Genomic DNA, 53,269 nt, shown 5'->3' with positions numbered 1-53,269 from the left:
AATTTCTTCAGCCTCCTGAGGTTGAAGAGGCGCTGTTGCGCCTTCTTCAGCACGCTGTCTGTATGGGTGGACCATTTCAGTTTGTCCGTGATGTGTACGCCGAGGAACTTAAAACTTTCCACATTCTCCACTACTGTCCCATCGATGTGGATAGGGGGGTGCTCCCTCTGCTGTTTCCTGAAGTCCACGTTCATCTCCTTTGTTTTGTTGACGTTGAGTGTGAGGTTATTTTCCTGACACCACACTCCGAGGGCCCTCACCTCCTCCCTGTAGGCCGTCTCGTCGTTGTTGGTAATCAAGCCTACCACTGTGGTGGCATCTGCAAACTTGATGATTGAGTTGGAGGCGTGCATGGCCACGCAGTCATGGGTGAACAGGGAGTACAGGAGAGGGCTGAGAACGCACCCTTGTGGGGCCCCAGTGTTGAGGATCAGCGGGGTGGAGATGTTGTTTCCTACCCTCACCACCTAGGGGTGGCCCGTCAGGAAGTCCAGGACCCAGTTGCACAGTGCGGGGTCGAGACCCAGGGTCTCGAGCTTAATGACGAGTTTGGAGGGTACTATAGTGTTAAATGTATACCATACCTTTGTCTGTACACTATACCTTGAATCTATTTTATCGCCCCCAAAAACCTGCTCCTTTTACTCTCTGTTCTGGATGTCCTAGACGTCCAATTCTCATAGCTTTTAGCCGTACCCTTATCCTACCTCCTCTGTTCCTCTGGCGATGTAGAGGTGAATCCAGGCTCTGCAGTGCCTAGCTCCACTCCTATTCCCCAGGCACTCTCTTTTGATGACTTCTGTAACCGTAAAAGCCTTGGTTTCATGCATGTTAACATTAGAAGCCTCCTCCCTAAGTTTGTTTTATTCACTGCTTTAGCACACTCTGCCAACCCGGATGTCTTAGCCGTGTCTGAATCCTGGCTTAGGAAGACCACCAATAACTCTGAAATCTCCATCCCTAACTAGAACATTTTCAGACAAGATAGAACGGCCAAAGGGGGCGGTGTTGCAATCTACTGCAGAGATAGCCTGCAGAGTTCTGTCCTACTATCCAGGTCTGTACCCAAACAATTTGAACTTCTACTTTAAAAAATCCACCTCTCAAAAAACAAGTCTCTCACCGTTGCCGCCTGCTATAGACCACCCTCTGCCCCCAGCTGTGCTCTGGATACCATATGTGAACTGATTGCCCCCCATCTATCTTCAGAGCTCGTGCTGCTAGGTGACCTAAACTGGAACATGCTTAACACCCCAGCCATCCTACAATCTAAGCTTGATGCCCTCAAACTCCCACAAATTATCAATGAACCTACCAGGTACAACCCCAAAGCTGTAAACACGGGCACCCTCATAGATATCATTATAACCAACTTGCCCTTTAAATTCACCTCTGCTGTTTTCAACCAAGATCTCAGCAATCACTGCCTCATTGCCTGCATCCGTAATGGGTCAGCGGTCAAACGAACTCCACTCATCACTGTCAAACGCTCCCTGAAACACTTCAGCGAACAGGCCTTTCTAATCGACCTGGCCCGGATATCCTGGAAGGATATTGACTTCATCCCGTCAGTAGAGGATGCCTGGTTATTCTTTAAAAATGCCTTCCTCACCATCTTAAATAAGCATGCCCCATTCAAGAAATGTAGAACCAGGAACAGATACAGCCCTTGGTTTTCTCCAGACCTGACTGCCCTTAACCAACACAAGAACATCCAGTGGCGTTCTGCATTAGCATCGAACAGCACCCGTGAAATGCAACTTTTCATGGAAGTTAGAATTGGTTTCTAACTTCCATGAAAAGACCCGGGCCAGGTCGATTAGAATTGCCTGCTCGCTGAAGTGTTTCAGGGAGCGTTTGACAGTGATGAGTGGAGTTCGTTTGACCGCTGACCCATTACGGATGCAGGCAATGAGGCAGTGATTGCTGAGATCTTGGTTGAAAACAGCAGAGGTGAATTTAGAGGGCAAGTTGGTTATGATGATATCTATGAGGGTGCCCGTGTAGTTAGAAAGGCAGTTAGAAAAGCCAAGGCTACCTTTTTCAAGCAGAAATTTGCTTCCTGCAACACAAACTCAAAAACGTTCTGGGACATTGTAAAGTCCATGTAGAATAAGAGCACCTCCTCCCAGCTGCCCACTGCACTGAGGATAGGAAACTCTGTCACCACCGATAAATCCACTATAATTGAGAATTTCAATAAGCATTTTTCTACGGCTGGCCATGTTTTCCACCTGGCTACCCCTACCCCTGTCATGTTTTGTCTTTGATCATCATGTCTTGTCCCTGTGCTTCCCTCTGCTGGTCTTATTAGGTTCTTTCCCTCTTTCTATCCCTCTCTCTCCTCCTCCCTCTCTCCCTCTCCCGCTCTCTCTCTCTATCGTTCCGTTCCTGCTCCCAGCTGTTTCTCATTCTCCTAACGACCTCATTTACTCTTTCACACCTGTCCCCTATTTTGCCCTCTGATTAGAGTCCCTATTTCTCCCTCTGTTTTCCGCTTCTGTCCTTGTCGGATTCTTGTTTGATGTTTGCTGTTCTGTGTCCTTGTTCCGCCCTGTCGTGTTTTTGCCTTCTTCAGATGCTGCGTGTGAGCAGGTGTCTATGTCAGCTACGGCCTGTGCCTTCCTGAAGCGACCTGCAGTCTGTGGTCGCGTCTCCAGTCGTTCCTCTCTTCTGACGAGAGAATTTCAGTTTCCTGTTTTGGATTTACCTTTGATAATATCCAGGAGAATCATTGTTTGTTTAAGACTGGAATAAAGACTCTGTTTCTATTACGTCGCTTTTGGGTCCTCATTCACCAGCATAACAACCCCGGTCAACAGCACTGCACCTCCCACAGCAACTCGCCCAAGCCTTCCCCATTTCTCCTTCTCCCAAATCCAGTCAGCTGATGTTCTGAAAGAGCTGCAAAATCTGGACCCCTACTAATCAGCCGGGCTAGACAATCTGGACTCTTTCTTTCTAAAATGATCTGCCGAAATTGTTGCAACCCTTATTACTAGCCTGTTCAACCTCTCTTTCGTGTCGTCTGAGAATCCCAAAGATTGGAAAGCAGCTGTGGTCATCCCCCTCTTCAAAGGGGGGGACACTCTTGGCCCAAACTGCTACAGACCTATATCTATCCTACCCTGCCTTTCTAAGGTCTTCGAAAGCCAAGTTAACAAACAGATCAGCGACCATTTCGAATCCCACCGTACCTTCTCCGCTATGCAATCTGGTTTCAGAGCTGGTCATGGGTGCACCTCAGCCACGCTCAAGGTCCTAAACGATATCTTAACCGCCATCGATAAGAAACAATACTGTGTAGCCGTATTCATTGACCTGGCCAAAGCTTCCGACTTTGTCAATCACCACATCCTCATTGGCAGACTCAACAGCCTTGGTTTCTCAAATGATTGCCTCGCCTGGTTCACCAACTACTTCTCCGACAGAGTTCAGTGTGTCAAATCGGAGGGCCTGTTGTCCGGGCCTCTGGCAGTCTCTATGGGGGTGCCACAGGGTTCAATTCTTGGGCCGACTCTCTTCTCTGTATACATCAATGATGTCGCTCTTGCTGCTGGTGAGTCTCTGATCCACCTCTACGCAGACGACACCATTCTGTATACTTCTGGCCCTTCTCTGGACACTGTGTTAACAACCCTCCAGACGAGCTTCAATGCCATACAACTCTCCTTCCGTGGCCTCCAACTGCTCTTAAATACAAGTAAAACTAAATGCATGCTCTTCAACCGATCGCTGCCTGCACCTGCCCGCCCGTCCAGCATCACTACTCTGGACGGTTCTGACTTAGAATATGTGGACAACTACAAATACCTAGGTGTCTGGTTAGACTGTAAACTCTCATTCCAGACTCACATAAAACAACTCCAATCCAAAGTTAAATCTAGAATTGGCTTCCCATTTCACAACAAAATATCCTTCACTCATGCTGCCAAACATACCCTCGTAAAACTGACCATCCTACCGATCCTCGACTTCGGCGATGTCATTTACAAAATAGCCTCCAACACCCTACTCAACAAATTGGATGCAGTCTATCACAGTGCCATCCGTTTTGTCACCAAAGCCCCATATACTACCCACCACCGCGACCTGTACGCTCTCGTTGGCTGGCCCTCGCTTCATACTCGTCGCCAAACCCACTGGCTCCAGGTCATCTACAAGACCCTGCTAGGTAAAGTCCCGCCTTATCTTTGCTCGCTGGTCACCATAGCAGCACCCACCCGTAGAACGCGTTGCAGCAGGTATATCTCACTTATCACCCCCAAAGCCAATTCCTCCTTTGGCGCCCTCTCCTTCCAGTTCTCTGCTGCCATTGACTGGAATGAACTACAAAAATTCTGAAACTGGAAACATTTATCTCCCTCACTAGCTTTAAGCACCAGCTGTCAGAGCAGCTCACAGATCACTGCACCTGTACATAGCCCATCTATAAATAGCCCAAACAACTACCAATTCCCCTACTGTATGTATTTATTTATTTATTTATTTTGCTCCTTTGCACCCCAGTATTTCTACTTTGCACACTCATCTACTGTCAAATCTACCATTCCAGTGTTTAATTGCTGTATTGTATTTACTTCGCCACCATGGCCTATTTATTGCCTTTACCTCCCTTATCTCACCTCATTTGCTCACATTGTGTATAGACTTATTTTTCTATTGTATATTATTGACTGTATGTTTGTTTTACTCCATGTGTAACTCTGTGTTGTTATATGTGTCGAAATGCTTTGCTTTATCTTGGCCAGGTCGCAGTTGTAAATGAGAATTGTTCTCAACTTGCCTACCTGGTTACATAAAGGTGAAATAATATAAAATAAAATACTGAGCTATAGTCGATGAACAGCATTCTTGCATAGGTATTCCTCTTATTCAGATGGGTTAGGGCAGTGTGCAGTGTGATTGCGATTGCGTCGCATGTGGACCTATTGGGGCGGTAAGCAAATTGGAGTGGGTCTAGGGTGTTAGGTAGGGTGGAGGTGATATGATCCTTGACTAGTTTCTCAAAGCACTTCATGATGACGGAGGTAAGTGCTACGGGGCGATAGTCATTTAGCTCAGTTACCTTAGCTTTCTTGGGAACTGGAACAATGGTGGCCCTCTTGAAGCATGTGGGAACAGCAGACTGGGATAAGAATTGATTGAATATGTCCGTAAACACACCAGCCAGCTGGTCTGCGCATGCTATGAGGACGCGGCCGGGGATGCCGTCTGGGCCGGCAGCCGTGCGAGGGTTAACACGTTAAAATGCTTTACTAACGTTGGCTGCGGTGAAGGAGAGCCCGCAGGTTTTGGTAGCGGGCCGTGTCATTGGCACTGTATTGTCCTCAAAGCGAGCAAAGAAGTTATTTAGTTTGTCTGGGAGCAGGACATCGTGGTTAGCGATGGGGCTGGTTTTCTTTTTGTAGTCCGTGATTGACTGTAGACCCTGCCACATACCTCTCGTGTCTGAGCCGTTGAATTGCGACTCTACTTTGTCTCTATACTGACGCTTAGCTTGTTTGATTGCCTTGCGGAGGGAATAGCTACACTGTTTGTATTCAGTCATGTTTCTGGTCGCCTTGCCCTGAATAAAAGCAGTGGTTCGCGCTTTCAGTTTTGCACGAATGATGCCATCAATCCACGGTTTCTGGTTGGGGAAGGTTTTAATAGTTGCTTTGGGTACAACATCACCGATGCACTTGCTAATAAACTCACTCACCGAATCAGCGTATTCATCAATGTTATTGTCCGACGCTATGCGGAACATATCCCAGTCCACGTGATCGAAGCAATCTTGAAGCGTGGAAAAAGAGAGATGAAGTGATAAATGTGTGTATGATGGGTTAATAGAGATTTTATAAATGTGTGTATAATGGGTTACTAGAGATTTGATTAAGTAACAATACAAAAACCTGGAGAAAACAATAAAAATTGAAGTGATTTGGTGTAACAATAGGGGACTAAGAAAACAATTAGAAATCATGGGTGATATACCCTCTAAATGTACCGATACATTGGCCCCTCCCTCAGTTCCCGTAACACAGCCTCAACAACCACCACCAGTGGTTTTGTGTCCTCCACTGAAAACAGAAGCCCTAACAACAGTAGTGTTACACTGCTATCCTACTCGAGTAGATTGGACCAAACTTACATCCTGTGTTTTGAATGATGGTGAAGATGCCCATGGTTTTTCGATCAGAATGAGAGACTTGTTTTTTCAAGCACTCTGGAATGGCGTCTGATGCGGAGGGGGTTAACAGGCCCCCTGGTATCAGCATTATTGTCAGAGTCTATCTAAAAGATAGCGAAGGAGTCAGGCGCAGGACACAGGTAAGAGTAACAATCACTGATTTACTCAATCCAAAACGTAACAAAATCCCGTTCCAAACAAGGACAAAACAGGACTCAAAATACAACACACCGGAATACACGAAAGACAATCACGCACAAAACAGAAAGAGAAACCAGAGGGTTAAATAAGGAACATAATTATGAGATGGGAACCAGGTGTGTAAACAGACAAACAAAAGGAAAAATGAAACATGGATCGGTGGCGGCTAGAAAGCCGGTGACGTCGACCGCTAATCCGAACAAGGAGAGGGAACAACTTCGGTGGAAGTTGTGACAGTACCCCCCCCCCCCCCCCCCCTTGACGCGCGGCCCCAGCAGCGTGCCGACACCGCGCCTCGGGGACGACCCGGGGGACGAGACGCAGGGCGATCCGGATGGAGTCGGTGAAATTCCTGGAGTAACGATGGGTCCAGGATGTCCCCCACCGGTACCCAGCATCTCTCCTCCGGGCCGTACCCCTCCCACTCCACGAGGTACTGAAGGCCTCTCGCCCGACGCCTTGAGTCCATGATGGCTCGCATTGTATACGCCGGGGCCCCCTCGATGTCCAGAGGGGGCGGAGGAACCTCCCGCACCTCAGACTGCTGGAGTGGACCAGCCACCACCGGTCTGAGGAGAGACACATGGAACGAGTGGTTAATACGGTAATCAGGGGGGAGCTGTAACCTATAGCAAACCTCGTTTAGTCTACTCAGGACTTTGAATGGCCCCACAAACCGCGGACCCAGCTTCCGGCAGGGCAGGTGAAGGGGCAGGTTTCGGGTCGAGAGCCAGACCCGATCCCCCGGTGCATACACCGGGGCCTCACTGCGGTGGCGGTCGGCACTCATCTTCTGCCGCCTGATGGCCCTTTGCAGACGCACATGGGCAGCGTCCCATGTCTCCTTTGAGTGCCGAAACCATTCATCCACCGCAGGAGCCTCGATCTGGCTCTGATGCCATGGTGCCAGGACCGGCTGGTAACCTAGCACACACTGAAAAGGTGACAGGTTAGTYGAGGAGTGGCGGAGGYAGTTTTGAGCCATCTCTGCCCAGGGGAGAAACACCGCCCACTCCCCCGGCCGGTCCTGGCAATAGGACCGCAGAAACCTACCCACCTCCTGGTTGACTCTTTCCACCTGCCCGTTGCTCTCGGGGTGAAAACCTAAGGTAAGGCTGACCGAGACCCCCAGGCGCTCCATAAACGCCCTCCAGACTTTAGACGTGAATTGGGGACCCCGATCAGAAACGATATCCTCAGGCCGGAATACGTGGGTGAACAGGGCCTCCGCAGTCTGTAGAGCCGTAGGGAGACCGGGCAAAGGAAGGAGACGGCAGGACTTAGAAAACCGATCCACAACAACTAGGATCGTGGTGTTACCCCGCGAGGGTGGAAGATCCGTCAGGAAATCCACCGAGAGGTGTGACCACGGTCGTTGTGGAACGGGAAGTGGTTGTAATTTCCCTCTGGGCAGGTGTCTAGGTGCCTTGCATTGTGCGCACACCGAACAGGAGGACACATAAACCCTCACGTCCTTGGCTAACGTGGGCCACCAGTACTTCCCAGCAAGACAGCGCACTGTCCGACCGATGCCAGGATGACCAGAGGAGGGTGAAGTGTGGGCCCAGCAGATCAAACGATTGCGGACATCGAACGGAACATACTTACGCCCAACCGGACACTGGGTAGGAGTGGGCTCTGACCGCCGAACACCGCCCGAACAAGGAGAGGGAACAACTTCGGTGGAAGTCGTGACAATTATGTGTGTGGGTTTCCAAGGTCTCTGAGATACTCAACCAAATTACTCCAGGTTGGCAAGCTAAAACCCTATCGGAAGTTACTATCCTACTTCAGCATTGCATGGGAACTATTAAACATAAATCCACCAAAACTGACCATCAGCTACAGTTTAACATGACAGGAGCTTTTTCAACCTGGGGGCCGCGGTCGAAGCAGGGGACGGGGGTTGCAGCCATGGGTCTGGGTGTGGCAGGGGTTGTAACAATGGAGCAGCTAGGGGGGATAGAGAGAGGGATAGGAATAGGAATAGAGATAAAGGCATCTTCTATTGTCACGACCCCAATCACTGAAGAAGTGAATGCTCAAAAATACAAGAAATGCGGGAAAGGAATAACCAGCCACAATAGGGACATCCCTCAGGGGAAATAACATCCTTGATACAGTAATGCCCACAGGTAAAGGTGGACCAATCTGGCCCAAACATTATGGTAAAAATACAGGGAAAATAAATTCCTATGTTGGTAGATATGGGTGCAACTACATCCACCTTTAGTGAAGAAACTGGACTTGACTTACCCCTAATCAATAAAACTGTAACCGCTTATGGGATTTCCTCCACCCCGGTAGTACATTTTGAAACAAAACCCATGCCCTGTTCTATAGGACCAGTAAACGTTGAACAGGACTTCCTATATTCAACCACTCAAACATTTAATTTACTGGAAAGAGACTTGCTGACAACACTAAATGCTACAATTTATTGTACTACCGATTTAAGTTTTTGTTGATATCCCTAACAATGAAATTCTAAACCAATTCATGAGTAGGGAAATTGAACCTCTCCCCGAAACGGAGAGGGAAACTGTCTCTGTCTCAAGTTCCAGACTCATTATGGACAGACCACTCCAATGTCAGTGGACTGATAGGCAGTGCTAGTCCAGTTATAATACATTTTGATCCTAAAAAGAAACTATAGTCTCGACAGCTACCTTAAAAAGGAAGCTCCCTCCAAAGTTTCTCTCCCCTCCTTCTGAATTGGCTGATGTATTCAGAATTTTGGCGCATTACATATTAATCTCAAAATAGACATTTAATGAGTGTGAAACAGAAAGTAATTATCCAACGGAAATTGGATATTCACTAAAATACGAACAATGCCTTCCAATAAGGAAAAGTAAAAGGGAGCAATGGCATCCCGGTGAACAGAACTTATCATGTTTTTTAAATTTAATTTTTGTTAACCTTTTTGTTTGTAGCTCTAGGTACAATAGGGGTGAGAGCAGAACATTGTTTGAGAGTGATCCATGTGTATTCAGAGAAGTGATTGAGAGGGCTTTCCTATTGGAAAGAGTAAAGGGTCCTAGTTGAAGGAAACAAATACGGAGACTAGTGAAAGTAACAAAGACAGTGATAAAGAAAGCAAAATGGGAAAATTCATGTTAATCATGATCTTTCAGTTGATGTCAAATTGAATGAGTGCTGACAGTATGGTGAATGGTAATACTGTATGTTATTAGTGGCTTGAGATAGCACTCTAATAATGCAATATCTTAGTAATATGGAGAAGCTAAGGTTTCAATACAAGGTCACATGACGAATACAAGTGTGAAAAGCATTTGGTTGCCATTGTTTGGTTTTATTATGCACCTAAGCGAACAGAGGGTTTGAGCTTGGGACTGATATTAAAATAGAGGCCGCCATTTGGTGTTTGGGTTCAAGATAAGCTTCCTGTGGACCCATAGATAAGGCACCAGTGAAAGTGAGTGGTACTCACTGAACTCAGGCTGTAAGGGACACAGTGGGAACATTTGGAACAGAGGTATGAATAATAATTTCCAATATTATTATTTATAAATTTGATAGAGGTTGAATAATACCAGTGATTTAAGTAAGAAGGTAATGTCATCTAAAAACAATAATCTGTTTCAATTACGTAGAACACTGTCCAAAATTGAAGTGAGTAGATCCAAATAAATGTTTTAGTACACGGACTGTGGAAAAACAAGAAAGAGCTGAGACCTGACGGATCTGGCCACTGTTTCACCCTTCATTGGGGATTCAGATTGCCCTATTGGAAATGACCCCGATCCCTACGAACCTCCCCTTTTCTCCAGATTATTATTATAAAGTTACCTTTCAGGAGTTCCATTCAGACCACCCCTTTCTGTGTAAAATGCCAATTTCCCAGAAACCAGAAGGTTTTAAGTTCTGTCTGACAACAGCTCAGATATATCATGTATGGTGATGCTTATGGTTTCCATAGCATCAAAGGGGGAATTGTTGTGACAGAATTGGGGTGAGCTGTTGTATCTTCTCAAGCGTTATGTTATTGTTCTGTGTTGGACTGTAATATGCCTTTCATAGAATTCTGTTATCACTACACCTTAACATGAGGCTATTGTGTTCTTGAACTGTTGCTTGTATAAAAGGACTGTTGTGTAAACAATATGATAGTATTATCACCTCCCACTATATAAGGAACATGTAACCATTTATTCTTCAAGCTCTTTCCCTGACTGCGATCAGAGTGGGTTCTACGTTCCAGCTGCTCATATGTATTAAAGATTCACTATTATCATTTTAAATTAGTCTCTGCCTAATCTTTGGCTCGAGTTTTCCACAACAAGGCCTATTTATTAACCTTTTAAGACCATATTTTTTAACTATTACTTGTAAATAGCTGTTTTTTTCACATTTTTGAGGGCCTGTAAAATTTCCACTGATCAGCAGGACACGTTTTGTTTGTGAGTTTTGACAAAGGCTACTGTTATTGTCATGTTCGATGGGGACTTGCATGATTCGTGGCCTATCTATTACATTCAATCACCAAGATGATACTTTTTTCTTTCAATAATATTTTTTTAAATATATAATATCAGTCCCAATGAATAGAGAAACATTTTTTATTTATTTTTACTTAGAGTCAATTATAAATGTGAAACGATGTCAATAACCATAAGGTCGATTCAATTCAGGATCAGCTCATAAACCGCATGAGGGTTTAGTTTTAGTGATGCAGCACCGTATAGCTGGAGGAGTGGCTGCTGCTGGTGCTCTCTCACGAGCTGCGCATCTGGACCAGTGATGTGTACAAACCCTGGATGACTAACAAGGGGCGCTGTATTGAAGCCATCGCGCAGCCATCTTGGTACTCCTCCATCGTAAAAAAATATATTTAGGAAGCGATAGAGATGCATGTATTAATGTCTACATTCGTTTTAGACACGTGTATTCTATTACAGACACCTTAATGCACACTTTTGAATTATATTATGTGAGCTAAACATAAAAAACATTTGTTGTTGTTGTTGTTGTACTAATGTTACTGTCTCCACTACAAAAAAGTATACCTACATACATGTTATTTTGTCCTTGAAACATTTAATTGAAATACTGTAGAATTCCATTCATTCCTATGGAAGACCGCGCCTACCGGGGAGGGCCAATATGGCCGACCGGTGGCTTCAAAGCCACACAATAGACAATACATAGCATCAGCAATCCAGGGTTTATATGCATAATTCATCTGGACCGACGGAGGTAGAGAAGAAGAGAGGATGAGAGAGAGCTGTCCGCACCATGTGAGATCTGACATTTGGATGAAATGATGCGCGAGTAAATTGCGAATGATAGCTTGATAGAGCCAGTAGGGCTATAGTTTCAACATGGTAACAACGTAGTATATGGGCCACATATGCATTTGACCATCGTGATACGAATCTATTGCAGTTGAGGAGGATGGGCTCGCAACTGGTACAGACTCTGCGTCAGGGGGTTTGGGCATCATTGACCGGAGGTTGGTACCATGACCCGGACCAGAACACATTCAATAACTCCTGTCACCTCTATTTGTGGATGTTCCTTCTTATGTTGCCACTATCACTACATTTGGTGAGTATAAATTCAATCGAAGGCCCAGATCTTGTGTTGGCTATAAGGTTTAGTGCGCCGCATCACTAAGCGCCCTTTTCATTTACATACACGGTTCTCTTGGAGCAACATTCCGTTCTCATATTTTATTTACAGTGATATTTTTATCCTCAGCACTGAAACGTTTCCGCTTATTTATTAATTGTATTGGCAGAAAATGGAATGGTCGCATTTTTCTCTGCATGCTGTAGGCTAGTATGTAGCACAGTGATGGAACGCATGGCTGCCACAGTGATGAAAAAGCAGAAAAGTCCAGGCATTGTAACACTGACTGTAGGTAGCCTACACAGCGTTCACAAAGACAAACGGCGGCACACCTAACCTTTCTCTGCCGTTTGGATGTGATAGTATAGCCTACAGCACGCACTCATCTGCATTTGATCAATTTATTTTAGTGGCTAGTAGTCCTACGTCATTAATGATGCTGTTTGGGTTTGGTTTAATTTGGTCAAGATAGCCTATAAAAATTTTTTTCCGGCACCAAATGTTGTGGTTGTGGTCTCTTTAATGTGTCACTTTATTTCCATTGTAATGGAATTGAATGTATTTTCATTTCAAGAATTCTATGCTATTTGTTGTACAGAATAGGCCTACTATGTTTCAGAATATGGCCTATTGTCTGGTTAAATAAAGGAAAAGTTTCAATTAATATTCATTTAAGAAAAAACCCACAACGCTTGTTTCAGAGTTTATCTATAAATAACTTGATAAAAAAGGTCAAACGACATACAGTATGAGCTACTCTGAAGACCAAAAGCCTTCTGATTATTTGTGCAGATGTTAAAGTGATGAAGGACTGTCATTCTTATGTAATGGTGTAATATTGTCCCACCACTAACCCATTTCAAGGAGATTAGTTTTGTCCTCTATTTCAAGTTCTTATTTTATTCCCTATACCACAGAATGTGATATTGTGTCACTTCATAAGGGCCTGAATTTCCATACGCTCGATTTCTCAGAAAATAGATATCGATATATGTTTTTATACAAATAATATAGAAATAGCTCTTGTCAATTAATTGTTTTTGGTTGATATATTACTTGACAATAAAATAGGCTGTAATTTTAAATAAGAATTTGTTCTTAATTGATTGACTTGCCTAGTTAAATAAAGGTAAAATAAAATACAAATTGAATACAATGTTATTGTGTGATTATGAATTTTTTGGACTTGGTCCTCAGGGTTTGATGACAAGGAGCTAAGCACAAAACGTATGATATCCCTTAGGCTGACAGTTCCTCTGAATTATAGATCAGAGCAAGTCACAAGCCCACGGTTTTACTGTTCATAATTTCATGTAGGCCTATAGCATACCTGTGTTTCCACATAAATGAACACACACTAATGCACATATTTGTTTCTAGTGACAGGTTGGTTGATTCCTCTGATGACTCACTCATCTCAGTATGTAGCTGAGTGGCCACATGACTACATTATATGGTCGGAGCATTGACTTTTCATTCAGATCATCCTCAGACAATAGTTTTTCTTTCAGTGTCGCTCTTGGCTGTTTGAGCATAATATTGCAGTCCCAAATAGCTGCTTTGGTGTTGTGTTTCAGACTTAATTTGAGACTAGTTATCATATTATTGAGGAAAGGTTGGGATGCACTCTGTGATGAAGAAGATTACCATTTTTTTTAATGGGAGATTATTTTATTGTCAGGATATGTGTTTTGAGATATTGAGGGAGTTTGTGTGTTCTATCCTCAGGCTCTTCCGCCCACCACCATGGCACTTAGTATATACTGCACCTCAGTCACCATCTTCTTCATCACGATAAAGATGGTCAACTATCGCCTTCATGTGATGTTTGATAAAGGTGACGTTGTGCCCCCAAGCAGTCTCTCTGATGTCATCCAAGGTGCAGAGAATAAAAGCAACGCGTCAGATTCATGTCTTGCTGCTAAATTAAGGTGAGCCTGTTTCTAAAAACAAAATGTATGACAAATATAATCCAAAGTATACAGTCCATTCGGAAAGTATTCAGACCCCTTGACTTATTACACATTTTGTTACATTACAGCTTTGTTCTAAACTTGATTAAATTATGTTTTACCTCATCAATCTACACACGATATCCCATAATGAGAAAGTGAAAACAGGTTTTTAGATTTTTTTGCAAAAAAAATAAAAATAAAAAACAGAAATACCATATTTACATAAGTATTCAGACTCCTTGCTATGTGACACGAAATTGAGCTCAGGTGCATCCTGTTTCCATTGATCATCCTTGAGATGTTTCTACAACTTGATTGGATTCCACCTGTGGTAAATTCAATTGATTGGACATGATTTGGAAAGTCACACACCTGTCTATATAAGGTCCCACAGTTGACAATGCGTGTCAGAGCAAAAACCAAGCCATGAGGTCGAAGGAATTGTCTGTAGAGTTCCGAGACGGGATTGTGTCGAGGTACAGATCTAGGGAAGGGTACCAAACATTTCTGCAGCATTGAAGGTCCACAAGAACACAGTGGCCTCCGTCATTCTTAAATGGAAGACGTTTGGAACCACCAAGACTCTTCCTAGAGCTGGCCGTCCGGCCAAACTGCAATCGGGGGAGAAGGTCCTTGGTCAGGGATGTGATCAAGAACCCGATGGTTACTCTGACTGAGCTCCAGAGTTCCTCTGTGGTGATGAGTGAACCTTCCAGAAGGACAACCATCTCTGCAGCACTCCCCCAATCAGGCATTTATGGTAGAGTGGCCTTATGGAAGCCACTCCTCAGTAAAGGCACATGACAGCCCGCTTGAAGTTTGCCAAAAGAAACCTAATGGACTCTCAGACCATGAGAAACAAGATGCTCTGGTCTGATGAAATCAAGATTGAACTCTTTGGCCTGAATGCCAAGCGTCACGCCTGGAAGAAATCTGGCACCATCCCAACGGTGAAGCATGGTGGTGGCAGCATCATCATGCTGTGGGGAAGGTTTTCAGCGGCAGGGACTGAGAGACTAGTCAGGATCAAGGGAAAGATGAATGGAGCAAAGAGATATCCTTGATGAAAACTTGCTCCAGAGTGCTCAGGACCTCAGACTGAGGTGAAAGTTCACCTTCCAACAGGACAACGACCCTAAGCATACACCCCAGACAACGCAGGAGTAGTTTCGGGACAAGTCTCTGAATGTCCTTGAGTGGCCCAGCAAGAGCTTGGACTTGAACCTTATCGAACATCTCTGGAGAGACTTGAAATTAGCTGTGCAGCGATGCTCCCCATCCAACCTGACAGAGCTTGAGAGGATCTGTAGAGAAGAATGGGAGAATCTCCCCAAATACTGGTGTGCCAAGCTTGTAGCGTCATACCCAAGAAGACTCAAGGCTGTAATCGCTGCCAAAGGTGCTTCAACAAAGTACTGAGTAAAGGGTCTGAATAATTAAATGTGATATGTTGTTTTTTTAAATATAAATTTGCACCAAAAAAATTGTTTTTGCTTTGTAGATTGATGAGGAAAAAAACAATTCAATCCATTTTAGAATAAGGCTGTAACGTAACAAAATGTGGAAAAATTCAAGGGGTCTGAATACTTTCCAAATGCACAATAGAATGTCTCTTTTGGGTAGTGCTTTTGTCTTGAAAAACATGATGTCATCCTTTGATAAATGAACTACCACAGATGACCACATACTCTACGTCTTTCCAAATAGGAAAAGCAGCACGGTTCCTGACAGTGTTGCCATGACAATGTTGACGAGAAACAGGCCGAGTCCAGTCATCCAGGTTACAGTGAAACAGACAGAAACGGACCCTGGGTTGATTGGTGTGGTTAGTGTACTATTATAACTACCCTCAAGCTCCATTCTACTACTATATTATATTATGGAATAGACATTTTTGAGTTAAAGCTAAGATGTGAATGAGCACTGCCCCCCCCCCCCCCATTTTTCTATTCATCATCATCCATATCTTTTGCCCTTACAGGAGGGCCCAAAATCAGAAGACTTAAAGAATACTGAAGGTACTGTACTCTCCTATATTTTTAACACTGGTCGGATTCCCCCCTATAGAAATGGGTTTTCTATTTTCAAATCTCACTGTGAGAATAAAATGCTCTTCCTGGAATGCATTGTGTGGATGTAGTGATAAAATGATTACTACTCATTATGCTAGCCTAGCACATTATTGCTTCAAATATGCTCAGATAAGCATGTTGTCAGCTTCCAATAAATATTCTCACATAATGTTGGTTTTGCAAAGTGTTGCTGAGAAGATCTATATTCTTTATTGTTAGTTAAGAGAAGAACTTGTAAAGACTGAGACGTTTTTTTTCTTTCATTTATGAGCCATTCTAAATTCCTGTCAATATGCTCTTTGTAACATTAACATATCTGTTGCAGCCCAGAGTGACAGTATCCCCAAGGAGAAACAACCCAGAGTGAGCCTACAGCCTGAGCAAGAGCTCTCCCCAGAGGACCTGTCTAGCCCCAACCCTGACCAGGCTGCCCCTCTCCTGCTGGGGGAGCAGAAGCATGTGGCTGATAGGGAGATTGCTGATGAGGGACTGCCCTCCTGCAAGGGGAGTGATGAAGAAAGCACAGATGAGACAAAGCAGGAGAAACAGCCCCAACAGGACCCCAACAACAACTCTCTAGAGATCATTCAGGAGCGTGATGACCCCGTCCCACCTCCTCCTCAGAATGACCAGCCAGAGGAGACATACTGCTCAGATGAGATCGCTGTTATCTTTGTGGACAACTCTGGCCCATCAGCCCGCCTGGATGAGAACGACATGGTCAAGATCATCATCACCATGAGCTGTGATGCCCAGACGGCTGCGGAACTGGAGGAGTCGGTCAAACAGAGCATCCTGGAGTCTGCCCAGGCACAGATGGGCATCGACCCCCATGGAGGGGCTGCTGGCGACTGCCTCATCAAAATCCCTGTTATCACCTTTGACTCACCTGAGGATGATGAACGGAGTGGTGCAGAGAATGAAGGGGAACCCTTATCTGAGGCTGACTCTGCTCAGCTGCAGACCCCAAGCCCAGACGGCCAGATCACCAAAGAGTTGATGAGCGCTGACTCTGCCGCTCTGGACTGCCGGGACATAGAGTACAATGAGGCAGACCTGGAACACCCCAGCCCCCAGTTGACCACAGCCGACAACAGCTCCTCTGGCATCGATGTCCACTCCCACCCTGACGAGAACGACCCTCCGGACCTCAATGTGGATGCAGATGGCTTCCTGCGAATCCCGTCTATGTTCAGGAAGTACGGCCCGGGGGGCAGGACACACGTGCGAGGCCTGAGCATGGACAGCGGGAAGGATGCAGTCCTCATTGCTGACAGATCACAGAATAAACAGACCACCATGACCTCATCCAAGTCAGACCTGGAGGCCAAGGAGGGCCAGATCCCCAACGAGTCCAACTTTGTGGAGTTTGTGTCGCTGCTGGAGTCCATCAACAGCACCAGGGGAGCCAGTGGCAGTGAAAAGCCACCAGAGGAGGTGACAAATGAGGATGACAGAGCCATGGAGGAAGGTGGGTCCAGGTATATGTAGGTTGTCAGATAATGATGATATACATGTAGACAGTTAAGATTTTAGGAGAGAAGCTATTGTCTCTGTTGTGCAAATAGCTGTTTTACTCATTCTTTATTGGTAAAATTGAAAATGAGTGTTGCTTTTGCAGAGGACGTCACTGCAAAAATTGAGGATAACACAGAGCCAGAGAGACAGCAGGAGCGGCCAAACCCTCCCAATACTCTGGCCACAACAGACACCCTCCACACCATCCCCGAAACACGGATCCCCATTGTGTCTCCAGACAGGTAAACCTTTTCAAATGTCTCTTAGATATAAAAGGTCATCATCACAATTTACTTTATTTTGTTATTTGATCTGATCTTTATTGTAAATGAATGCATTTTTTTTATATAATCGTTGTATAGTTTGTCCTCTACTCTCAGTCCCCAGACAGACCGGGATAAAGACCCAGACTACGACTCCCTACCCTCCCAAACATCTCAGTCAGAGAGCTCCATGCTCCAGGTCATATGCAGACCAGAGGCCACCAACAAGGAGGACGCCTATACTTTCCATACAGTCCACAGTAAGTGCAAAATATTGTTGTGCGGCATCAATTCACTGAAGTCTACAAACTGGTTACAAACACTGGATAATGTGGTAGTGAACTGACCCTTCAATAATCTCCGCCCTAGAATTTTGGCTAACCAATCGCAGCACTTCAATGGATATCAACTGTCGATACATCGGACAAGCATCCGTTTAAATCGCATGAAAACTGAGCGTTTTCTTCAATAAATAAATGTTTAAATGGCTAAATAATTGAATAGTATCTTGCTACTGCGATTCTTGAAATGCAGAGCCTGTTGGACTATTTTTTTTAAATGTGAAATTATACTTTTGTTTAGTTCAGCTGGTTAGCTAGCTCTAAGTCACATTGACCACCAAACGTTGCTAACACTAGCTAGCCACTTAATATAACCTGTTTTTCTCAAAATGTACAGTATGTTAGCTAGCTAACTCCCGTCTGCTGTCAACATCAGGATATGATTTGAGAGCACTAATTGGCTCCAAAAGTGGTTATAGCTTTGACTGCTTGCTGACAGTGAATTCAGAGCCAGTCAGTGGCAAGCTACACTACAAACTTAATTTTACCAGGTTCCCGTGAAGCAATTGTAATGACAGTCCACCACAACATACCCAAGAGTTTCCTGATTAGCAAGGGGTAGTCTGTATTTAATTTAATTGTGTATTAGAAACACAGTTTTAGAATATTCTGAGTGGATTTGTTTATTAGAAACACAGTTTGAGATCATTGTGAGGAGATTTCGGCAGTGGTTCAATGGGAAATTGGGCTTCCCGGGAAAATGTTGGCAGAGGTTGCAACAGTAACCAAGGGTCAATTGTCTGTGCTATTATTGCCCAACTATTGTATAACATACTGTAGTGTAACATACTGTATATCACTTACGTCATATCAGGTAGGTGTTTTAAATGTGAGGTTCTGTCTGCTCTCTATTCCAGGAGACAGACCTCGTAAGCTGTATGCTGAGAGAGCCCTAAACCTACCCCTCGGAGCTGAACTTATCACAGGCAACATGTGGTACTATAACCTCAATTATTTAATATGTAATATTTGTATGAAGTTCTTGTTGTGTTCTATTTACATTTGACAATGTTTCATTTGAGTTGTTTTTAAACGTCATGGGCTTTTACATGTGAACCTTGTCGTGTACCCAGTGATCTCCTGTCTACTTCCTCCAACTCGGAGTGCCAGGACGGGCTGGCGGGTGGACATACAGACTGCCCCTTCCAGCGCCGCATCATCCCTTCACACAGGCTTCGGCCTCGGAGAACTCACCCTGAAATCTTCCAGGTGACTACACCCCCCCCCCCCCCCCCCCCCCCCCKCCCCCTTTCCCCCCCCCCCTTTCCCCCACCACCCATTCCTCCCCTCCTTCCCTCACCCAAAATCTTCCAAGTCACTACACCCCGCCTCTCCACTCTTTCATCCCCATCTCCTCTCTCCACTCCACCCATAAACCCCTATCCATCCCAGACAGTGGACGCAGGCAACCAAGGCCAAACGGTGCTCAGACGCAGCACTACAAATCAGAGTGCTGGCCATTAATCAAACTATAGTGACTCTGTGAGCAGAACAGAAACTGCCTGCCTGGCTCAGACATCACATAGCACATCGTTCCTCTCAGCGCCTAATTCACAATGTATGGTTCACACCACACACACACACACACACACCACACACAAACACACACACACAGGAAATACACTGGGTGAAATGTACTGATGATTATTACTTACAATGTAGCTGTATGAGAACTGATCTAAACATTATCTGTGTCATGACAGCGTGTAGTCAGTTGTTATGAGACGAAACTAACAGTCATGACGGTTTAAGACATCAATTATGTCAGTGTTATGTAACCCTTATGACTAAGGGTTAAATTAAAGTGATATTGAGATTTATTTTACACTACAACCTGAATTCCACCTCTGACAGGAGGAGGACTCGATTGATGAATCATCAGAGACCTCCACACAGGAAAAGCCTTCTCGTAAGCTGTACTACAAGCTCAAGCTTTTTCCTGGGAAGTGGGTAAACATATTGTATGACCGGCTCGCCTTGTTGGCGCTATTGGACAGGTAAGAGAAAAAGCTCCCATTCTATCTTTCCTTTTCCATCTCTCAGCGATTGATCAACTAGTTAACAGAGACTTTACTTTGACCTTTGCTCTCTCTCCTCAGGAACCTGGATGTGGTGGAGAACATAGCAGTTGTGTTCCTGGCTTTCCTGGTGGCCTTCCTGGGATTCATCCTGCTGAACCATGGCTGCTTCAAAGACATCTGGGTTTTCCAGTTCTGCGTGGTCATAGCTAGCTGCCAGTACTCATTGTTAAAGGTAAGGAAGGTATCTATTTTGTAACAAAGGATAAGGCTTAATCAACCGTACAACCGTTGCTTATCTGTGTTGACATAATTCAGATCAGTGATAGGATACCAGATCTGTGATAATACTGTGCCATTTTCAATGCTCCACCACATACTCCACTGTAACAATGGAATTAAGCTTTAGCTAAGTACTTTTTATCTGACACATTGCTGATGGAAACACATTTCTCTGTCAGTCATTGACTGTATATCAGTTAATCACGTTAATAACACTTTGAACAAATTGTTTGTATTACAGAGTGTCCAACCTGATGCAGCCTCGCCAACACATGTGAGTCTGTATGGAACATATTCTAAAGGCATACTGTGAAGATACAAGTAACTGCCAAAATAATGGAAACACTTGATTAAATGAGGGATACAAAGTATATTGAAAGCAGTTGCTTTCACACAGGTGTGGTTCCTGAGTGAATTAAGCAATTAACATCCCTTCATGCTTAGGGTCATGTAGAAAAATGCTGGGCAGGCCATTATTTTGGCTACTGTGGTTATGCCCCCATAGGATAACAACACCCCCATCCACAGGACACGAGTGGTCACTGAATGGTTTGATGAGCATGAAAACGATGTAAACCATATGCCATGGCATTCTCAGTCACCAGATCTCAACCCAATTGAACACTTATGGAAGATTCTGGAGCGGAGCCTGAGACAGTTTTTTCCACCACCATCAACAAAACATCAAATTATGGAATTTCTCGCTGAAGAATGGTGTCGCATCCATCCAATAGAGTTCTAGACACTTGTAGAATCTATGGCAAGATTCATTGAAGCTGTTCTGTTGGCCCAACGCTCTATTGAGACACTTTATGTTGGTGTTTCCTTTATTTAGGCAATTACCTTTACATTTTCACTGGTTGTTTAGTATTTACATGTTTTCAAACTAGATGGTTCAAGGCTTTCTCTGCTTCATTTCTCTCCCCTCTTGATGTTTTCCAGGGACACAATCAGATTGTTGCCTACAGCCGGGCTGCTTATTTCTGTATTTTCTGTGGCCTTATTTGGATTCTAGAACAGATGTTAAGAAGGAAGGATCTGCCTGTGTCCACTGTATATGGCATCACCATAGTATTAGCAGATGCTCTCAAATTCCTGAGAGACATTTTAGTGGGTAAGTCACGTACCATAAATCATTTCTTTTACCTTTTTTCAGTCATCTCTGTTAAATAATTTTAGATTATATTTTATTTTGACATTCTAAAAAGCTTATAGTTCTAAAGTCCTGTCTGTTCTATATTCGACAGGCATCACTTACTGCTTTCCTATCACATTTCTCGTTGGCCTGTTCCCACAAATCAACACCTTTATGATTTACCTTCTCGAACAAATAGACATTCATTTCTTTGGTGGAACAGGTGAGTAGCACTCTCTTTTCTGTTTTGCTTGACCTTCATAGTCATGAACTGAATGCATACTGTACCACCATAAACTTAGCCCTTAACCTAATTCCTGTGTTTCCACTTCCTTTGTCAGCTGCAACTGGACTCCACTCAGCAGTGTACAGTATATTCCGTAGTCTGACAGCATTATCTTTGCTGTATGGTTTCTGTTTTGGAGCTCTGAAGGTAGGAATGAATTCATTATTGAGTAAAGACGTGTATGATTACATGAAGGATATGTTTTGCACTGCGACGGAACAGTTTGTTGCTGCGGAGGCAGTTTAGTCGAGCTTGAAATGGTACAAAAATCAATATTTCTATTCTATTCTAAAGGAGCCCTGGGATGAACAGCATACCCCAGCCTTGTTCTCTGGGTTCTGTGGCTTGCTGGTGGTTCTATCCTATCATCTGAGTGGGCAGAGCAGTGATCCGACTGTGCTGATGTAAGCCGCCTGCTTTTCTGCTCCTATTGTTATGCCTGCTAACATGCTGACTGTATGAGAGTTGTTAGTGCTAAGGCTAAGATATTCTCCTTTTTTTGTGCACATACAGGTCTCTGATCAAGTCCAAACTGATGCCCACTCTTGTGGACAGTGAGGAAGAGGGTGAAGACTCAGAAGACATCAAGGATCCTCTTCCAGAGAAGCTCATGAATTCAGTGGTAAGTCAGAGACTTGCATTGTTTCCTCCACTTCCACTCAAATGCTGTCCTCTGTTTTTGTTTCAGGACAAAAGTTTGACTTTAACACATTATTATATTCCGCAATTGTGATATTGTATGATTTGCTTTTGCAGAAGGAGATTCTTCTTTCGGATCTTGTGGTCTGCTCCATTGCCTACATTTTAACTTTTGCTATTACTTCAAGCACTGTCTTCCTGTCCCTAAAGGTGGGTTACCTACATCCAAACACCATCCCTAAACGATGTGTCATAAATGTTGTTTGTGTCGTAAAGCAATGTTGTCTCATCAGTAAATAATTACTGTGGTGTCATAAATAAAATGTTATCTGATCGGTTCAGTATTCAGTCAACCCCCTTTTCTCTCCATCTCGCTCTCTCTCCTTTCTCTCCATCTCTCTCCCTTTAAATCCCTTTCTCTCCCTCTCTATCCCTTTCTCTCCCTCTATCCCTTTTTCTCCCCTTTTCTCTCTCTCTCCCGCTATATCCCTTTCTCTTTCTCTCCATCTCTCTTTCTCTTATCTCGTCTCGCCGCTCTCCATTTCTCTTTCTTCTCTCTCTCTCTCTCTCTCTCTTCTCTCTCTTCTCTCTCTCTCTCTCTCTCTCTCTCTCTCTCTTCTCTCTCTCTTCTCTCTCCTCTTCTCTCTCTCTCCTCCTCTCCTCTCTCTCTTCTCTCTCTCTCTCTCTCTCTCTCTCCTTCTTCTCTCTCTCTCCTTTTCTCTCCTCTCTCTCTCTCTCTCTCTCTCTCTCTCTTCTCTCTTCCTTTCTCTCTCTCTCCCCTTTCTCTCTCTCTCTCTCTCTCTCCATTCTCTCTCTCTCTCCTTTTCTTCCTCTCTCTCCTTTTCTCTCTTCCTTTCTCGCCACAGCCCTTTGTGACCATAGTACTGTATGCGGCTGGCAGGGACAGTGGGCTTTGTCACCACTATCTCGTACCCCAGTTACGGAAGCACCACCTTTGGCTCTGGATCTCCACCCAGTGCTAAAGAGCAATGAGTACTCCCCAGTTTGAACCCAGAGGTTAGTCCTGTCTTTATTGTTTATTAAAAAAAAAAAAGTGACACAATGCAGTCTTTCCTACTGTAGACCTTTTGAAATCTCTGACTCTTTGGTACAAATTTGATGAAAGACTACATTTAATAGCCTATAGTTCTTATACACGTGTGGGTTCAGTTAGTTGGGGAAGACCTATCTCCCGTGCTTTCATCTATACGGATTTGTCAAGTACTGCAAAAGTAAGAACACAGCTCTTGCGTGTTGTGATTAAAGTTGATTTCATTTTCCAGATGATGCTCAGTTGATGTGGTTTGGACGTCTCTACGTGGGCCTGCTGTGTTTTGAGAAATACGTTGTTTACCCAGCCATCATTCTGAGTGCGCTCACCAACGATGGATTCTCACTCAGTCACCACAAGAAGCTAGGCATCCAGTAAGTACCTTTCTCCTAAAGTTTTTAATAAAAAAAACATACTCCCTCCTTTCCCTGAACCAAGACCCAGACCTGGGTCAAATGCAAAAGTATTTGAAAGTATTTGATGTACGCTTGGTGTGATTTAGGGTTTGCACTTTTGGAACTATTCCAGTGGTTCCATTGTACCAAGCTAACTAAATCAAGTGCATGCCAAGTATTGGACGTATGTATTGAAGGTTGACGTGTATTGTCATGAGTCTTGCTTGCCCTGGAGGCAGAACTGATTGGTTTCCACTAGATAGGCCAACTGATTGTCGATATCATAAAAATTCATGAAAACAAAAATGTGCTTTTTGGTCTTAATTTAAGGTTAGGGTTAGACATTAGAGTTAGCAGTGTGGTTAAGGTTAGGGTTACGTTTAAAATCAGATTTTATGACTTTGTGGTTGTGCTAGCTAGTGACCAATCTGCAGAGCTGCCTTCAGTACATGAGTCATCTCAATAAATGCCAACCTGTGTATGTATTTGACCCAGGTCTTCTAAGAACCATTTTCAGTCTGTATAACATTCAGTTTGGAATGTAAAGTTAATCTCTTTGCAGGTAGACAGAATGAAATCCTTTAAACTTGCCTCTGTCTCGCTTACGTAATTACCCTAAAATGTCAACATAAATCTTAATGTACAGGTCACTGCCAAAATAACGGAAACACTTGAGTAAATGAGCATTGCAAAGTATATTACAATTAGGTGCTTCCACACAGGTGTTGTTAATTATGCAATGAGTTAATTAAGCAATTAACATCCCGTGATGTATAAAATGCTAGGCGGGCCATTATTTTAGAAATCAAAAGGAAAAGGCGCAACACTCGCTCACCATTACATTTTTTTGTTTTATTTAAGCTAGGTTAAAAGATTAACGTTTTAGCCTTCATCTGAATAATCATCAGGATTATTCTGATGAAGGCCGAAACATGAATCTTTTAACCTTGCTTTTTTTTTGGTTGCACATCGACTGGCGTCGGTTGGTTGAGCGTCCGCCACTTCTTTCCACTGGTATTATTTTGGCTACCGTGGTTATGCCTGCATCCACAGGACACGAGTGGTCACTGAATGGTTTGATGAGCATGAAAACGATTGAAACCATATGCTGCGGCCGTCTAAATCACCAGATTTGAACCCAATTGAACATTTATAGGAGATTCTGGAGCAGCGCCTGAGACAGCATTTTCCAGCACCATCAACAAAACAGCTGGTTATGGTATTTCTCATGGAAGAATGGTGGCGTATCCCTGCAATATAGTTCCAGACACTTGTAGAATCTATGCCGAAGTGCATTGAAGCTGTTCTGGTGGCCCAACACTCTATTCAGACACTTTATGTTGTTGTTTCCTTTATTTTGGCAGTTACATGTAGCAGCTGGGGAAACCTTATCCAGAAACACACAGTTCTTCATAAGTTTATAAAGTCTCCACCACTCCCTTCTGTGCATCTTGGAGGTGGAACAAAACCCTTAGTACCTTAATCAATCACATAAATATCACTTTCAACCCAGTCTGAATTATGTACAGGTACTAACTAGTAGACAGTCAGTCACTTTGATGTCATCATCTGAGCCTGGTCATCATGACAACAGTCACTTTGCATGTCACTTCCCTTGCTAGGGAAGAAAGTGTGATGTATATACAATATTCGCTAGTATTGGTGCATTTGTCTCCCCTGCTCCCCTCCCACTCCATGTCACCCCTCTGCTTTGCTCCGCTGTGTCACGCCTGTACACCTGAGTCGCTCAGGTCTCTGTGTCTCGCTCCAGCTGTGATGTCTTGTTGATGACAGTTGCTGGGATGAAGCTCCTCCGCGCCTCCTTTTGCAATCCCAGCTTCCAGTTCGTCACTCTCATCTTCACTATCGTCTTCTTCGAGTTCGACTGCAGCAGGGCCTCAGAGACCTTTCTGCTGGACTTCTTTATCATGTCCATTGTCTTCCACAAGGTCAGTCTGCGATGTGACCGGAGACTGGTATACACACTCCCAATGACAGACCTCTCACTACAATAAGATAGGAAAGGAATACAACTCACTATGACTGCGGTCCCCAAACTCCCTACAGTTGATTAACAAACATACCGTTTTTTCGGGGTCTATATGAAGCAGCGAACACCTGCCAGCTGCTCTGTATGTAGTGGCCCCTACTTTTGATTATATTGGATTTATTTTTAGGATCTGGTCTAAAAATAACTGGCTTTGCTGTCTGTCAGTGACTCACAGCAGGTCTTTGTTCCTCTACAGCTCAGTGATCTGCTTCACAAGCTCCACTTCATCATGGTCTATATCGCACCGTGGCAGATTGCATGGGGCAGCGCCTTCCACGCATTCGCTCAGCCCTTCGCTGTGCCTCGTATCCTTTGGTTTTGACATGTGTAGGAACTACACAAGCTTGCGCATATGTTTTGACGTTGCTCTGACTGAAACTGTAATGTAACTGCGAATTTGACAGAAGATATGTGAGTGTGGTAAACCTGTTGTCTCCAATTTAATTGATACCTGGTGGATTTTCCTTGGTTGTGGTGATTCTCCTTCATGATGCAGCTCAGACTCAGCCATGTTGCTGCTGCAAACATTTGTGACGACTCTGTTCTACACCCCTCTCAGCCCCTTCTTGGGCAGTGCCATCTTCGTCACCTCCTACCCACGGCCCGTCAAGTTCTGGGAGAGGAACTACAAGTAATGGCCTTTCACCGACCACAGCATGAGATAAAGCACCATGAAATATGCATGCACCCCTTAAAGCACCACGGTGTGTCGGCCGCACCCCAGGGCATTCAGCCTTAGAGATGGGACGTGGGAAAGTCCATTATGAATAAAGAAGGGGACAAGGGACATCCGACTCAATTTGAGTCTATGACCAAACCATTGAGTTAGGTCGCTGTCAATAATTATTCATTTGGTGAAAGTTCATTGTTAGTCACTCACATCTGTTTCATCTGTTTTTAATGTGCTCAGAAAATATGCAAGTGGTGAATTATATGGCCTCCTAGAGCCCCTGTTGACATCCATATAAGGACATTTCTTTCTCAGAGATGATGTCATGCACTCAGCTGACTGAGCCGTGTGTTAGTGCTATCCTGGATCCTTGGGATCCTTAAACCCTAACCACTACCCTTACCCTAACCTTAACCTTAACCCTTACCTTAACCATTTTAAATGTAAACTTCAAGGGGGTAGGAACGTCCCAAAGATTCCGGATAGCAAGGACCCTGAGCTAAGTGCTCTAGGCTAGGGGTATACAAGCAGAGTATAGAGACCACTAAAGATTATGGATAAAATAAGTCTTACTCAAGACGTTTACCACTGAAAAGAATTGTCACAGTTCCGGTCTGCTTAAGGGATGTCTCTCCCATTGCGATAGCAACTGGGTCTGGTCTGCTTAGTTCATTGACTGTATATGAACCAGAAAAAAGGATCGAGTGAGATGTCTCGCTTCCTTTTCCGTCTCTAACTCCACTCCAGTCACTGAGTTATTGATGAGGATATATGTAATTAATTTAACACACAGAAAAGGTCCTAAAAATAAACCAGAATTAGACAATGTTTACCTTATTTTACTGTCTCCCTAATCTATGGTTTTGTACCATTTTGCAGCACCAAACGCATTGACAACTCTAATAGCAGACTGGTATCTCAGGTTGATAAAGAGACAGGTAACCTATTAAGTTTATTGAATAAATATCAACATGTTTTTTCCCCTAATTAACATTAAAATAATAATCTGAATTAGAATTTCTCAACTCTACAAAGACCTTCTCATGGTTAATACATGTTGGTTTGTTGGTGATGTCAGTCAGTGTATTTTACATAAGCCTTTATTCCCCCAGGATGCGATGACAACAACCTGAACTCCATCTTCTATGAGTATCTGACACGCTCTCTGCAGCACTCTCTGTGTGGTGACCTGATGCTGGGCCGCTGGGGGAACTACAGCTCTGGAGACTGCTTCATCCTGGCCTCTGACTACCTCAACGCCTTCGTTCACCTCATTGAGATCGGCAATGGCCTGGTCACCTTCCAGCTCCGAGGCCTGGAGTTCAGAGGTCAGATACTGACTAATATTCAGCAACACAGTGAGGAGCACTATACCACACCCAGAACCATATAGATCTATATACATATAGATACTCTGTGGCTCTGATCACACTCTACTGATATGGGAAATATCTTGACTGTTTTGAATGTTACATGTTTGATATGTTTCATTTAATTCTGAAGTTATTCAATTTTTATCTAATTTATCTAGTTTTCTAATAATCCTTAACCTTACATCTCGACCACAGATTTAAAATCACCATTAACATGATGGTCTGTGCTCCTTCTCCTCCTCCCCAGGTACATACTGCCAGCAGAGGGAGGTAGAGGCCATCACTGAGGGGGTGGAGGAGGATGATGCCTGTTGCTGCTGTGAGCCGGGCCACCTGCCCCACATCCTGTCCTGCAACGCGGCCTTCAACCTGCGATGGCTGGCCTGGGAGGTCACCACCACCAAGTACCTGCTGGAGGGCTACAGCATCAGCGAGAACAATGCTGCCACCATGCTGCAGGTGTACGACCTGCGCAAACTGCTCATCACCTACTATCTGAAGGTTGTAGACATTTTTACTTCTTATGGAAATGTAACAGACAATAAAGGTTTTTGAATTTGCATTTAACCTATGATCTAAGCAGTATTATAAACTGGGTGGTTTGAGCCCTGAATGTTGATTGGCTGAAAGATGTAGTATGTCACAACGTATACCACGTGTATGACACAAATTACTTGTTTACAGTTCTAATTATGTTGGTAACCAGATTATAATAGCGATAAGGCACCTCAGGGGTTTGTGGTATATCGCCAATATACCACGGCTAATGGCTGTATCCAGGCACTCTGTGTTGCGTCGTGGATAAGAACAGCCCTTAGCCGTGGTATATTGACCATATGCCACTCCCCCTAGGCCTTATTGCTCAATTATATTATAAAAAAAAAAAACTTTCAGCATCTTTGTAATTCATTACCGGTTTTATTTCATAAGCAGTTAAATACGTTTCATCCCACGGTAAGTCTGAGCTTGGTCTTATGCAAGCAAAAGGGAGTAGACCATAAAATCATCAATCTTCTGTTATTATTCCCTTTTGTTTCACCTCTAGAGCATAATCTACTACCTGATCCACTCTCTGAAGCTACAGACGTGGATCAAGGATTCCTCTATCACGGAGGCTCTGGTGTCTTACACCAAGTGGCACCACATAGAGAGAGACCCGGCCGTGTTCAGCGTTAAGATAGACGAAGACTACGTCCATTGCCTCCAGGGCGTCACCAGGGCTAGCTTCTGTAACGTCTATCTGGAGTGGATCCAGTACTGTGCCAACAAAATGGAGGAGGTAAGTAGAGATGTCAGATTGCAATGAACAGTACAATCATGCATGTAGTCAGGAAAAACTCCAGGCCCTAGTCTAGTTAATTTTTCCTGATAAGGTCATGTGGTCAAGAAAAACTCCAGGGCCTTATCATGACATGCAGTATGACCCCATGTTGTACAGTTTGGTTTCCTTGCTGCTGGTCATTTCAGTGGATGTGAACAATGAGAACCTTTGACCTTTGTGCTTTGCCAGCCTGTGGACTGTGACGAGGACTCCCCTCTAGTCACTCTGTGCTATGCCTTGTCTGTGCTGGGCAGGAGATCATTGGGGACAGCATCTCACAACATGTCCAACAGGTAAACCTTCCATTGCTGTCAAATATTCATTCCTTTCATGTTAAATATGGGATTTATTACCCTCCAGGCATGGACGGTAAAAACACATCAATCTACACTAAGCTGTAGTTCCATTGAGATTCCATAAGGGGGCAGCTACGGCTCTCGTGTGGTCAGGTGCCACAAAGAGGGACCTCGGAAAATTACAATTGGCTCAGAACAGGGCAGCACGGCTGGCGCTTAAATGTACACGGAGAGCTAACATTAATAATATGTACGTATGTAAATCTTTCATGGCTCAAGATGGAGAAGAGATTGACTTCATCGCTACTTGTTTTTGTAAGAAGTATTGACATGCTGAATGCACCAAGGTGTCTGTTTAAACTACTAGCACCCAGCTCGGACACCCATGCATACCCCACAAGACATGCCACCAGAGGTCTCTTCACAATCCCCAAATCAAGAACAGACTATGGGAGGCGCACAGTACTACATAGAGCCATGACTACATGGAACTCTATTCCACATCAGGTAACTGATGCAAGTAGTAGAATCAGATTTTAAAAACTGATACAAATACACCTTATGGAACCGCGGGGACTGTGAAGAGACACACACACAGGTACAGACACACCCATACGCACACACACGCTAGCACACGCACTCTACACACACGTACATTGTAATATTGTTGTCTGGTGGTTTTATCCATTTTGTGTTGTAGATATGTAGTGGTGTATTTATGTTATATGATGTACTGTTTTATCTTTTGTTTTATGTGTGATGTAAGTGCCTTAATGTGTTTGGACCCCAGGAAGATAAATACCGATACAGTTGAAGTCGGAAGTTTACATACACCTCAGCCAAATACATATAAACTCAGTTTTTCACAATTCTTGACATTTCATCCTTGTAAAAATTTCCTGTCTTAGGTCAGTTAGGATCACCACTTTATTTTAAGAATGTGAAATGTCAGAATAATAGAAGAGAGAATGATTTATTTCATCTTAAATTTTTTTCAGCAAATTCCCAGTGGGTAAGACGTTTACATACACTCAATTAGTATTTGGTAGCATTGCTTTTAAATTGTTTAACTTTGGTCAAACGTTTTGGGGAGCCTTCCACAAGCTTCCCACAATGAGTTGGGTGAATTTGGCCCATTCCTCCTGACAGAGCTGGTGTAACTGAGTCAGGTTTGTAGGCCTCCTTGCTCACCCATGCTTTTTCAGTTCTGCCCACAAATTGTCTATAGGATTGAGGTCAGGGCTTTGTGATGGCCACTCCAATACCTTGATATAGATACTTTTGTACCTGTTTTCTCCAGCATCTTCACAAGGTTCTTAGCTGTTGTTCTGGGATTGATTTGCACTTTTCGCACCAAAGTACGTTCATCTCTAGGAGACAGAACGCGTCTCCTTCCTGAGCAGTATGACGACTGAGTGGTCCCATGGTGTTTATGCTTGCGTACTATTGTTTGTACAGATGAACGTGGTACCTTCAGGCATTTGGAAATTGCTCCCAAGGATGAACCAGACTTGTGGAGGTCTACAATTATTTTTCTGAGGTCTTGGCTGATTTCTTTTGATTTTCCCATGATGTCAAGCAAAGAGGCACTGAGTTTGAAGGTAGGCTTGAAATACATCCACAGGTACACCTCCAATTGACTCAAATGATGTCAATTAGCCTATCAGAAGCTTCTAAAGCCATGACATCATTTTCTGGACTTTTCCAAGCTGTTTAAAGGCACAGTCAACTTAGCGTACGTAAACTTCTGACCCACTGGAATTGTGATACAGTGAATTATAAGTGAAATAATCTGTCTGTAAACAATTGTTGGAAAAATTACTTGTGTCATGCACAAAGCAGATGTCCTAACCGACTTGCCAAAACTATAGTTTGTTAACAAAAAATTGGGGAGTGGTTGAAAAACGAGTTTTAATGACAACCTAAGTGTATATAAACTTCCAACTTCAACTGTACAAATACACTGTAGTATCACAGTGTACGCAAGTCTCTTTAAACTCTAACCCTCTGTTTGCTGTAATGTGATTAAAAAAGACAATGCTCCCTTTCTCTGTCTCTCTAACTCAGTTTGGAGTCCTTCTTGTATGGGTTCAACACTCTGTTCAAAGGAGACTTCCGTATCGCTACTAAAGATGAGTGGGTGTTCACGGATATGGATCTGCTGCAGAAAGTGGTGGCCCCAGGTGTGAGGATGAGTCTCAAACTCCATCAGGTATTCACAATAGCCTATCTTGAAGACAATAACATTTGCTCTCTTGTTCCCTTATTGAAGTAGAATATGTAGGTGACTGTACATTTAACCTTAACTCTTCCTGTGCATTCTCAGTGGACTGTACATGTATCTATTAACCATGCTATCTTGCTGTACAGTGCCTTCAGAAAGTATTCACACCCCTTGACTTTTTCCAAATGTTGTTGAGTTAAACTGAATTTAAAATTGATTAAATGGCCTACACATAATACCCCATAATGTCAACATGGAATTATGTTTTTACAAATGTTTACAAATTAATTAAAAATGAAAAGCGTAAATGTCTTGAGTCAATAAGTATTCAACTCCTTTGTTATGGCAAGCCTAAATATGTTCAGGAGTAAAAATGTGCTTAGCAAGTCACATAATAAGTTGCATGGACTGTGTGCACTAATAGTGTTTGACATGATTTTTGAATGACTACCTCATCTCTGTACCCCACACATACAATGGTCTGTAAGGTCCCTCAGTTGAGCAGTGAATTTCAAACACAGATTCAACCACAAAGACCAAATAGATTTTCCAATGCCTAGCAAAGAGGGGTACCTATTTGTAGATTGTAAAAATATATATATTTATATATCCCTTTGAGCATGGTGAAGTTATTCATTTCACTTTGGATGGTGAATCAATACACCCAGTCACTACAAAGATACAGGCGTCCTCCCTAATTCAGTTGCCAGAGAGGAAGGAAACCGCTCAGGGATTTCATCATGAGTGAATTTAAAATTGTTACAGAGTTTAATGGCTGCGATAGTAGAACACTGAGGATTGATCAACAACATTGTAGTTACTCCACAATACTAACCCAAATGAAAAGAAGGAAGCCTGTACAGAATAAAAAATATTCCAAAACATGCATCCTGTTTGTCCTGAATACAAACTGTTATGTTTTTGGCAAATCTAATACAACATACAGTATTACTGAGTACCACTCTCCATATTTTCAAGCATAGTGTGGCTGCATCATGTTATGGGTTTTCTGGTAATCGTTAAGGACTGGGGAGTTTTTCAGGATAAAAAAGACGGAATGGCGCTAAGCACCAAATCTACACTGGAGTTTCTTACCAAGAAGACAGTAAATGTTACTGAGTGGCCGAGTTAGTTTTTACTTAAATCTACTTGAAAATCTAAGATCTGAACATGGTTGTCTAGCAATGATCAACAACCAATATGACAAAGATTGAAGATATTTGAAAATAATAATGGGCAAATGTTGCGCAATCCATGTGTGGAAAGCTCTTAGAGACTTACTCGCAGCTGTAATCACTGCCAAAGGTGATTCTAACATCTATTAAAATATATATATTTAACCAGGCAAGTCAGTAAAGAACAAATTCTTATTTACAATGACGGCCTACCCCGGCCAACTTGTGCGCCACCCTATAGGACTCCCAATCACGGCCGGATGTGATGCAGCCTGGTTTTGAAACCAGGTACTGCAGTGATGCCTCTTGCATTGAGATTCAGTGTCTTAGACCACTGCGCCACTCTATTGACTCAGGGGGTTGAATACTTATATATCTAATAAATGTTTCATTTTTTTTTTTTTCAAATGTTTGAATTTTTCTTCCACTTTAACATTACAGAATATTTTGTGTAGATTGTTGACAAAAACATTAAATTAAATCCATTTTAATCCCACTTCACTTTGTAACACAAAAAAATGTGGAAAAAGTCTAGGGGTGTGAATACTTTCTGAAGGCACTTTACAGTAGAGCTGCAAAGATTGATTTATTTAGGCTAGGATGCAATCAAAGACGCATTGTCGATAAGTGCACTGACTGCACTTTGCTTTTAAAGGTTATTTACCCTTGAGCTGACATCTGCAGCATTTACTGTGAATGTGATTCCCGCAAATGTCAAGAGAAATTGCCTTTAAAATGAGCAATTCACGGGTAAATAGGCGGATGTCGGCTCCAGTGCAAATTGCGCTATAAAAGTTTTCGACAATGCTCTGTTAATTGAATCCTGTCCTTTAAGTGGTTCAGTAAATCCCTGAAATAAAGCTTTTACTTATGGCGGTTCTACTTACTGCTCTGTTCCTTGGTTGTTCTCAGGACCACTTCACATGTCTGGAGGAGACAGAGGAGCCAGCCATCTTGTACGAGGCCATTAGTAACTACAAGACCAGTCTGGTGATCTGCCATGAAAGCGACCCAGCCTGGAGGAAGGCGGTTCTGTCCAGCCGGGACACTCTTCTCACACTGAGACACATGGTGGATGACGGCACGGACGAGTACAAGATCATCATGCTCTACAAACGCCACCTCAGCTTCAAGGTCATTAAGGTGGGTGTGGGATGAATGGTGTAGGGTGTAGTTGCCCCTATACACTGATCTTGGGTCAGTTTAGCATTTTCCCCACCAATGGTTAAAAAACTTTACCCCAGATTGGAATGAACAGTTGTGCTGAACACATGATGAATTCCAAGCCCCTATTCTGTAGCCACTTCTGTAGATCAGTGAGGAGTGTATAATGTAAGCAATATGGCAGTTTTTCTACCAACCAAAAGACAAGATGAAGCTATTACGATATTGCTTACATCTATCCAGTGCTTTCAGATCTATAGAAGTGCCTATGGTATTATAGTTCAAACTGGAATTATTCAGAATTGCTGTCTATTCAAGCTGTGTGAAGCTGTCTGGAACATGAGATTACTCTGATGTGCCTTCAAAAATTATTCACACCCCTTGACTTTTTCCACATTTTATGGTGTTACAAAGTGGGATTAAAATGTATTTAATTGTCTTTTCTTGTCAACAATCTACACAAAATACTCTAATGTCAAAGTGGAAGAAAAATTATAAATTATGTATTTAAAAAAAATAAAAAAAATATGAAGAAAAAATACTAGTATATCTTGATTAGATAAGTATTCAACCCCCTGAGTCAATACATGTTAGAATCACCTTTGACAGCAAATACACCTGTGAGCCTTTCTGGGTAAGGCTCTAATAGCTTTCCACACCTGGTTGATTGGTTGATAATTATTGATAGACAACCATTTTCAGGTCTTGACATAGATTTTCAAGCAGATAAGTCAAAACTGTAACTCAGCTTCTCAGGAACATTCACTCTTCTTGGTAAGCAACTCCAGTGTAGATTTGGCCTTGTGTTTTTGGTTATTTTCCTGCTGAAAGGTGAATTAATCTCCCAGTGTCTGGTGGAAAGCAGACTGAACCAGGTTCTGTTTCTTTTTTATCCTGAAAAACTCCTCAGTCCTTAATGATTTCAAGCATACCCATAACATGATGCAGCCACCACTATGCTTGAAAATATGAAAAGTGGTACTCAGTAATGTGTTGTATTGGATTTGGCAAAAACAAAAACACACTTTGTATTCAAGACAAAAGTAAATTGCTTTGCCAATTTTTTTTGCAGTATTACTTTAGTGCATTGTTGCAAACAGGATGCATGTTTTGGAATATGTGTATTTTGTACAGGCTTCCTTCTTTTCACTCTGTCAATTAGGTTAGTATTGTGGATTAACTACAATGTTGTTGATCCATCTTCAGTGTTCTCCTATCACAGCCATTCAACTCTAACCTTTTTAAAGTCACCATTGGCCTAATGGTGAAATCCCTGAACAGTTTATTTTCTCTCTGGCAACTGAGTCCTGTCTGTAACTTTGTAGTGACTGGGTGTATTGATACACCATCCAAAGTGTAATTAATAACTTCACCATGCTCAAAGTGATATTAAATGTCTACTTTTTTAAATTATTACCCATCTACCAGTAAGTGCCCTTCTTTGCGAGGCATTGGAAAAACCTCCCTGGTCTTTGTGGTTGAATCTGTGTTTGAAATTCACTTCTCGACTGAGGGACCTTACAGATAATTGTATAAGTGGGGTACAGAGATCATGTTAAACTAATATTGCACACAGAGTGAGTCCATGCAACTTATTATGTGACTTGTTAGGCAAATGCTTACTCCTGAACATATTCATGCTTGCCATAACAAAGGGGTTGAATACTTATTAACCTAAGACATTTCAGCTTTTCATTTTTAATTAATTTGTAAAAACATAATTCAACTTTAACATTATGGGGTATTGTGTGTAGGCCAGTGACAAAAAACTCAATTTAATCAATTTTAAATTCAGTCTGAAACACAAAATATGGAAAAGGTCAAGGGCTTTGAATATTTTCATAAGGCACTGTATATTAATAGTTTAGAGTGAGCAGTGAGGGGTGGACGAGTTGTTGGTTTGGTTAATGAAGTAAAGAAACTTTATCCAAATGGGTCTGCCATATCCAGTTGATTAAAATTGTGATTTAATCAGAGTAAAGAAATGTGGAATTGGACAAGGTGTGTGATGTGTTTTCAGGTGTCAATAGTACTACCCTGATCCCTCTCTCTGCCATCGCCAGTAGATTGAAGTCATGATTTAATCCTAGTATCATAGTTGATTAAAATGGTGATTTAAATCAAAGAAGTATGGATTTGGACTGTGTCATGTGTATTCATATGTCAGTAATACTACCCTCTTCATCCTCTCCTCTCTTCTAGATCAATAAGGAGTGTGTAAGGGGCCTGTGGGCCGGCCAGCAGCAGGAGCTGGTGTTCTTGCGCAACCGCAACCCAGAGCGCGGCAGCATCCAGAACTCCAAGCAGGCCCTCCGAAACATGATCAACTCGTCGTGCGACCAGCCACTGGGCTACCCCATGTACGTGTCCCCCCTCACCACCTCCTACATGGGCACCCACAAGCAGCTGAGGAGCATCTGGGGCGGCCCTCTCAGCCTGGACAGCATCAGGACCTGGCTCTTCTCCAAGTGGCTGCGGTGAGTGCTGGCTGCCAAGGGGAAACAGAAGAGTATCCTTTATCAACCAGTCTGCTAGAGCTCTGCTCCCCTATGGGTGGAATCCAATCAGGGACTTTTCTGCTGTGACAGCACCACTCTTTCCAAACCCTATAGGGCTAAAGTGCTGCGACATGTTTGGCTGCATCCAGAGAGATTGAAATAACTAACTGACCATTAGCATCTTCTGTTAGGCTAATGGAACTTTTATGTTTAGAGTGTTTATTGGGTGGAGGTACGGCTGCACTGTGTAAGCCTTTTATAGGTCCATGCTTTCGATTGACATTAGATGTAGATTTTTCAATTCAGATTCATTGCCCTTGAGTTAAACATCATTTTAATAGAGCTGTCGGACGGCATATAAAGGTAATATAAAGGTAACACACACACGCTATGTGTGTGTGTGTGTTGTGTTGCAGGGTGCGGAAGGATAACCTGACCAGTTGTAACAGTGGTGTGAACATCGAGGATGTGGACTGTGCAGGCGGCTCCTCTTCTCTGAGCCACAACCCAAACTCCATCACCTCCCAGAGCCTGAGTCTTTACCAGGCCAGGCCCAACAGGACCTCTCACGCCAATAGGCAGCACGCTGCAGGTTTGGTTCACCAGCTTTTCTCTACTGGAGATGCACACGTATGCTCAACAAATGCAATACATGATACGTTTAAAGGGATGGTTCACCCAAGTTACTAATTTACATATTGGTTTCCTTACCATGAAAGCATTACACATCTAAGTAGAGTACATTGATGTGTCTTGCACAGTTATGTTCAGGGTTTTGCCATGTTAGGTTCTGACATCTATGTTCAGGGTTTTGCCATGTTAGGTTCTGACATCTATGTTCAGGGTTTTGCCATGTTNTTTGCCATGTTAGGTTCTGACATCTATGTTCAGGGTTTTGCCATGTTAGGTTCTGACATCTATGTTCAGGGTTTTGCCATGTTAGGTTCTGACATTTATGTTCAGGGTTCTGCCATGTTAGGTTCTGACATCTATGTTCAGGGTTCTGCCATGTTAGGTTCTGACAGCCATGTTCATGGTTCTGCCATGTTAGGTTCTGACAGCTAGGTTCTGCGAGCTATGTTCATGGTTCTGCCATGTTATGTTCTGCCAGCTATGTTCATGGTTCTGAAACGTTAGGTTCTGCCAGCTATGTTCATGGTTCTGAAACGTTAGGTTCTGACAGCTATGTTCATGGTTCTGACATGTTAGGTTCTGACACGGACTGTGTCTTCTTTTCTTTATGTGCATCCAGCCAGGAGAGAGTACCGGAGCCGCTCAGTGCAGCCCCAGAGCCAGCGGCCTCCAGTCACCAGCCAGTCAGGGCCCATCCTGGACAGCCAGCAGGTGTCAGCTTCTGCCAACGGCCTGGTGCAGCGCCTCTCCAACAGCCAGCTGTCCTTCAACACCTCAATCGCCTCCATCTTCTCCCAGGTGCCGCGGCTCTCCACGGCCGGGGGCCAACTGAGCTCCCAGCTCCAGGCTGCAGCCCACCACCGCTCAAGCCAGGTGTCCTCCTCCAGTTCCACCCTCAGCCTGCTGTTCGGCAAGAGGAGCTTCTCCAGCGGTCTGGTCATTTCTGGCTTGTCGGCGGCCGAGGGGGGCAACACCACGGACACGCAGTCATCCAGCAGCGTCAACATCGCCATGGGTGGACCCTCCTGCCGGTCCACTAGCCGAGCCACACAGGTAGAAGCTCCAGCCCGATAACATATTTAGTAGCATTTATTAAGCTTAATTCATGAGACTATATTAACGTTTAACTATGTTGTGGTTACCTATGTTAGCATTTAATGTCAACAGTTGATTGGGGACACTTGTCAGAACCTTTAAATAAGTCAAATTCAAATGAGACTAAATTTGCTTTTTAGTTGGTACAATGCATCAGATTTCAGATTGTATTAAATAAATGTAATGAAATAATTCTGAATGAATTTTTAAAAATCTATCTTTTCTCTGTTGCCCCCCAGTGGACATCAGAGCCCTACGAGAGTATAGATGCAACCTACTCCAACACTCCCAATGGCGTGAAAGACAACAAGCCTTCAAGTGACAAAGGCTGCACACAGGTCGCAGATAAGAGCCAGGAGGACACAACAACTTCTGAAACCCACGAACTTCCAGAGCAAAAGACTATCTGAGACCACCAACACCTGCCTCACTCCGCAGCATGTTCAGCCCCAGTGTTCTGAATGTAAACAACAATGCCTGTTGCTCGAGTGACAAAATAAACTTTTTTGTAAGAAAGACAACTCCTGCACCGTTCATGATCCTATACCGGGAGGGTTGTCCAAAGGGTTGTGAATTATGTGGTGTGTTAATAGTGTACTAAAAACTCATAAACACTTAACAAATTAAACACATTCAAAGGTTCAGTCGTGTTCAGGGTGTCGCTGGATCACTGGATTCATTTCATACTGTGGAGTAAATGTGAACAATAATCACAGATCACTTTAAGGATATATCTGGTGCATGAGATATGGGCACTTTCCATGGACTGATGTTAATTTTTCACAATGTGCTCAGTGTACCAATAAAAAACCTAACAAAAGGTGCTTGAAACAAAGTTTTGAGCGTTCATAAATTGGAAAGTATTTTGTCACTTTCTAAAGGTTGTATCTCTATTGGTTGGTGAGGTGCTGGCTGGGAAAGTACAACACATAAGCCTTTTCTCAATTGTGCAAAAGTAAGTCCTCTCCTCGACTCCTCCGTCTTCCTCTCCTCCATGACCCGGAAACTGATAATTGGTCCCCATATGTTTTGAGTGTCAATTCGTTAATAGGTGAACAGAGGAGTTTGCTCCTCTCCTCGATTGCCTCTGCAGAGGATTCTCAGGTGTATCCTACCGCAGATGTTTTCTTGTGGGAGAAAAGCATGCATATGTTTAAAAACAATACACAACTGATCCTTTTAAGTATAGATTGTCTAGCACACCTCCATACGTTTATTTTTACCACACTAAGGGTAAAAACCCTCTGAATGGCACACATACACAATCCATGTATCAATTGTCTCAAGGCTTAAAAATCCTTCTTTAACCTGTCTTCTCCCCTTCATCTACACTGATTGAAGTGGATTTACCAGTGACATCAATAAGGGATCATAGGTTTCACCTGGATTCACCTGGTCAGTCTATGTAATGGAAAGAGCAGGTGTCATAATGTTTTATACACTCAGTGTATATAAAACAGGAAAATCCCGTTTCTGACTGCACTGGGCCTCTAATGAAACGATGGGTGTCCATATTCGCTCTTTAAAGGACCTTTATATCAAATAGTGTCTGTTACAGGTGAGTAGGTTTCAAAATATATAATAATACTGGGAGAGATGGAGACCCGCACACTGTCGAAAATGAGGAAAAATCCAAAACAGGTTTAAATGCAAAAATAGGGATTATTTATTGGGACATCATGATGCCCAAAAAGTGCATTGTGCAGAAAAGTTCATAATGTAAGGTGAAAAAACAAAACAAACGTTTCGGCATCAAGCCATCAGGGTTGCGTTCAGTATGCCAGAACGGTACACAATGTTGAATTCAACAGACACGGAAACGGTACTGTACTGAACGACCAGTTAAAAAAAATTGTGATTATGGTGGCCCAGAGGGCAGTTACCATATTATGGTGTGCTGCACGAGTTTTGCGAATTCAGATGGCCACACCCATATTGATCAGGTCAAATCCACCAAATGATCTTACTAGATCATGTCCCAAAGTGAGATGTCGAACCGAGTCGACTGGAAGTCAACCAAAATAAAAGCATAGTGTGTATGAGAGAATGGAGGTTTAAAAACTGATGGATTGCTACATGACTTACACACATAGTGCAACATGCAATACAACAGATCCAATTTTCTCTAAAACCAGTTTATTAAAAGGTGTACAATGTGCTCTGAAATTAGAGAGCCAGAGTTTGTTAACCAGTGGTGAAATAACAGTTGTCGGCAGTTGCCCAATATCACACCAATATTATGGTGTACATGACAGGAGGCTGGTGAGGGGAGGACAGCTCATAATAATGACTGGAATGAAGTGAATGGAATGGTATCAAACACAAGGAAACCATGTGTTTGATGTGTCAATACCATTCCATTCCAGTCATTACTGGTCCTTTGTAGTTCAGTTGGTAGTGCATGGTACTTGTAACACCAGGCTAGTGGGTTCAATCACAGGGACCACCCATACTTAAAATGTATGAATGCATGACTTTAAGTCACTTTGAATAAAAGGCAATAAATGGCATATATTATTCATATGAGCCCGGCGTCCTCCCCAATAAAGGTGCCACCAGTCGCCTGTGGTGCACATGCTTAATGTTGAATGCATTCAGATATAAGGCTGGATCTAATGTTGCCCGTCTGATGCCAATGCTACATTGGAGTCATTCAACGTCTCTAGATTAGCTGAGGTGATTTGTCTAGAAACAATTTATCCTTGATTGCGAAACGTTTTTGGAAACCTTCAACACTCAGCTTAATTATCATCCAAAAATAACTTTACAAAATAAAATAAAAAATAGACTTACTTACTGTTAGCTGTTTTACCACAGATTTGTGTGACACAGCTTCGAGACAAATTTCTTTGTGTTCCCGAGTTTCCATTTAGCTAAGGAAGTATCACAGTTCAGTTTAATGTGCAACGCATAACACCTATGTGTGGTTAAACGGCGCACAGTAAGTTTACCTTCTGTATTTGTAAAATTATTTTGGGGTGAAATTAGTTTCTGGAGTTTCCAAAACCGTATAACACGCAATCTTTATTAACTTTTGACAGAGCGTTGGGATTGTTGTACACATTGGCTGCACTGTGGTTGAGAGCTAGATCTAATGTAGAACGATAAAGAGCCTGCAAATTATAGAAAAGCAGTTGGGAAATGAATGTTTCAATTTCAGATACTTATTATTAAGTCAATGAATGTGAATAAATGAAGGTGGTTAACTTCTAACCCCAGTGCCATATCTGCAGTGGCAAACATTTTGATTGTGCCAAAATCTTGCACATCCAATATTCTACTAATTATGACAGTGCGAGACATGTTTTATATATTGTACATTTCATGCATATACATTTGAACAAAGAACATCACATTTAGGGTTAGATTCAATACAATCGCCCTTTGCCGGCTATGCACCTATTAAAGGTAATGTTTCCGTGTTCACGGAGACCGGAAACGCTACATAATGTTTTTTTATTTGTTATTTTTATTTAACCTTTATTTAACTAGGCAAGTCAGTTAAATAACAAATTATTATTTACAATGACGACCAAACCCGGCCGACGCTGGGTCAATTGTGCCCCGCCCATGGGACTCCCAGCCTGGATGTCGGCTCAATCGGAAATTACCATTAAATGTCAATCGCGCTGTAATGGGATCTTCCTCGATCACTATTTATTGGATACAGAGACAAATATTAAAGGTGTCTCAGGCAGTATTTGGAGTATCTAAATATAGTGTAACCTTAACCTACAGTGGTGTAAACTACTTAAGTCGTTTTTTGGGGTATCTGTTCTTTACTTTACAATTTATATGTTTGACAACTTTTACTTCACTACATTCCTAAAGAAAATAATGTACTTTTTACCCAAAAGTACTCGTTACATTTTGAATGCTTAGAAGGACAGGAAAATGGTCAAATTCACGCAATTATCAAGAGAACATCCCTGGTCATCTGTACTACCTCTGATCTGGCCGACTCACTAAACACAAATGTCTGGGTGTTGGAGTGTGCCTTTGGCTATCCATAAATAAATAAAATTAAAAAACAAGAAAACGGTGCCTTCGTGTTTGTTTAACATAAGGAATTTTAAATGATTTATACTTTTGCTTTTGATACTTAAGTATATTTTATCAATTACATTTACTTTTGATACTTGAGTACAGTATATTTAAAACCAAATACTTTTAGACTTTTACTGAAGTAGTATTTTACTGGGTGACTTTCACTTTTACTTTAGTAATTTTCTTTTAAGAAATCTTTACTTTTACTAAAGTTTGACAATTGGGTACTTTTTCCACCACTGCCGATCAATGTCTAGAGAGAGAGCAGTGCTGTAAGAGGGTGCAGTCCAGAAATTAGATGAGAGCTCTACCATCTATGCCAAAAGCCTGTGCCTCTGATGGCGACAGTAGAACTGTGATCACCGCATTCTACAGTATTCTCATGCTAGAGTATTCACTGCATGCCATAGACGTACATAGAGGCTGTCAGTCAGTCAGGACCAAAACATTTTCAGTGGTAACCTTCATTATGGGCCATACAATCACTACCCTCTGGGCATCAGTAGATACCGTCATTCTGGCTCCTATATGGCTGTAAGGCAGTTTTCAGGCTGTTGTGAAAGGGTTCATGGATACTTGTTAGTCAGTGAGACCAGTCTCAGATACAGACCACCGTTACGGCTCCACGTCAGTCAGCACCTACGCAATCGCCTCTTTCAGAACCCTATATACTATTCTGCCATTCTATCTCTCTCCTGTTGGATTGGGGGCTTTAATGTTTGCCAGAGAATACCTGGAGTAGCTCTTGTTACCAGCATGGGGGCAGTAGTTGGTTGGGTTTGTGGAGGTAGGGGGCATGTAAAGGGATCCCATTAAAAACTTAGAGTCAAATGTTTTCAGAGCCTGCAGCTGGTTCAGAGCCCTCCGACTGATTGACATCTCGGAATGGCAACATCTCATAATAAGCTGTTAACTGGGTTGAGTGCAGACAGAAACACTTTGTTTTGGACTGGGGCCCATCCAACCCAAACAGGCCCTCACACCTGAATCTAATCCCACCTCTCCACACTGATGAGGCTGTGGGGAAGGGAGTGAGAGTTTTGGGAGGCTAGGGGAAGGAGTGGGGCACAGCTTGTTTTTACCCTTTTTCTGGCTGTGTTGATGCTTTTGGAATTGTGGGAAAATGTAAAAAACTAAGCTCACATTCTTCCCAAACTGTCCAGTCTGTCAATGGCATAATTGGTTTTCTGGTGTTTTGTCTTCACGGCTGCCATCATGAGCAGCCTTCGCTGGGTTCAGCTGTCAGTCTCACGACGCCTCACTCTCTCTCATTCTGTGTGTGTGTGTGTATTTGTATTTATTAAGGATCCCCATTAGCTGATGTGTGTGTGTGACACTCAACCTAGCTCCCACAGCCAGACCCAGGTCATGCAATATACTGTAAGGCTATGTTCAGTAGAAGATGTAACAGAGAAGATATTGACTTCAATACTACGGAGTCAAAGGATAGAATGTACATCCCCTCCATATGGCAGTGGGTTAACTGCCTTGCTCAAGGGCAGAACAACAGATTTTTACCTTGTCAGCTTGGGGATTCGATCCAGCAACCTTTCAGTTACTGGCCCAATGCTCTAACCACTAGGCTATGTTACAAACAGAATATCAGTCATATAATATAATAAAAATTGGAGAACGTATAGTATCAAGCCTCTTACCTGGTCGTACAATATCAATCCAATTGGAGGACTATAGTATCATATGTCTTGTGACGTACAGTATTATACATCCTGCTTGAAGGCCTCTCTAGGCTCACTCATTCACGTGCCCAGGCCCCATAGGCATATCCAAAGGATCCCACCATGGTCACCAACGTAGTCGACCGATGTAGAGAGAGAGAAGTGCCTTAGCGGAACGCAATCTTGCAGTCCAGAGTCGAGAACTCCAAGTCCAAACTCTTGACAGAGACAATATAATCACTGCATGTTACAATAGTAAAGTCATAATCTGTTTGCCTATTTATTAAACTGATTGTATATTGAAATAAATCTTTGAGATACTCAGAAGGAGCTCCCAAGTAGTCAGCAGTCCAAGGCACTGCATCTCAGTGCTAGAGGCGTCACTACAGACCCTGGATCGATTCCAGGCTGTAGCACAACCGGACGTGATTGGGAGTCCCATAGGGCAGCGCACAATTGGCCCAGCGTCACCCGGGTTAGGGTTTGGCTGGGGTAAGCCGTCATTGTAAATAAGAATTTGTTCTTAACTGACTTGCCTAGTTAAATAAAAAATGTATAAAAAGACGGTCCGTGTAAGTTCCGATTTTCAGGTGTGGGTGGATTTAAATGTGGAATTCCTGTCATTGGCCAAATACACAGCCAACACTTTCTGTCCCTTCAGAAAAGCAGTTCAACCTTATAACTCCGTTCTATTAATCTATTCATGAATCAATTAATAGCCTCCATACCATGCCTCAGTGCCAAGATAAGGTTAGGTCTTTCAATTTCTGCTTTATATTTCAGGTTAGCTTTGTAATCTAGCCACAAAATTGATAGTGTGTATTGCCTTATTAATAAACTGCTGTTTCTGTAAATGGTTAGCTAATTGATATATCCTAGCTACCAGAGGTGGGTAGTAACGCGCTACAAGTAACACATTACATGTACTTAAGTACATTTTTGGCGGAATTTGTACTTTTCTAGTTACTCTCTGTTGGCAGTACTTATACTCTTACAAATGTTTTACTTACTCAGTACATAATGGAGCTGGAGGGGATGGCTACGGTTTTACAGGTTCCTAATCAATTGTGCTATTTTGTGTTTTTTTGCTGTGTTTGTAACTTATTTTGTACATAATGTTTATGCTACCGTCTCTTATGACTGAAAAGAGCTTCTGAATATCAGAACAGAGATTACTCACCTCGAACTGAACAAAGATTTTTCTGTAATGAGTCTACTGCGAAGGATATACTGCAGCTTCCGGACCAGCCCCAAAACCCGGTCATTTGCATGAAGAGGAAATGGAGATACAGGGGCTGAAGATCCGGGTGCCTTGTGAGAATTTGTCGGCGAGTAGGTAACCCGCCTCTACCATCTGTCTTACTGGCCAACGTGCAATCACTGGAGAATAAACTGGGTGAGCTCCGTTCCAGACTATCCTACCAACGGGACATTAAAAACTGTAATATCTTATGTTTCACCGAGTCGTGGCTGAATGACGACATGGATAATATACAATTGGCTGAGTTTTCCCTGCATCGGCAAGACAGAATAGCTACCTCCAGTAAGACGAGAGGTGGTGGTCTGTGTCTATTTGTCAGTAACAGCTGGTGCGCGATATCTAATATTAAGGTAGTCTCTAGGTTTTGTTCGCCTGAGAGTTTGTCTATATTTTTTGTAGCTGTCTAATTACCACCACAAACCGATGCTGGCACTAAGACTCGCTCAATATGGAAGTGGTCAGATGACACGGATGCTAAGCTACAGGACTGTTTTGCTAGCACAAACTGGAATATGTTCCGGGATTCATCCGATGGCATTGATGACATCATCCCCACAGTGACCGTACGTACATATCCCAACCAGAAGCCATCGCTTACAGGCATCATCCGCACCGAGCTAAAGGCTAGAGCTGCCGCTTTCAAGGAGCGGGACACTAATCTGGATGCTTATAAGAAATCCCGCTATGCCCTCAGATGAACCATCAAACAGGCAAAGCATCAATACAGGACTAAGATTGAATCCTACTACACCGGCTCTGACGCTCTTCAGATGTGGTAGGGCTTGCAAACTATTACGGACTACAAAGGGAAACCCAGCCGTGAGCTGCCCAGTGATGCGAGCCTATCAGACTGGCTAAATGCCTTTTATGCTCACTTCGAGGCAAGCAACACTGAAGCATGCATGAGAGCACCAGCTGTTCCAGACAACTATGTGATAACGCTCTCCGTAGCCGATGTGAGTAAGACCTTTAAACAGGTCAACATTCATAAGGCCGCGGGGCCAGACGGATTACCAGGATGTGTACTTAGAGCATGCATGGATGCAAACAAAAGTGTCTTCACTGACATTTTCAACCCCTCCCTGACCGAGTTTGTAATACCTACATGTTTCAAGCAGACCACAATAGTCCCTGTGCCCAAGAACGCCAAGGTAACCTGCCTAAATGACTCCCGCCCCGTAGCACTCACGTCTATAGCCATGAAGTGCTTTGAAAGGCTGGTCATGGCTCACATCAACACCATCATCCCGGAAACCCTAGACCCACTCCAATTCGCATACCGCCCCAACAGATCCACAGATGATGCAATCTCAATTGCACTCCACATTGCCCTTTCCCACCTGGAAGTCTAGGCCCAAAAGGCTCCTTAACAGCTTCTACCCCCAAGCCATAAGACTGCTGAACAATTAATCAAATGGCTACCCAGATTATTTGCATTGATGCCACCCCCTTTTTATACACTGCTGCTACTCACTCTTTATTATCTATGCATAGTCACTTTACCCCTACCTATATGTACATATTACCTCAATTACCTCGACAAACCTGTACCATTGACTCGATACCCCCTGTATATAGTCTCGTTATTGTTATTTTATTGTGTTACTTTTTTTACTCTAGTTTATTTATTTAACTTTTTTTTTTTTTTACTGCCTTGTTGGTTAAGGGCATGTAAGTAAGCATTTCACGGTAAACTCTACACCTGTTCGGCGCATGTGACAAATAACATTTTATTTTATTCAAAGTAATTTCTGAAAGAACTAACTTACTTTTAATCCGTTACATTTTACCAAATCACTTCAGTTACATAGATTTATATTATTGTATCGTCGCTGTTGGATTAAAACCTCGTAACTCCAAATGTGTTTATTATTATTGTAGCAGAGTTAAAATGGTTATTCCATCAAACTTCTAATTATTAGAATAGTACACAACGCAGAACAGAACAACCAGGTTAAGGGTCAGTGGCCAAAGCCCGCGAACAGGAATATTCCAAGTTCAGACAGAAGGGGGAGTCAGATCGCTATGATCGCCAGGAACTTTACTTTTGGTGTCTATTTTTAATTGTTGCGCTACTGGTGCTACCTGTTGATGTTAGGTAGGCAGCTACAGTAGCTGAATGATGTTAACATCTTCGGGTTTTGTTTGATTAAATGTATTTTATTTCATCTGGGTGCTTGTGTCACCTACTAACACCCTGGTACTACCCGTAGCTCCCGTTCTCCTCAGTCCGAGAAAACACTGAGAGAGGAAGGTATGTGTTGCAGATTACTCCTTTGTAGAGGTCCATAACGTGAAATAAATAAAACATCCCAAGGTTAATGCTGTAGATATTGTTATAAGGGAGTGTGAGACAATTGAAACATGTAACTTTCAGAGTTTATTGTTGTTATTAATATAGTTTACAGAGTGCTAAAAGTGCTGCTGTTGCTAGCTAACGTAAACTCACATAAACTTGTACATCGCCTTGGTCTGTACAATTGCCCTTATTTTAGCGCCCCAAAAACGTAATACTTCCAGATCAACTGTAATGTCAATACCATTGTAAAGCACAATTTCTCCCCTTTCCAACAAAATCGATTACATGACCTAAACACTGCCCGTTTCTGCATAATTCAAGCAGGCAATGAGCCCCGTCGGATCTTTTTAAAAATGGCGGGTGGGGAAGCGAAACTAATGCGTGGTAGTGAGAAGGACAGATGTCGTGTGGGAAAATAGCTTTTTTCACTCGATCTGTCCACCTTATCGCCTCTAAAATGTAAATAAAACACTATAACGAGTTTATATAATGTGTAATTACATACCTATTTGAAGGTTTGTGTTGAATTTGAATCGGGTTTTTAGGGCTGTGCTAAAGAAAACAGCGGCTTTGAGAATGATGATCGCATGCAATGATGACGAAAAAAGTTTGTAGCCTCGTTTGAATGTCGCGGTTACGCACATTTGTATGGAATGGGGTGAGTTTACATTAGCATGCCTTTCTGTGATGCAGACGGTTAGCTGAGCTGCCGACTGGTGCTGGCGTTGCATTGTGGGAGATGTAGTTTGGTCCTCTACAGTCTGAATGGAATAGAGGCGATTTCACGTTGTAACTTGTTTATGTTGCAGTGTTTTTGTACATGAGTTGTTGTATTTTGGTACTGTCAACACTGAAAGCACCTAGCAATGTATTGGGGATGTGAGACAGGATATGTGTTTTACCTTTCTTCATGCTCCTGTGTAGAACAACTTGTCAGATTGTGCATTGGAGACTGTTGTGTTCCTGTCCTGTCTTTTCATAATACTATTGCAGGTATGGTTCTATTGTCTAAGAATTAAGATTATACATTCTTTGTATTAAGGAATGGTTATTCTTTTATAGTATACATTATGGCTTTATGTATGAGTGTGATTGGGTGAGTCCGAGAAAACACTGAGAGAGAAAGAACAACTTGTCAGATGGTGCATTGGAGACTGATGTGTTCCTATCCTGTCTTTTCACAATACTATTCCAGATCAACATAAAAGCCTAAAAGACAGCCGTGCTGTCACTCTTCATTTCTTGGTTCTCATGTGGTACATAAGAAACCCGCTACATTATGTCCTTTTTTTTCTTCTTTTTTTATTTTTTTTTATACATGAATCGATACTAATTGTTCACCTTTATGTCTGTATGAACGTTTCACAACCTCTTGACCAATAAAGTGTATTCAAAATAGCTTGTCATCAAAACTCTGAGAAGTTGTCTGTCAATCCCCGTGTCTCCACCATGGCTCTTGAAGTGAAGCACGCAGCTTCACTGTTGAGAGTTTTGTTCGTGTGTTCTTAGCCAGACACGATCAGAGGTAATTTATATATATATTTTTTTACTTTTACCACTTTTTCTCCCCAATTTTGTGGTATCCAATTAGTAGTTACAGTCTTGTCTCATCGCTGCAACACGATGGGACAAGAACATCCCTGCCGGCCAAACCCTCCCCTAACCCGGACAATGCTGGGCCAATTGTGCGACAGAGCCTGGACTCGAACCAGAGAGCTAAGTTTTTCTGTTACACTTTATTACCTTCCACCTTTGTAATATTAAATATATCTGGAGTAAGATGAGTATTTCTCAGATATAATTCTGCTGTTGATATTGTGTTTTGAGGGAGAGTGCAAATGAAATGGCTAGCTTTGGCTAACCTAGGATCTGACAGACATGAGTTTAATCTCATGTTTTTAGCTTTCCATATGATTTCGGTTTGTTGGCTAACTAGCCACCTTGTCATTGGCATAACGAGTGAACAAATTAATCAGATGTGTGTGACAATAGCTAACTAGCTATCACATTAGGTTGCCACTAGATATTATGGTTAAGCTAGCTAGCTGCATTGTCACCCATGTAGCTAGCTAACGTTAGCTAGATCAACAGGTCAGCCCAGAGCAGCATCCTCCCACTACGTTGCTCTCTCTCACTCTGTGTGTGTGTGTGTATCTAAATGTCATTCTGTTTTAATGACAAGGCCTGAAAGCACATATGTCATACAGTGAGTGCATCATCTAATTAAGCTTACCCCTTGACTTATTCCACATTTTGTTGTTACAGCCTGATAAAAAAAACTTTTTGGACTTGGAAAACATCATCAAACTCAATTGCCTTTTCTTATAAATTTTTTGTTTGGCTTTCCCACATTTCAAATTCAGTAGGGAGATGACAAGCCTAGTCTACGTGAAGTGAATATGTTGGGTCCTCTTCACTAGCTGACCACCACTACCAAGACCTGTGTCAAGATCAGTTACTCACCCCACCGGCCCTCCCCTTAAACTCTATGTATAAGAGAGCAGGTCTGGAATCAGTGTGGCAGGATAAGATGATTACACAGCAATTTTACATGACGGTTTTTCTGGGGGGGGGGGATAACAAGGAGGCAACTTGATTTAACTCGGATAGCTTTTATTCAAATGTTTATAGTGCAAAAAGTTAAACAATTAGTAAATCATGCCCCAAGAGGTACCCGATCAGGGCAAATAGGCACTGGAACAAATAAAGTCAAATCTGAGCGGTGCCAGATTCTGTTCCGGCTCAAATTAAGCTCTGGAAACGCAGCAGTTGGTGTTCCCTAACAGAAATATGCAAAAACCCTCGGCTAGGATCTCGCTAGCTTATGCTTGGCTCTGCCCACCTCCTTGCTTGTTCCGCACGCTGTGCATAATTGGCTCCCATTGTAAACGACGCCGATGTGCACATGCTCTTTAAAGAAAGGCACATGCACTTTAGACAACAGTTCGCTGATAAAGTGGAGAGGTTACATAATGAGATATGAATGAGCAAGATCATAATTTTTTTTTTATTGGCAGCCAAGCACCAATCATTATGTCACCAGCATACAAAAAATATCCTTATAGATATGTATTGGAAATCTGCATCAAGCTCATCAATGTGCGAAGTTCATTCTAACTTATTTAATTTGCCTAATAAACTCTTCATGCCTTTTCCACATCGTGGTGGGAGGACAACAAAACATATCATTGTGTGACTCCACATTTACCTCGACTCCACATGATGGTTGGGGAGGGTACGTTATTTCTAATAAGGGTTACATGGAGTTCTCTGAAATAAAAATGGATGGCCCTCCCTTCAGCAGTGGCATGCATTCATGGATGCCAAGGGAAGCCAGGTTCCCCAAATATTTTACAAATAAAAATTCTAACATTAACTTTCATCTCTCTGTGTTTTCATAATTTTCCTTAAATTCGCAAGTGGCTGAATCTCACCAGAGAAATCATCTGAGCAAGGGAAACTGTGCCCCTCTGTCTCAGTATGTGTAGCCCATGTATCTGATGCTTTCTGGAACAAAAGATGTTGGCGCCATAACATTTGATTGATTGATGCCAGCAAAGATTTGGCCTCCCTTGATTGAAAAACGTATAAAACAATTTGTCAATCAGCGTTGAGCTGAGGTCATCTGTGGGTTGTCCTGGCGCAGCAAAACTCTCCCAAAAGGAGGCCAGTTTGGATTTGGCTCCACACCAATCAAATCACATCTTGAGCAAAACGTCATCAGTCAGAAAAACGTGTCTGTTTCTGGTCTGCTGGTGTTGATGTCCTGTAGTAGCTAGCTTGCTAAATCGGCCCTTTCCTAAGCCATGGATGGAGATAGGGATTTGGACTTGTGGTTTTGCTGGTTCATTGTTGCCCATGCAAAGAAGTTACACTAGCAAGCATTTTAGCTAGCTAGCCTATGAAAACAAAAACTAAAAGCGTTCAACTAGTCTACAAGTAGGGTGAGTCCCACAACTTAAAAAAAAAACACACACGATATTTTGCAACATTGATTGGACTAAAAGGTTTTCGGTATCTTTAAGTTTCTTTTCAGTGTATTAAACTAAGCATACAGTGTTGTGAAAAAGTATTTGCCTCCTTTCTAATTTTCTCTACTTTTGCATATTTTTGATACTGAATTATCAGATCTTCAACCAAAACCTAATATTAGATAAAGGGAACCTGAGTGAATAAATAAACACAACAATTACATACTTATTTCATTTATAACAACGTTATGCAACCCTCAATGCCCCTGTTTGAAAAAGTAATTGCACCCTTACACTCAATAACTGGTTGTGCCAACTTTAGCTGCAATGACTCCAACCAAATTCCTCCTGTAGTTGTTGATCAGTCTCTCGCGTTGCTGTGGAGGATTTTTGGCCCACTCTTCCATGCAGAACTGCTTTAACTCAGCGACATTGGTGGGTTTTCAAGCATGAACTGCTCGTTTCAAATCCTGCCACAACATCTCAATTGGGATTTGGTCTGGACTTTGACTAGGCCATTCCAAAACTTTACATTTGTTGCTTTTTAGCTATATTCATGTATACTTGATTGTGTGTTTTGGATCATTGTCTTGCTGCATGACTCAGCTGCGCTTCAGCTTCCACTCCAGCTCACAGACGGATGGCCTGACATTCTCCTGTAGAATTCTCTGATACGGAGCAGAATTCATGGTTCCTTCTATTAAGACAAATAGTCCAGGTCCTGAGGCAGCAAAGCATTCCCAAAACATCACACCACCACCACCATGCTTGACCATTGGTATAAGATTCTTACTGTGGAATGCAGTGTTTGGTTTTTGCCAGGCATAATGGGACATATCACAATCTCTTTCAATAATGACAGGAATGGAGGAGGTCTTTATTACAGTGAGATTGCTAAGGTGAACACCGCCATGTTTTGTTTTGCTCAACCTAGGTCGAGGTACAGACACGTTCTCAATGGGGATAGCTGAGCTGACTACACTGACTGTGCTAGTGGGAGACTCCATTAAGCTGGCAGTCTGGCTAACAGCCCGCTGCCTGGCCTGCACCCCATCTCATTGTGGAGCTAGAGGAGTTAGAGCTCTGTTTATGTTCATAGATAAGATGAGAGCACCCCTCCAGCTAGGATGGAGTCCGTCACTCCTCAGCAGGCCATGTATGGTCCTGTTTGTGGGTGAGTCCCAGAAAGGGGGCTAATTATCTACAAATTCTATATTTTGAGAGGGGCAGAAAACAGTTTTCAACCAGCGATTGAGTTGTGAGAGTCTGCTGTACAGCTCATCACGCCGAGTTAATCTATACAGCCTACTCAATCATTTTATATAGCGTTCCTCACTGAGTTCCCTGAATTTCCATTGGACCTTGTAGTCATGGCAGATAATATTCAAATTTTTGGTGGCTTTTGATATTCACATGGAAAAGCCCACAGACCCACTCCAAAAGGATTTCGGAGCCATCATCAACTCAGTGGGTTTTGTCCAACATGTCTCCGGACCTACTCATTGCCACATTTATACCCTGGATCTAATTTTGTCCCGTGAAATAAATATCGTGCATCTAAATGTTTTTCCTCATTATCCTGGACTATCG

At 42.8% G+C, this 53,269-nt stretch overlaps 1 protein-coding gene across 1 annotated transcript; it reads left to right on the top strand.

Moving 5' to 3' along the window:
* Positions 1–11,575: 11,575 nt before the first annotated feature.
* Positions 11,576–39,069, top strand: pcnx2 (pecanex 2). The gene is given in 34 exon segments (XM_070444951.1): positions 11,576–11,947; positions 13,700–13,902; positions 15,634–15,751; positions 15,908–15,944; positions 16,324–17,469; positions 17,620–17,758; positions 17,897–18,039; positions 18,978–19,056; positions 19,194–19,329; positions 19,975–20,117; positions 20,220–20,373; positions 20,662–20,694; positions 21,363–21,534; positions 21,668–21,778; positions 21,897–21,988; positions 22,136–22,245; positions 22,355–22,463; positions 22,598–22,690; positions 23,347–23,497; positions 23,764–23,905; positions 25,698–25,875; positions 26,173–26,281; positions 26,478–26,607; positions 27,526–27,584; positions 27,759–27,974; positions 28,267–28,520; positions 29,065–29,298; positions 29,530–29,633; positions 31,704–31,848; positions 33,948–34,178; positions 36,402–36,676; positions 37,114–37,289; positions 37,950–38,383; positions 38,665–39,069. Coding segments are annotated over 34 exon segments (6,180 nt in total). The 5' UTR covers positions 11,576–11,794; the 3' UTR covers positions 38,836–39,069.
* The last annotated feature ends 14,200 nt before the right edge of the window (positions 39,070–53,269 follow it).

The sequence above is a fragment of the Salvelinus sp. IW2-2015 genome, linkage group LG8, assembly GCF_002910315.2.
Source record: "Salvelinus sp. IW2-2015 linkage group LG8, ASM291031v2, whole genome shotgun sequence".
Classification (NCBI taxonomy): Eukaryota; Metazoa; Chordata; class Actinopteri; order Salmoniformes; family Salmonidae; genus Salvelinus; species Salvelinus sp. IW2-2015.
Note: the sequence above shows the minus strand (reverse complement) of the source record. Positions and strands in the feature narration are given on the sequence as shown.